The sequence below is a fragment of the Lactuca sativa genome, chromosome 8 (assembly GCF_002870075.4).
Source record: "Lactuca sativa cultivar Salinas chromosome 8, Lsat_Salinas_v11, whole genome shotgun sequence".
Lineage (NCBI taxonomy): Eukaryota > Viridiplantae > Streptophyta > Magnoliopsida > Asterales > Asteraceae > Lactuca > Lactuca sativa.
Window position 1 is genome coordinate 7,297,805 of NC_056630.2, and position 72,089 is coordinate 7,369,893.

The 72,089-nt window shown below is 36.9% G+C and overlaps 2 protein-coding genes across 3 annotated transcripts; both read left to right on the top strand.

Annotated features, from left to right (window-relative positions):
- Positions 1–29,981: 29,981 nt before the first annotated feature.
- On the top strand, positions 29,982–33,787 carry LOC111876323 (probable protein phosphatase 2C 76). Of its 2 annotated transcripts, none has more exons than XM_023872875.3 (9): positions 29,982–30,433; positions 31,217–31,524; positions 31,608–31,735; positions 32,075–32,173; positions 32,257–32,415; positions 32,517–32,603; positions 32,701–32,792; positions 33,036–33,110; positions 33,207–33,787. In XM_023872875.3, exons 2-9 carry the CDS (start codon positions 31,262–31,264, stop codon positions 33,474–33,476), a joined length of 1,173 nt encoding a protein of 390 aa, XP_023728643.1. In that variant the 5' UTR covers positions 29,982–30,433; positions 31,217–31,261; the 3' UTR covers positions 33,477–33,787. The 2 variants fall into 2 exon arrangements, with proteins under 2 accessions (XP_023728643.1, XP_023728639.1); XM_023872871.3 differs by having other exon boundaries at positions 29,984–30,324.
- A 787-nt stretch (positions 33,788–34,574) lies between these two features.
- On the top strand, positions 34,575–38,081 carry LOC111876340 (uncharacterized). The gene is made up of 2 exons (XM_023872879.3): positions 34,575–34,769; positions 35,659–38,081. Exon 2 carries the CDS (start codon positions 35,812–35,814, stop codon positions 37,831–37,833), a length of 2,022 nt encoding a protein of 673 aa, XP_023728647.1. The 5' UTR covers positions 34,575–34,769; positions 35,659–35,811; the 3' UTR covers positions 37,834–38,081.
- Positions 38,082–72,089: the final 34,008 nt, after the last annotated feature.

Consider the following 72,089-nt stretch of genomic DNA (forward strand, 5'->3'; position numbering starts at 1 on the left):
GCAAACTGATACATCCAACTTGAGTTTGTACAACTAAAAGGTAAACGTATCTGATAACTTATCCTACACTTTGTACACTATAATTGACACAAACACAAACCAATTAATAGCTAGATACAACTTCAGTTTCATATTTTGTTGTTTAAGCTTCATCCTAATGTTCACACAAGCATAGTTCTGATCCTCCACCACCCAACCAATGAACTTGCAACCATGAGCCTGCAAAGTAAGTGTAGAAACATTTAACAATGCTACAAGTTACAGAAAATAGTAGAAATTAGGAGATTAGGTTAGATTTATCAAGAAATCAAAATTAACCGGGTTATAACAAGTATAGTAATGTTTTCCAGGGTTGTTCTAGCTCCATGAGGTACGAATCACAACTTCAGCTCCACAATTGCATCTAATTGCCATTTTTGTTGGTTGGAGAAGGGTAATCGAAGAACAAAAGGAGGAAGAAGTAATGGGGAAGAAGACCAACGAAGATAAATGAAAGCAGGTGAGGGGCAACGACTTTGATAGGGGCACACAACATGAAATAACGAAAATACCCCTACATGCAAGGCACGTGGGGCACCCAAACGGAGAAAACTAACATCTAACAACAATATGGACTGGGCGGGTAGTATTTAAATACATGGGGGACGTTTCGAGTTAATTTTCAAAAAATAAGGACTGAAACGAGCAATTTGGCTCTTAGACCATGGACGATTCATGTAATTTACTCTAAAAAGAGTAAATTACACGAATCGTCCCTGGTCCAAATGCCAAATTGCATGTTCAGTCCCTATTTTTGAAAATTAACTCGGACAGTCCCTAATGTATTTAAATACTACCCGCCCAGTCCCTATTGTCATTAGACATTACTTTTCTCCGTTTGGGTGCCTTACGTGCACACCCCCAAACCGAATTGGCGGAAACATTTGGGGGTGGAGGACATCATGTACATGTTGGATTAGTTTCTAAGTCCATAACTATTTTGGTATGTACTTGACCCGATTATGAGCATGGTCCTTTTGGGTTGCCTTCACCATAGCAATATGTAGGATGATTTAAGGAGAGAAAGGTTTAAATATGATTTATTAATATATTATGAGAATAATATATTAAAGGAGAAATCATATTGTTTAATTAATATTGGTCAAGAATTAATTAAGAATTAATTTTGTGGCTAAAAGAGATTAATTAAACTTAAGGGACTGAAGTTGTAATTATAAGATAATTATAATTGGGCTATGGATCACCTAATAATATATAGGTTGGACGAATTCTATGGGAAGCCCATTAGAAATCGTCCAAGGGATATGTTTAAGGAGTCCATGGGCTGCTTAGGGCCTAAGTAGTCAAATTAGGGTTTCCTAGTTGTAAACCCTAATAGCCTACAAGTATATAAAGGACCCCTTAGGCCCCAAAAACGTGGACAACTGATTCTCTAGGGTTTCTAGCCGTTTTTGGTGCCTCCCCTCTCTTCTCCTCTTTATCCAAGTTGCATAAGGTGTTTGTGACTCCATTAGAGGTGCAGCACTTGAGGCACTAAGCTTTCTAAGGCCAATTCAAGCAAGGATTTGATTGTTATTGCTATATAACAATCAAAGGTAATTTTATAAACCCTAATTCAGTTTATAATGTGTTAGATCTAAGTTTGTTAGTCTTGGATTCAAAGCATGTACAATAGAGAAACCTAGATCCAAGCATTAGGGTTTGTATGAGCACATAGGATTGTTCTTATGCCTAAAACCCATAAGTGGTATCAGAGCCTTGATTGGTTTCAGTTGTATGTGATGCTTAACTGCTTTATTTGCTGAAAATCGATTTTGGTCCCTGCCCGACTCAACTCGGCGAGTTGGCCCCTACTCGGCGAGACCAGGTCTGACTCGGCGAGTCAGTTCGTCAGAATTAGGGTTTTTCGGGTTTTGGCTGCTGTTTTGACTTGGACTTGATGCTTAATTTGTTTTATGAAGTTAAAATCCGATTTTTAACTTAAATTGGTGATTATCCTTGCCAAAACAATAGATAATTTCAAATCTTTTAAATATTGGTTGTTTATATGATAAATATGGATTATTTAAATTTTTGGTAATTATCTAATGACTAAAATAAGATTAGGTCAAATATAGATAATTATGAAATTAACTGTTTAATTTATGTTATTTGTTATTTGATCCCTTATGTTTTGAAATGTTTCAAAACTTGCCCTCAAGTTTTGGAATTTAAAATTTGACTAAAAGTTTAACTTTGAAATGTTAAATTCTAAAACCCTAGTAATTTGAAAAGGTTCAAATCACACCCTTATGTTTTATTAATTAATTAAAGTGTATAATTAGAAGTGATTTAATAAACCCATAAAGTTTTGGTTTACATTTAATTAAATTAAAAGTATAATTTACTAAGTTAAACCAACTAGTATTTTAAAAGTATAAAATACACCCTATACTATATATAACATTAAAAGTCTAATATTATATATGTATGAGTAAACAGTCAGTCTTACCGTTAGTAGGCCTCATTCACGAAGCTGGTCTATAAGGGGTGTTTAAGGAAATTGCCTATAAAATGGCGATTGAATGGGTATCCACTCTTACCCACCGCACTCTTGACTAGTGGAGGGTCGTTAGCCGAACGGGTAGGATAGGACAGAAACCTTCCATTATAAGTATAATGAAGTACAAAGTAACTAAATTTTTTTTTCAAATTCCCAAATCATAGTTACTTTAGGAAAAATGTGAAATTGTATGCTAACCCATGGAATTACACTTTGTACCCTTGTCAAACGTTAGTGGAGCATGTGTGGTTAACCGGCACACTAATGTGGGGATGACATTGGTAGCGAAGGGTGACTCGATGTTTGTCATAGATCAATGGAGCGTGTGTGGCTAACCGGCACATTGATTAGGTGATTGTAGCATTGGGTGCACCACGTGATTCGTATGGTTATTCACACCTTGTTTGTGATCCTTGGCATCCCAGTCACAAATAGAAGGGCATAATCGAGATTAAACATGCCATTGAAAAGTTCAATGAATCTCAAAAGATCTAGGAGTTTCAATTCATTTAAAACTTAAACTTCCTTTTCGTTTTTCATGGTGGAAATTGGTAAATCGTCATTTACCTACCTTCAAATATTTTGCAACTAGATTACGACATCCCTTTTCTAGGTTGTAGAATATTGTGTTGGATCCTAGCCTTAATAACTCATTTGGGTGTTTTATTAAGGAGTCAATCACTTAACTTGAATTTTCTCCCGTTTTGTAGATGTCTAACCGTGGTATTCCCGAATCCCAAGGAAAAAGTGTTCCTAATGAAAGTGAAAGCTTGATTCAAAGTGAGAGATCAATGTGGACTAGCTTAATTTCACTTCCTCCTCTTCCTCCCGTTGTTCTCCCTAGCCCTAATAATCGAAGACTTGAAAGGTTCAAGATCACCGAATCCCTATTGGAAATGGAACATCAAGATGGCAAACCCGTGTGTGCTCACATCCTAGGGATGAAATCACACATTGATAGGTTGATCATGTTGGGTGCGTCTATCTCAAATAAGTTGGCTGTGGACTGGGTTCTTCATTCACTCCCTGAATCATATGATAAGTTCATTATAGAGTATCATATGATGAAACTTGACGCAACCCTCATTGACTTGACTTATATGCTTATTGCTGCTGAATCAGAAATGATTTGGCGAAGTAGGGGGCATATTTGTCTGATAAATCAACCAACCATGCTTCCGTGGACAATCTAGGAGAATCCACCTGTTCCTGCTGCCAAGGAAAAGGACCTGAAGAATCTAAGAGATGGGAGAGTCGATAAGTATGACTCTACTTCAGGTATAAAATCCACTATCTAACTCCATTTAAATTCCTATTCTTTATTCATAATGTGATAAGATTACATTTGCATGTTTTGCAGGTTTAGAGAAAAGAAAGGAAGTTTGATGGAAGAGCAAGATGAGTCTGATCACGAAGAAATGGATTTCGATCGCATGAGTTCGAAGATCAGATTTTGAGCTTAGGAAGTTATGATAGATTTGTTAGGAGTATATGATTACATAGTTTTTCATTTGAATTTTGCATTGTAAGGACATGTTTTCCGCTGTTTTTTTTTATGAATAAAATAAATCTTGGTTTTTATCTTATTTGTTTATCCTTGCAATGAAATATATGAAAAATTGATGTTTGTGTACTTCTATTATTAGCAAAATGGATTTGATTCTTAATTATGTTATGTGTGGAAATGTCAAAAGTTTACCAAATAGGGAGAGTTTCTCATCGCCCAAGTTTCAATTGGACAGAAACTTGGAATCATGCAATGTGTATTGTATGATGAATGAAAAACTTTCACATTTGGGAAACTTAGACTAATTCTTTGACAAAGTGTCAAATTGAAGGACTAGGAGATCAAGTACACTAGGTTGTGCGTTGATCAAGTCCACCACAAGAATGACAAAGATATTCGTCATGATTTACTAAAGTTTAGTAAATATGACTATACTTATAAGATTAAGTGTAATTCTGGGTTGATTGAAAAAGTATCAATGAATAGTAGAACGAAAAAAGAAGAATCAAGTAGGCAGAAAGATAAAAGTTTCTCTATTCTAAGAAGAAGGGAGAGTACCTTTTATTGTGTTTTATGATAAGTCTTAATGATTAAGAACCATGTCTCAATTGATCCTCTAAGTGAGTCTTAGTGCAATTGCATGTCTAAGAAGAGGAATCAAGAATTGTAGAAATGGTTAAATCAAGAAGTCGATCATACTTCGTTCCAATATCAAGTCTTAGAGTCAAGATTGTGACAAGTTTTAAGTAGGTTTATAACACTCATCAAATGTGGAATTTGGAAAAAGTTTTCTTATTCTTGCACATTTGAAATTGGTAAGTTGTGCTGTCTTGGATAAGACAAAGACCAACTAGGACCAATTATGTGAAGTGTTTTGTCTTGATAAGAACTACACTAACTCTTGAATATTTGCTTTTTCAAGAAATGTTTCTTGACAAAAGAATCTTATATGTCAAAGAGTCAGTGGGAGTCTTAATGGTCTTGAAAGGTTTCAAGAACAAATCAAGAATAAACCTTATCGATCATCACTGGCACACGACTTGAGGTTTACAACCTATCGTGCTGACATTATTTTGTTTCTATGCCATTCCAATTGAGTTAATTGTGTATGTGAGTTCTATGAGTTCTCATTTGAATGCATACTAGAGCCTTAGTCGATGGAAAGTACATTGATATGTAAGGACAAATTACTAAACTACTTGGAAGACATGGTGGGCACTCGTGTTACCATAAGGCAAGAAATCAAGATTAAAAAAAAAATCAGTCCATATGAGCTTGGATTTGTGACAAACTTTGGTTTTGGCAAATTCACATGGATAGGAACTCATACACCATAAAATCTAAGTGTCATAAGATTCCCTCCTTCATGAAAATGACTGTGAGAAAATACTTCCACTAAGAGAGGTTTTAAGAAGATAGTGATTGTGAAAATTGTATTCTCACATTCGATTATGGTTACGGCATCCCTTTCCATAGTTCGAATTGTGAGATCTGGCAATTAGTTTGAACATTTGGAACTTAGTAACATAAGTTCTAGATTGTTTAAACACACATATGAGCTATCTAAGGCAAAGGTGTATAAGTTTAAGAAGCTTAGATAAAGGCTTATCGAAGCATTTGGTATTAGAAATATGAATTTCAGAAATTCAATAGGCATTGTTTTCTGGAAGTTCATTTGTTTTCTAAATACATGTCAAGGCTAGTGGGAGCATAAGTGTTATGCTTATATGATAATAATCATCATGATAGTGGGAGCATAAGTGTTATGACTGTATGATTATTACGGCAAGTATTGCAAGTTAGCAATATTAATTATAGAAAAACAAAGGTTCCATTTGCAGAGATGCATGGGTTGAAAAGTTGTTTTGCTATAATTAAGGGAGAGAATATTATACTTCGTTTCAAAATCTAAAGCTTAGATTGAGAAATTTTAATAGTTTCAGTCAAAGGATACATCGTGAGTTCTTAAAATTCGATTATGATTACGGCATCCCTCTTCATAGTTCGAATTATGAGAACATGACACATAAAATATTATGGCAAAAGATTGGTAAAGTATCATATCTTTATGTGAGACATTATGCATCGTGTCCCATACACTTCGGGTATAGGATCGATTGCAAATGCTATAATGATTTACCATTCTAAAATTTTTCAAATGTCTAGCGCATTAAGAGGGAAAAAGGACTAGAATGGGTTTTGACTAAAATTATTAAACAACTATCAAAGGACGATCCAAAGTTCGCTGAGGATTGGTCGCTTGTGAGTAGTTGGAAGTATGGTATTGGATGGACCATATCGACATTATAATGAATAGATAAGATTCTATTAAGAATGAGTTGTCATATGGCAAATGTGGAAATGTTTCCATATTGGGAGTTGGATATTAAGAATCTATGTCTAGATTAGAAACTTTTATGCAAGAAGGATGTTCAAAGGAATGTACTTTGAATGTGAGACTTCGCGTCTATAGAATTGTCTTGTAACAATTTCTAAGTAAATACTTTGTAATTTCATTAGCCAAGTCTTGGTGACTTTTGTGCTATGACTTTATGAAAGGATCGTTGCGTAAAATGTTAGAATCTAGCATATTCTAATAGTAGCAAAGAACCTTGTGTTCTTACACTAACCATGGGGATTGAGGAGTTGTGAAATAAGAATCATTGGAAAAGTTTACAATTGTTCTATTTCACAAAGCATGGACCATAGGAAACAAAGTGTGCATGCTTAGAGCATGGGACAATTGTTGTTGTAATTCAAGTAATGAGTTGATTATCCGAAACATTAAATAATAAATAATGAGTAATCAATATGGTGGATAAATAGAAGTGTTTTATTTACTCTCACAAGTTTGGGCCATATAGGATTAAGTTTTATTGTTATGTTTAAATCTGCATGTTTTGACTTCCAAAATAACTAGGTTATTCAAACATCCACAGTCGGTCATACGTTGGGAGTAGGTATGAATAAAGACTGTCATGAATCTGTCTGTAGATTGTCTGAAGTGTTTAGACATGGCACAAGTTTGCTGCAGAATTCGTGAGTGCTTTGATAAGATTAGAGTATTGGATTAAACCCACGCTCACTTGGATCACTTCACGGATTTATCACGAGTGATTAGTGAGACGATAATATTGTATATTCTTGAAACCGAGACGTGTAAGTTGTTATTTGTTGGTCGGTTGCACATTGACAATAAGTAAACACACCAGTAACTTGGTGTGATAAAACTTATTGTTGTGTGTGATTCAATCAATAAATGCAAGCGAGCATTTGAGTCGAAGTTTATCCATTCCTTTTACTCAAAATGGGATAAAAGCAATATATGTGGGCCTCTCGATGATTTAATGATGACACCTAAGCGCTTGGCCAAGCCGGGACTAAGTTGATGTGTTTAATTGTAGTCTGTTGTCAGTCGTCATAAATCGGAAGTCGGGAAACCGTATAGAGAGAATGATTGAAACTCATGTCTTTTGTCTATACGATATCTTGAGAATGGAGGAATATATAATCCCTTATCTAGAGGACACGCTATCTGATAAGATCAGAGTTGACAGCGGCTTTTGAAAGCTACGATTGCTGATCAGGTTCTAAAGTCATACGGAAAATAGTTATTAGACTTATCCAAGTGGGAGACTGTTGGATTAGTGTCTAAGTCCATAACTATTTTGGTATGTACTAGACCCGATTATGAGCATGGTCCTTTTGGGTTGCCTTCACCATAGCAATATGTAGGATGATTTAAGGAGAGAAAGGTTTAAATATGATTTATTAATATATTATGAAAATAATATATTAAAGGAGAAATCATATTGTTTAATTAATATTGGTCAAGAATTAATTAAGAATTAATTTTGTGGCTAAAAGAGATTAATTAAACTTAGGGGACTGAAGTTGTAATTATGAGATAATTATAATTGGGCTATGGATCACCTAATAATATATAGGTAGGACGAATTCTATGGGAAGCCCATTAGAAATCGTCCAAGGGATATGTTTAAGGAGTCCATGGGCTGCTTAGGGCCTAATTAGTCAAATTAGGGTTTCCTAGTTGTAAACCCTAATAGCCTACAAGTATATAAAGGACCCCTTAGGCCCCAAAAACGTGGACAACTGATTCTCTAGGGTTTCCAGCCGTTTTTGGTGCCTCCCCTCTCTTATCCTCTTTATCCAAGTTGCATAAGGTGTTTGTGACTCCATTAGAGGTGCAGCACTTGAGGCACTAAGCTTTCTAAGGCCAATTCAAGTAAGGATTTGATTGTTATTGCTATATAACAATCAAAGGTAATTCTATAAACCCTAATTCAGTTTATAATGTGTTAGATCTAAGTTTGTTAGTCTTGGATTCAAAGCATGTACAATAGAGAAACCTAGATCCAAGCATTAGGGTTTGTATGAGCACATAGGATTGTTCTTATGCCTAAAACCCATCAGTACAGTATCATAACAATGCATAATAGTAAAACAAGTAACAACATCCATTGCATTAATAGAATAGTTAGATACATGTGTGTTCTTTAGTAAAGTTTAAATGACACCAAAAATGTATAATTAAAATAATGACGAGTCTTGAATCCACTCCGTCCTTCAAAAGTTGCATGGGTGTACCTGTCTACTGGTTCCCTGAGAATACAAGTTATTTTGAAAGAGAGTATCAACATAAAATGCTGGTGAGTTCATAAGTGTTTAGTGTCATTTATAGTAATTAAAAACTTCGAATGTTTGTATTAAAAACCTTGAAATGTTTGTAGAGTTTTCCTAAAAAATCCTATATTTCCTGCTTATAATGAAAAGTGGCCTTCTACCCGAGGCCCGACTGTTTACATGTTTGCCTTTGTATAAAATGTAATGTTTTCGTATATACTTGGAATAGTTTGGAAATTATAGCAGTACTTTATATCTGTATAAAAGTATATTTTTCCTATTTATTTAAAAGTATGTTTTCCCCATTTATTGCTATCTTTTATTAGTAAAATAGTATGTTTTATCCCAGCAGTACGACTATTGTATAATGAAATGGGAAAAATGAAGACTCCTAGTCGTATTAAATGAACTATACGCATTGGGGAGTCTTGTTGCCTTTAAAACCGGTTTGGTTAATTAATGATTTAAAATGTGATGTAGTTGTAACCATGCTGATTGACGGTTGAATACACGACGACCTTCTGGCGTCGAAAATAGTGAGGTGACATTTTTTCACCCCTTGGCCTTACCGGATGGGACTGTAGCTAGCAGTCGGGGTGTGGGAGTGTCTGTCCCGTATAGATCTATACACACAATGCCCGCTCTCCCTCCAGGAGACTCTGGTTACAAATGTTATACAAAAATGTATTGTTGTATCATGAAGTAGTATTTCACATTCTAATTATCATGTTCTTTTTGTACTTGTGTGTGTATATATATATATATATATATATATATATATATATATATATGTATAAGCTCTTTCCTGTTCTTGTATATGTATAGGTATACGTATATGTTCTCTTCCGTTCTCTATATATGTAGATGTATATGTATATGATCTCTAAACTATACTTATTAGTTTACTAGTACGTTTAGTTTGTCCTCGACTTATAGAAAGGAGTCCATTGTTCAGCTTGAACAATTGAGTTAAGTATACTTTTTAAAGATAAAATTTTATATTCATATACGTATTTAGCATGTATAACTATGAGTTAAATGGCAGTCGGACTAGTGTATCCTACCCTAAGCCCACAACCAAACAAGGAACATGAGTGAAGGTTATCAGCAATAGTCCTAAGTCCATTAAAGCATACTTATACACTAATACACAAATTAATATTGTTTTAAAAGTAAAAAGAGTTTGAAAAAGAGTTTAAAGGTAGTTACAAACGAGTTTTACTATAAAGTCTAACAATGTTTTAAAAGTAGTTTGAAAACGAGTTTGAAATGAGATACTTGACAAGTATATAAATGTTTATACTAACACAGTTTAACTGTGTTCAGCTTGTATCCCCCCCCCCCCCCCCCCAAAAAAAAAAAAGCATTTAAAACAGTTAAAGGTTGATTTGTAGGGGTATGAACTCACTTGTAGTGAGTGACTAGAATGCAAGATCGGTTGTAGGATGGTAAGTGTCAAGTGTGGTCTCGAACACAAATGGATCCTATTTAGCATATAATAACACATATATGTATCAAATTAGTGTATAAAAAAGCTAGTTATGTTTGGGAACCACCCTAGGGACTAGGAAACACTTGAAATTAAGTGTTAAAATCACATATGATTGAATAAGGGAGGTTCACGGCCACACTAAGGTGTGTACGACTAGTATGTGTATGGCCCTTGTGGTATACGGTCATGGTGTGTACGGCCATGAAGTGTACGGCCGTACACCCATGGAAAACTTTGCAAAACGGGGCGTTTCATGGCTCTAACTAGCATCCACTTAGTGTTCAAGGTCCTATGTTGGGACATGGGGTGTGTTTGAGGCCTAAACATGCACTAAACAAGGGTTTACGGCCATATGATGAGTGTATGGCTGTACATCCTTGGTGTTCATGCATTTGATGGTCGATTTTAAGATGAATAACAAGTGTTTCTAGTAGATAACAAGCATAGGAAGCAATTACTCACGATTTGAAAGCTTGATGAGGGTTCACGGCCACCAAGAACTAGTTAAGAGAAAATCAAGTTTTCTTGGCTTGGAAGTGTGAAAAGTGAAGGAAAGAGAAGGGAGAACTTATATAAGGGCATGAGTTCACGACCATGAGGGAGTGTACGGCTGTACACTCCTCTTGAAGGAGTGTTTGGCCCGAAGGCAACCCTATGACTTGAGATAACTTATCCCTAAACCCAAATCTTAATTGTACTAAGCTTAGAACACTCAAATAGACTCTAAATAATGCTAAAAGATAGCAGAAACGAGTATGACTTTGATTGAATTGAATGGCTTGTACATAAGAGAAATTTCGGGTTGTTACTGTTGGAATAGTGTCTAAGGATGCAACTATATAAGGCAAGTATTTGACCCAGTTGAGCATGGTCCTTTTGGGTTGCCTTCACCATAGCAACTTGACAGGGTGATTTATAATGAGAGAAGGAATACTATTAATATATTATCAGAATAATATAAAGAATAATAATATTGTTATTTGATTAATATAAGTCATAAATTAATTTGGAATTAATTTGGTGACTTAAAGAGATTAATTAAATAAAGGGGTATAAACTGTCAATTGTTTGATAGTTTGACTTTGGGCTATAAATCCTTTAAGGATAATGGGTGGACGAATTCTAGGGCTTTGGATAGGCTTAGATTTTGTCCAAGGCTTATCATGGAAAGGATTTGGATTGCTTAGGGCTTAAGTTATCCAATTAGGGTTTAAGGGTGAAACCCTAGGAGCCTTACTAGTATAAATAGACCCTATGGGTTGAGGGAATTCGACACACTGGTCTCTAAAGAAACCCTGGCCGAATTCTTCCTCCCCTCTCCTCTCTCCTAAATCATCTTCTTGCTAGTTGGTGTTTGTCAGCCATTAGAGGAGTGACAATTGTGACTCTAAAGCCTCAAGGACAACAAGATCAAGCAAGAGATTCAAGGTAAACTTCTAATCTTTGATTTCATATTGTTCTTATTGTATATTAGCCATTAGAAGTCTTGGATTCAATGTATGATCAATTAGAGAAACCTAGATCCAAGCATTAGGGTTGCATGTGCACATAGGGATGTTCATATGGCTAAAACCCATCAGTGGTATCAGAGCCTAGATTGGTTTCTATTGAATTCATACTTTGATTGCTTGTTTGTTGCTGAAAAAATCAATTCTTTGTCCTCTGGCTGATGAACTCGGCGAGTCCCATGGTGGTACTCGGCGAGTAGGCTCAACTCGGCGAGTCCATCTGGGTACTCGGCGAGTTCTAGCGTCAGAAGGAGGAAACTTCAGGATTTCTTGTTGTTTATCTTTGAGATACTTGCCTTAATCATATTACTGTTGACCTAATTGAAGATATTTATCAATTAATTAAATATTTGTTTCCTTATGTGATAATTGATTAATTAATTTAATTAAACTGGTAATTGTTTTGCAAGAAATCATTAAATAAATCAAATATGGATAATTGTGGAATTAATTGTTAATTAAGATTATTTGTTATTTGATCCTCTATGCTTTAAAAGTTTAAAACTTGCCCTCAAGTTTTGAAATTTATGTTTTGTGATTAAAAGTTTAATTTAGACAATTTAAATTTCAAACCCTAGAATTTTACCAGTTTAAAATCCAACCCTATACTAATATAATATTACAAGATTAATATATATATATATATATATATATATATATATATATATATATATATGTATAATTAAAATGCTAGTCTTACCGTTAGTAGGCCTCATTCACGAAGCCGGTCTATAAGGTGGGTATAAGGTTGCTGCCTATAAAATGGCGCTTAATGGGTGTATACTCACACCCACCGCTTGCTTGATCGGTGGATGGTCGTTAGCCGAACGGGTAGGATAGGGCAACCTCATCTGTTCATTAAAAGTATAATATGAAATACAAAGTAACTACATGTTTTTCAAAATTTTCCAATCTTAGTTACTTTAGGAAAAGTGAATTGATGCAATCCCATGAAATTACACTTTGCACCCTTGCTAAGAAGTTAGTGGAGCGCGTGTGGTTTACCGACACACTAATTGGTTCTAAGCAAAGGTGGCAAAGGGTGATTCATTGTTTATCATAGTTCGATGGAGCGTGTGTGGTTTACCGGCACATCGAATAGGTGACCGTTACAATGAAGGCACCATGTAAATTTGCATGGTAATTCACACCCACTTTGTGATCCTCGGTATCCCAGTCACAAACGAGAGGGGCATATCGAGATTTAAACATGCCATTGAAAAGTTTCAATGAATCTCATCTAAACCTAGGAATTCTCAAAACATTTAGAACTTATAGTTATGTTTTGTGGTGGAGAATTAGTGAATTGTCATTTACTTACCTTCAAATTGTTTGCATGTTAGATTACGGCGTCCCTTTTCTAATATGTAAATATTGTTGTTGGATCCTAGCCCTAATTTTCTTATTGGGTGATAATTAGGGATTCATATTCTAATCTATCTTTGTCCTTTCTATTTGTAGATGTCGAACGCAAACAACGCTGCTGCTAGTTCATTCACATTGATTAGCCTTTGTTAAAAGGTTACTTTCGATGGGACGAACTTTAGCGAATAGATAAGATACATTCGCACAATTTCTCTCTATAAGGACAAGGAGTATGTCCTCGATGAGAAGCTCGAGAAAATCAACCCTGAAATCGCTACTCCGGCTGAAATGACCGCTTTTGAAACTCACGAGCGTGATGCAACGAAGGTACATTGCATCATGATAGCCACCATGAATGCTGAATTCCAAAAGTCCTATGAGGACATGTATCCATATGAAATGCACCAAGACTTTTTGGAGAGATACCACCATAACGCGAGGCAAGAGCGTTACGAGATTTTCACTAACATGATTTCTGCTAAAATGGGTCATGGAGAATCTCTTACCGTGCACCTGCAAAAGATGCAAAGGTATGTCGATCGTCTTTGCAAGTTGAATGTTGACTTTGGGGAAGACTTGGCGATCGACATGGTGCTTCACTCTTTGCCTCCGTGTTACAATAAATTTAGGATGACCTACCACATGAACAAGGAAGAGGTCACCCTAAGCAAGCTCCAAGGTCTCCTTAGGGTTGCTGAAAGCAACCTAAAGGAAAAGTCTGTTGCACCCACTCCCAATCCACCCGCTGCTCCTGTTTTGGCCATTGGGCAAGGAAGAGGTAAGAAGAGGAAGGATCCGTCTAAGAGCTACCGCAAGGGAAAGTCCCGAGATGGTTCCTCTTCTAGTGGGATCAAAGTTGATCCTGCTAAACCCTGTCCTAACTCTAAGGAGGCAGAGTGCCATCATTGCCATAAAATAGGGCATTGGAAGAGAAGCTGCCCAGACTACCTGCAAGCCATAAGGGAAGGAAAGATCAAGCCGTCTTTCGCAGGTATTTATACAATTAAATCTAACGATTCATCTCATACTATTTCTTGGGTCCTTGATACCGGTTGTGGTTACCATATTTGTTCTGAATTGCAGGGACTAAGAATAAATAGGGATGTGGAGCGTGGAAGAATAAATCTAATCATGGGGAATAGAAGATCGTCGCTTGTGACCAAAATTGGAGTGTATTCTTTAGTGCTTAGGAATGGTTTATCTTTAGTGCTTGGGTTCCTCAGTAGATGGATTATGGAATGGTAGCAAGGATCAGGATCTCTTTTGAGTATTGAGCAGTAAGGGGTAAGCAGGATCAAAGTGGGGGAGAATCCTCCGAGTGTGCCCAGGGAGGAGCACGCAAACCCGAATTGAGTACATGACCTCCGAGGAGGAAAAGAAGTAGTTCAGCGTTTGATGGATTGAGGATTAAGTATTGGGAGTTTGAGAAACTCTTCGGCAGCCAGCGCATGCGGCGGTGATGGTTAGTACGTGGATGGGAATTCAGGTCGAGGATCGCTCGAAGGACTCGTGGGAGTCGGAATAAGGATCTTGAGAAGCTCGTGGCACATGGGTGCCTTCGTATTAGCAGTCAGTAGTGGAATTGTTGTAAGACTACAGGGCAGCTGTAGCATTCACTAGCGGTCAGCAATGGAGGGTGATGTAAGACTACGAGTAAGTCGTAACATTCCTTAATAGATTCATTAGCGGAGTTGGGGCGAGGCCCTTATCTCCTAGTGATCAGATGGGGATCAGGAATGGGTAGTGGATGCGAATGATAGGGAGTTGCTTGTTTACCCCTAGAAAGGTGAGACCTTAGGAGAGGCCGCTCCAGGATATAGTGGGTGGGACCCGTGGGCGAGGCCCGAGCGAGAGTGGTTAGGCTAGTGGGACTAGGAGGTTAGAGGCGGGTGGGACCCATGGGCGAGACCCGAGAATTTTAGCAGCCCAGGTGGGACCTGGTAAGAACCTTAGTGTCGAGATAGGGGATCGAGGATCCCAGGATTGTAGCGTCGGAAGGGCACGATAGATTGAGCAGTGCTAGGTGGTTGAAGTTCCTTCGGAAGTCGCTGGGAGCGACTAAAGGTTGTGTTGGGTCAACGATCGGTGGGAGCCGGTAACCCAGACGTTGATAGCTTGGTAGGGACCAGGGTGGTCTCAGTACATTCGGGAGTCAGATGAGGAACAGCAGAATTGCCAAGCAGTGGCAGTGCGAGTATGCGACGTTGGCGGAAATTCAGTTGGTTGATCGCGAGGTGCTCGACACCAAGTTTTGGCAGAGAGGAGTGTCAGTGGTTATTGGCAGTGATGACCCGTGTGGGCAGTAGCGGGAGTGATGAAGTTGGCGAAGGTTAGGACCTTTTCAGCGACAGAGGAAATAGTTAGTTTGGAGCGTTGCCTTGGGAAGGCAAGGAGCCGCGCAAGGAAAGAGGGGTGGATCTCTATGGGTTCAGTGCAGTATTCATAGAGTGCCAAAAGGTTGTCGTTTGAGTAAGCAGAGCTTCCAGGATGTTCAGGGTCGGGGTTGACCCAGGATTATTATCCGTAGGGGGTGGTGTTAGTCGGAATGACCAAGCTGATGGCCAGCGAAAGTAGGCAGTGGGTGTTGGATTAATTAGTGGGATATTGGAGGCAGATCGCAGGCGGTGGGCCATGGTAAACTTCGAGGACGAAGTTTAGTTTAAGTGGGGGAGAGTTGTAACACCCAAGATTTTGTAAGCCAAGAAAGTAAAGGAAACCCTAAATTTTTGGAGGGACTCGGCGAGTCAAAGGAGGAACTCGACGAGTCCGAGCGGGATCCGAGTCGAGGAGTAAGTGACCAACGCGACGAGTCGGCCAAGGCGACTCGGCGAGTAGGGTCTGTGCAAGGAAAACCCTAAATCCGGGGCTTGGAGCCTATTTAATCGCCTCATTCTTCTTCCTAGTGCTCCTTTGCTGTCTCTCACACCCAGAACGCTGCACCCTAAGCCTCCATTGTGATCATTCATGCTTTTGGCCATTTTTGAGTGATTCAGAGGAAGAAGAAGAAGTAGGAATCTTTGAAGCATCAAGGAGTGGCATTGGATCTGAAGTTTGGGGATCATTTCAGAGCATTTGAAGGTATTAAGTCGTTTCTCTTCTCTAGATCTTCCTTGGTTATGAGTTTTAGGGCTTTCAAGCCATGTTTAAGATCAATCTCGAGCTTGAGGTCCAGATCCGAGGTTGCTACCTCAGATCCATGCTTTTTTGGTCTAGACTCCCGTAAAGTATCAGTCATTGAGTGGATTATGGAGCCTCTTGGTCTTAAACCTTAGTTTATGGTGCATTTTGCCTAGATCTCCTTCTCTACACGTCAAGTTTGCAACTTTACGTGAGGAGTAGGCTTGGGAAGGGTAGATCTACGGTTTGGAGTCCCTGCATGACTCGAAAGTCCTCTGCATGTATGTGGAACCGTATGGACTCGGCGAGTCCTTCGAGTGGATTCGGAGAGTAGCTTGAAGATGAGGAGGAACTCGACGAGTGGGATGAACAGCTCGTCGATTCGGATGAAGATGGGCATGAACTCGGCGAGTCGGATGAACAACTCGGCGAGTTGGTTGGAGATTGCTTTGTGCTCGGCGAGTCTGTTCTTGGACTCGACGAGTCAGGTCACGTGGTCCCAAACCCTTCGAGTTAAGACTTGAGTCAGCGAGTCAAGTCAGGACTCAGTGAGTTGATCAGGTCAGGATTCGGGAATCAGTAGACTCGGCGAGTCAAGTCGTGATTAGAAGGACTTTGAGCATAAGAACTCGGCGAGTCAGTAGGTGGACTCGGCGAGTAGGGTTGACCTGGAAGGTTGACTTTGACCAGAACTTTGTCTTGGGCTAGAGTTGACTTGGTTGACTGTCGGGGGTCAGTTAGACTAAGTGTTTCATTGATATTGATAGCTCGGGAAGTAAGTAGAGCAGGAGTTCAGTGAGTGGTCGGGCAGCAACTAGTGGGATCATCAGCAAGATCAGCCAGTGCAGGTGAGTTTCCCTTTGTATGAATGGGTCTACGGCCACAATGCCGGCCCATGTAGTTATGAATAGAAGACCCGGGGGTTAGCCCTAGGCACAGTACGCTAGTATGATATTCGGGACGAGGTCCAATGATATAGGGCGGGTACCCAAGGAATGGGTTATGTGGTAGTTTATACTTGTTGTCTGTGTGATACTTGTATGTGCCTGGTAGGGAGGTGAGTGTGGGCGAAGTCCCGTATCTCACCAATAGCAGAGTGTGGATGGTGTTCCATATCTCAGTAGCAGCAGAGCAGGGGCGAGGCCCAAGTTAGGGAAGGAGTGAGGGTGGGCTGGGCCCGTACCTCACTATCATCAGGAGTATGGACGGGGTTCCATGACTCATCAATAGCAGGACAAGGGCGGGGCCCAGAGATAGGCGAGGCCTTAGGTCAAGAGCCATTAGTATATGTTTAGCTTATGTGATGTTACCTGATATGTGTATGTGCCAATATATGTTAGTGGGCGGGGCCCTGTGACAGGTGATGTGCACAAAAGTACCCACTAATTTTAATATTTATAACCTAACAAACTTAGACTATCTATGCACTTATAGGCAGTGTACCTAGTTAGATTACAGTATAGCTTAGGTAAGTCGGGTGTCGATCACAGGGAACGGTGGATTAATTTAATATATTTGATTATAGGTTACAAGTTACACGAAGAGAATAAAGAAATAAATATCAAACTAACAATTAATTAACTACTCTCGATAAACTAACAGGAAAGCAAATCTCTTCAGGTACTTTGGTTTAGATAAATTACACCTTAAAAACATAGATAATTGCATACACAAATTCATTTATTCATGTTCACCGATTCCTAAAATCATTAGATTCGCGTTCACTATAACTAATCCTTTAGCAAACAAGTCAATTTAAACAGTGATCAATTGATTAAACTAACATGCTTCCTAGTGTTCAGTTCGTATCGAGCAAGACCTGTAAATTTAGTTAATCAATTTAGACATTTAATTAACCTCTTGTTGATGGTCATCAAACAAGGCTCACACATTAATTTACTTATTCTCAAATTAATTCTAGTTTCACATTCGTTATTTCTAGTCTTATAATCTCGATGGTCATCAAAAAATCATAAGAGACAAGCAAATCAAGTAGATGTTCATACAACTTAATTCACTTAACAATTAACAGCAAATAATTATCATTAATACGTAAGGATCTTTAAACAAGCTTGGCAAGATAAATTAAACATAAATAAACAATTCAATATAGCAATTAGTCTAATAATCAAAGCTTCATTCAATCATAAACACAAAGTAAAAGGTTTTTACACCTAAATCAGAAACTAAATACAGAAAAGTACCACAATGGAATGCTAAACATGGTCACGTTAGCAATCCATATGATTACCGACATGTATCAGCTCTCCAATCCTTCCGATCTCTGCTCCCGTTAGCTTAACGGCCTTCCGGCCACCTTCTAGACCCTCAAAACGGCTTAACAGAAGTTAATTGTTGACTAAATTAGGTTAGAAGTCGAATCCCCCTTCCTGGTTAGCTGAAAATTGACATTTATAGTCTTTGTAGCCGACCTAAGTACGCTGGGCGTACTTAGGATTACGCGGTGCGTACTAAGGATAATTACGCGATTGAACATATCCGAGGCAACCAAGTACGCGGTGCGTACTCTTTAATTACGCGGGGCGTACGTCGCTTTTGGTCACTACGCGGTGCGTACTGCCACTTTACGCGGGGCGTAATCCGCTAATTCAGCAATTTAATTCCTTTAAGCTTCGAAGTTCGGTTTCCGCTTCGGTCTTTTCTTTTGTGCTTTATTGACAACGAATAACTGCAAAACATAATTCAAAGCATTATGAGTACTTTTTAGTTCTAAAATAGAATAAATAAGGCCAAAATATTAAGATAAAGTGCATAAAAATATATATATAAATACACATATCAACAGGCGAGGCCTAAGTGAAACAGATCTGTATCTGAGCGGGGCTCGAAGCCAGGCGGGGCCTGGAGCGGCGGGGCCGTGGTGGCGGGCGAGGCCCGAGGTAGGGGGCGAGGCCCAGGATAGCGGGCGTGGCCCAGTATGTGCAGTATGTGCAGTATGTGGTTGCGCATGGTATGTGGTAGGGTGGGGAACTCACTAAGCTTCGTGCTTATGGTTTTCAGTTTTGGTTTCAGGTACTTCCGGTAGCGGACGATGGAGCTCGGGATGATCGCATGGCACACACCATAGTTAGGCAGCCTGGGAGCGTTTACTCTGATAACGGACATGTATTTTGGAAACTAATACTTTGTTTATATTTTGGAAATGATGAATTTGCTTAAAGTAATACTTATTTAAAAGAAATTTTTAGTCTCGAATTTTGGGATGTTACATATATCTACTTAATCAAGCAAAAGTCAGAAACATTTGAAAAGTTCAAAGAGTTCAAGAATGAAGTGGAGAATCAATTGGGCAGGAAAATCAAGATGCTTCGATCCGATCGAGGAGGAGAGTACCTAAGTCTTGAATTCCACGATTATCTCAAGGAGTGTGGAATAGTTTCACAATTGACGCCACCTAGGACACCGCGGTTGAATGGTGTGGCTGAAAGGCGTTATCGAATCTACTTAGACATGGTTCGCTCTATGATGAGTCGTGCTTCACTACCTATCTCTTTTTGGGGGTATGCCTTAGAGACTGTCGCCCATATCCTTAACCGAGTCCCTACTAAGAAGGTTGCCAACACACCTCACGAGATGTAGACAGGGAAAGCTCCCTCGTTGGCACATATCAAGGTTTGGGGTTGCGAGGCTTTCGTAAGACGAGATACTCATGACAAGCTCGAACCTCGTAGTGAGCGATGTATTTTCATCGGCTACCCGCAAAAATCCTTTGGATATCTCTTCTATAGACCGAAGGACAATGTTGTCTTCGTTGCGAGGAGAGGAGGTTTCCGAGAGCGAGAACTCATAAGCCAAGGAGACAGTGGGAGGCAAATCGAGCTTGAAGAGATTCAAGAGTCGATAGATGAAGGAACCTCTACCGCTGGCACTCAACCCGAGGAGGAAACTCCGGTTGAACCGATTGACGAGTCCTTACCTCTTAGACGTTCCGAAAGAGTTAGAGTTCAACTCCAGTTTTATGGTTTTCATATTACTACCGAAGGGGACACGTATATTAGTGATGGTACACTAATAAATCTTGATGAACCTAATAGCTATAAGGAAGCCATGGCAGGCCCGGAGTCTGTAAAATGGAAAGAGGCGATGGACAGCGAGATCTAGTCCATGTATGACAACCAAGTTTGGAATTTGGTTGATAATGTGCCCGGACGTAAGACCGTTGGGTGCAAATGGATCTTCAAGAAGAAGACCGACATGGATGGAAACGTACACACATATAAAGCGCGTTTGGTTGCGAAGGGCTTTACTCAAACTCCCAGAGTTAACTATGATGAGACCTTCTCACCAGTTGCGAAGATAAAATCTATTAGAGTGATGCTAGCTATTGCCGCATTTCATGATTATGAGATTTGGCAAATGGATGTCAAAAACGCTTTCCTTAATGGAAAGTTGGCCGAGGATGTTTACATGGCTTAGCCAGAGGGTTTTGTTGATACGAAGCATCCGAATAGAGTGTGTAAGCTTGAGAAGTCCATTTATAGACTTAAGCAAGCGTCTTGTAGATGGAATCTTTGCTTCGATGAGAAAGTCAAAGAGTTTGGATTTGTACGAAGCGAAGATGAATCATGTGTATATGTCAAAGCCAGTGGGAGTATAGTAAGCTTCCTCGTTCTGTATGTCAATGACATACTATTCATAGGAAACGACGTCTCGACTCTGCAGGAGGTTAAGTCCTGGCTCGGGAAGTGCTTCGCTATGAAGGACCTCGGAGAGGCTTCCTATATTTCGGGAATAAGGATAGTGAGAGAACGAAGTTAGAGACTAATAGGACTTAGTCAAAACACTTACTTAGATAAGGTACTAAAACGTTTTAGTATGGAAAACTCGAAGAAGGGAGAATTACCGATACAAAGTAATGCCAAGTTGAGTAAGACTCAAAGTCCGAGTACCAAAGCTGAAATAGCATAAATGAGCCGAGTACCATACGCTTCCGCAGTTGGCTCAATCATGTATGTTATGACTTGTACTCGCCCTGATGTAGCCTTTGCTTTGAGCATGGTTAGCAGATATCAAGGGAACCCCAGCAGAGCCCATTGGATTGCGGTTAAGAATATCCTTAAGTACCTTCGGAAGACGAAGGAATGGTTCTTAGTCCTCGGAGGGAGTGATGACTTGAAGGTGCGAGGGTATAGTGACGCCAGCTTTCAGACTGACAGGGACAACTACCGTTCACAGTCGGGCTGGGTCTTTACCCTGAATGGAGGAGCAGTGACTTGGAAAAGTTCCAAGCATGAAAACGTAGCTGATTCAACGTGTGAATCGGAGTACATTGCAGCGAGCGAAGCGTCGAAGGAGGCAATATGGTTAAAGAACTTCATCGGTGATCTTGGAGTTGTACCTGCCATAAAGGAGCCCATGGAGATTTTCTATGATAATGAAGGAGCGGTTGCCTTGACCAAGGAACCGAGGGATCATGGTAGATCTCGGCATATCGACAGAAAATATCACTTTATTAGACATCGTGTAGAAGAAGGACAACTCATAGTGAAGAGGATATCATCAGAAGATAACCTAGCAGATCCACTTACGAAGGGACTGAGTAGGGTTAAGCACTTGCAGCATGCTAGGAGTATTGGGTTGAAGGATGATATTAGTACAGATTAGATAGTGGTAGAAACGTGTAATAGATAAATGTAATCAACATTTGATGATTAAATAAAAGAGTATTATTTATGAGTAATGTTACTGTCTTATGTTAATTGTTTAACTATTGTTTCATTTTGCATGTTTTGACTTCCAGAATAATTGAGTTTATTAAGAATAATCGAATTGTTCAAATTGTCCACAATCGTTCATATGTTGGAAGTAGATATGAATGAAGATTGTCATGAATTGGTGTGTAGATTGTCTAAATGGTACTAGACATAGCAAAAGTTTGCTGCAACATTCATGAGTACTTATGAACTAGTTATGAGCATTGGAACAAACCCGCGCTTGCTGCAACGCCTTATGGAATATTATAAAAGGGTGATCGCAAGACGATAATATCATATAGTCTTAAAACCTAGATATATGGTTTGTTATTTGTTAATTGGTTGTACATTGATAATGCGAAACCGCATCAGTAACTTGATGTTATAAAACGCATTATTGTGTATAATTGATTAATGAATAAGTAAATGCATATAAGTCGAAGTTTATCTGTTACTTTTATCCCAAGAGGGTAAAAGCGATATCTCGGCCGCTCGATGATTTGATTTGACTTATGTGCCGGGCCCGGTCAGAACTGAATTGATGTGTTCAATTAAGTTCTATGTCAAATAAATCGAAGATTGAGAAACCAAATGCTAGACAAATTGTTCCTTAGATAAACTCTTTCCTGTTCTTGTATATGTATAGGTATACGTATATGTTCTCTTCCGTTCTCTATATATGTAGATGTATATGTATATGATCTCTAAACTATACTTATTATAGTTTACTAGTAGGTTTAGTTTGTCCTCGACTTATAGAAAGGAGTCAATTGTTCAGCTAGAACAATTGAGTTAAGTATACTTTTTAAAGATAAAATTTTATATTCATATACGTATTTAGCATGTATAACTATGAGTTAAATGGCAGTCGGACTAGTGTATCCTACCCTAAGCCCACAACCAAACAAGGAACAGGAGTCAAGGTTATCAGCAATAGTCCTAAGTCCATTAAAGCATACTTATACACTAATACACAAATTAATATTGTTTTAAAAGTAAAAAGAGTTTAAAGGTATTTACAAAAGAGTTTTACTATAAAGTCTAACAATGTTTTAAAAGTAGTTTGAAAACGAGTTTGAAATGAGATACTTGACAAGTATATAAATGTTTATACTAACACAGTTTAACTGTGTTCAGCTTGTATCCCCCCCCCCCCCCCCAAAAAAAAAAAGCATTTAAAACAGTTAAAGGTTGATTCGCAGGGGTATGAACTCACTTGTAGTGAGTGACTAGAATGCAAGATCGGTTGTAGGATGGTAAGTGTCAAGTGTGGTCTCGAACACAAATGGATCCTATTTAGCATATAATAACACATATATGTATCAAATTAGTGTATAACACAGCTAGTTATGTTTGAGAACCACCCTAGGGACTAGGAAACACTTGAAATTAAGTGTTAAAATCACATATGATTGAATAAGGGAGGTTCACGGCCACACTAAGGTGTGTACGACTAATATGTGTATGGCCCTTGTGGTATACGGTCATGGTGTGTACGACCATTAAGTGTATGGCCGTACACCCATGGAAAACTTTGCACAACGGGGTGTTTCATGGCTCTAACTAGCATCCACTTAGTGTTCAAGGTCCTATGTTGGGACATGGGGTGTGTTTGAGGCCTAAACATGCACTAAACAAGGGTTTACGACCATATGATGAGTGTATGGCCATACATCCTTGGTGTTCATGCATTTGATGGTCGATTTTAAAATGAATAACAAGTGTTTCTAGTAGATAACAAGCATAGGAAGCAATTACTCACGATTTGGAAGCTTGATGAGGTTTCACGGCCACCAAGAACTAGTTAAGAGAAAATCAAGTTTTCTTGGCTTGGAAGTGTGAAAAGTGAAGGAAAGAGAAGGGAGAACTTATATAAGGGCATGAGTTCACGACCATGAGGGAGTGTACAGCTGTACACTCCTCTTGAAGGAGTGTTTGGCCCGAAGGCAACCCTATGACTTGAGATAACTTATCCCTAAACCCAAATCTTAATTGTACTAAGCTTAGAACACTCAAATAGACTCTAAATAATGCTAAAAGATAGCAGAAACGAGTATGACTTTGATTGAATTGAATGGCTTGTACATAAGAGAAATTTCGGGTTGTTACTGTTGGAATAGTGTCTAAGGATGCAACTATATAAGGCAAGTATTTGACCCGGTTGAGCATGGTCCTTTTGGGTTGCCTTCACCATAGCAACTTGACAGGATGATTTATAATGAGAGAAGGAATATTATTAATATATTATAAGAATAATATAAGGAATAATAATATTGTTATTTGATTAATATAAGTCATAAATTAATTTGGAATTAATTTGGTGACTTAAAGAGATTAATTAAATAAAGGGGTATAAACTGTCAATTGTTTGATAATTTGACTTTGGGCTATAAATCTTTTAAGGATAAGGGGTGGACGAATTCTAGGGCTTTGGATAGGCTTAGATTTCGTCCAAGGCTTATCATGGAAAGGATTTGGATTGCTTAGGGCTTAAGTTATCCAATTAGGGTTTAAGGGTGAAACCCTAGGAGCCTTACTAGTATAAATAGACCCTATGGGTTGAGGGAATTCGACACACTGGTCTCTAAAGAAACCCTGGCCGAATTCTTCCTCCCCTCTCCTCTCTCCTAAATCATCTTCTTGCTAGTTGGTGTTTGTCAGCCATTAGAGGAGTGACAATTGTGACTCTAAAGCCTCAAGGACAACAAGATCAAGCAAGAGATTCAAGGTAAACTTCTAATCTTTGATTTCATATTGTTCTTATTGTATATTAGCCATTAGAAGTCTTGGATTCAATGTATGATCAATTAGAGAAACCTAGATCCAAGCATTAGGGTTGCATATGCACATAGGGATGTTCATATGGCTAAAACCCATCAGTTACATTACGTGCCTTGCACGCATGGGTATTTTCTTCGTTTCATGTCACGTGTATATTATCAACTGTGTATGGCGCCATATCTATTTCACCCAAACGTTGCATACCCAGTCTGTGACATCCCCAATTTCACGGCCAGAAAAGACCGATTTAGTTTATGCTTTTTTATAAAAAAATCAGAGTAATCTTTTGATTAAAAGTGTTGCGGAATTTGTTCCCAAAACAAAATATGTTAAAAAGTTTATCAAAGCATTTTGTTAAAGAAATGCATTTTTATTATATATCAAAACATCAGGATGTCATGTTCCGGTACAGACCAAAAGCATAAACAATACATTATAAGTCTTACAACAGTTATTTACAACTACTGGCCTATAATCCAAAAATTCCTCATCATCATCATCCACATTATACTTTGGGTCCACTACTTGTAAAACAGAAAGCTGAGTGGGTCAGGCTTGGGTGCCTGGTGAGCATATAAGGTTTTCAACCCACAAATAATAATAAATTTATTAATTTCATCGACCAACAATAAATTTATTAATTTCATCAACCAACGATAACCCTGATTACCCATTCCCGTTATCCTCACTTTACGTCCCTAAATACCTATACAAGGGACCTAGTCTAAGGATTTTATCATCGGGATGGACTTTATTGCTAAGGGGATTCTTCAGCCATATATGTCTGTAAGGCAACCATGAGGGGGATGGAGTACACCAGTGAACATCAAGTCCACAACATCTACAAGTTGCGAGTCTGCTAGTGCTCCACAGGACTGTCTAGAAAAAGTTTGTGGTCATCACCCATACTCCGCTAGATGACTGGAACAACAACAACACGAGGCCTCTCATCATTTTAACACACATCAACTATTTCATCTACCCATGTTTTACCCAACATATTTGTAGATAAAAAAATATATATATATACAGTTTAAAACTTGTATAAAACATCCATTCAACATCCATCTAAAATAAACAAACAATATATATACACATAGCACGTATTTTATAGAAAATACTTCATATTTATGTGTAAGATGAAAGTGACTATACACTCACTTGATTTAATGATAATCGGGCAGCACTTCGTTTCTTAAAATGATCGTTTCTGATAAAACCGGAGGCTTTAATGAAAAATCGGGCTCTGCGAGGTTGGAGCTTCAAAACCGAAAAGATAAATTTTTCCGGGTCTTCGGGCACTTCGGGGTGTGTTTCGGGTGTTGGAAATGATACCGGGGCTTCGGGGGAAGTCAAAATGATAAAAATATTGATACAAGGGTGAAAAATGGCAAAAATCCAAAGTTACTCGGGAAGGCTCGCAACCTTCTATTTATAGGGGGAGGCTTCGGATCCGAGGGCTGAGAAGCAAACACGCGACAACAGATGCGAAGGCCACGCGGCTGCTGTGAGGTTCGGAGGTGACTCGTGCGAGACTCGGACATGCGGAAGGGCACGGACAACAATCGGACTGAAGCTCGGACTCAGAAGAATGCGACATGCGTCGTACCTCGGAGGCGCCACGAATCGGATGACGCAACTGCTTCTAACACGCGGCCAGTAGCGAGGCGAGGGTGACGTGGCCTATTCCGGACCATGCGAAATTTCTCGGATTTTGTGTCTCGAACTTCTAAAATCCATAACTTTCGCATATAGGGTCCGTTTTTGACGTTCTTTATATGCACGCGTAGGTGAAATTATGCTCTACAACTTTCTTTTAGACTCTGTCGACTAATTTTGACTTTATTTTTAATATTATTATTTTTAACAGACCGGGACAAGAAAATCCGTTACAAATTCATAACTTTTCATCCAACGTCCGTTTTCGTCTGTCTTTTTACCGTTGTACTACTATTGACGAGACCTTCTATTCTTGTTTAGGTTGTGTCGGCTAAAAATCACTCGATCTAAAATTCGAGTTTTTAGCTGTCTGCTGCTAAGCTGAAACTTAGAAAAATCATAACTTCCTCATATGAAGTCAGATTTGGGCGTTCTTTTTATACACGCTCTTGGTTTAACGAACACTAGACGTGGAAATTTGATACATGACACGAACACGATACAAGTTTTCCGTGTATGTGTTTTAGAAATTCATGTTTCGTGTTTATTCGTGTCTGACACATATTTTAAATTCGTGTTTCGTGTCTTATACGTGTCAAACACAAATTTACCTGTTTAGACACATATAAGACACGATACAAATTCGTGTTGACACGTATAAACACGTATATACACATATATACTTTAGGGTTAAATTTTATATTTATAATATATTAAGGACCAATTTCTTAAAAGTCAATAATTAGTTTATAGCCCTAGCTTAAAAAAAAGCCAATAAAAACGTGTCTATTCGTGTTTTCATGTAACACGGCTGAAAAACGTGTCTATTCGTGTCGTGTCACGTGTCACACGAATTTTTTACGTGTCGTGTTCGTGTTTGATATCCCAAACACATTTTATAATTCGTGTCGTGTTCGTGTTTAACAAATTCATGTCATGTAAATTCGTGTCTGACACGAATACACGACACGCATACACGGATTGTCAGGTCTAACGAACACTATGAATTTTGTTTAGATTGCTAAGGCTAAAAAGCACTTTATCATAAATTCACTTTTTACGATTCCCGGTGCCGTGCCAGTTCTATCGCGAAACTTCGACAGGTCACAACTTCTTCGTTATAACTCGGATTTCGGTATTCTTTATATCTTCGGAATCCTTGTTTCGGCCACTACAACTTTCTTAAAAGATATCGGCTTTATTTAATATTTATTTTCAACGCTTATTTTTATTATTAATTAATTAAATCATAATAATTAAGCACATACGCACATAATTCCTCTTTATTACTTCAAAATGAGTTACACAGGTTGACCTAGACTATTACACAATTATTAATGCTTTAGCCCATAAACACGGACGTTACACAATCCCCGATCAAAACCTTTCTCGTCTCACAAAACCCCTAGTTTTCCGTCAAGAGTGAAGATGAGTGGGTGACGAATACGACCACAAATAGATGAAATCGATTTGGAAGCAAGTTACGGTAAGGAAAGCCAACCATTTTATGCTCTGTTCTTGATCATTTTTGTCTCTTGGTTTTGAAAATATTGTTGTTTTTTTCTTGTGAAGTTAGGAATCCAACTGTTTTTAGTATACTCTTGCACTATGGAGGGGAGTTTACCAAAATTCCTGGGAGAAAATACATTAAGGGATAACACAAATTTATGGACTTGATCGACAGTGATTTGTTCTTTGTTCACGACATTGATGATATGATGGAGGAGTTGGGTTGCGTTGAAGAAGGTAAGGTTATGCATTATCACTTTAAACGACCGTTAGGGGATTTAGATTTTGGGTTGTTTGTATTGGGTAGTGACCAAGATGTCAACCACTTAAGGTCCTACGTTACTTCACACAAGCCTATAGAAGTGTATACATAATTTTGGCATACCAACTTGCATACATATGCTATGTCTCATAACCCTTCAAAACTCAAGATTGAAGAGATTATTGAACCCCCTTCTTGTTCTAGAAGGTTGTGTCTCGAATGAATTGACACAACCACAGTTGAACCCCCTGTTTTAGAACCAAGCATGAAAACCCCTACAATGGAACCTAACATGGAATCCCTTAGTCATATTGATGTTGCACATGTTTCACCCCTAGAATGAAATCCCCTATTGAAGTTGAATATGTGAAAGAACCAAACATGGAACCCCTAGTGCGGAACCGTTTAGGAGATTATGTTAGATTTATCAAGAAATCAAAATTAACCGGGTTAGAACAAGCATAATGACGTTTTCCAGGGTTGTTCTTGCTCCATGAGGTACGAATCATAGCTTCAGCTCCACAATTGCATCTAATTGCTATTTTTGTTGGTTGGAGAAGGGTAATCGAAGAACGAAAGGGGGAAGAAGACCAACGAAGATAAACGAACGCAGGGGAGGGGCAATGACTCTAATATGGGCACACAACATGAAATGACGAAAATCCCCCTGCATGCAAGGCACGTGGGGCACCCAAACGGAGAAAACTAATGTCTAACGACAATAGGGACTGAGCGGGTAGTATTTAAATACATGAGGGACGGTCCGAGTTAATTTTAAAAAATAAGGACTGAACGTGCAATTTGGCACCTGGGCCAGAGACGATTCATGTAAAAGAATGCAGATGAAAAATGATTTAAATTGTGCAGTCAATAACGGTGGGATATCAGTGGGATAACGGTTATCGATAGCGGGCAAAATTGTGATACTAAATAGCGGTACCGCAAATAGCCGCGATATTGACCGATATTTGACCGCTATTTGACTGATATTTGGCAAATATCGGTGGGATAGCAGTGAAATAGCGTTTATAGCTAAAGTTTTAATTAAATCACTTCATTTATTGTTAAAATATAGATATATGGTGGAGTTTTTTTTGGGATTGACAAACATTTGCTTCTAACATTTTCTAATTTACTATATGTTTTACTTAATGACCTTGTATCCATCCAATACAACACAAGGTTACAAAGGCGCTTCGTAATATAAAAATACCGATATCCCACCGCGATAACCTATATATCAAATATCGGCCCTTGACCGATATTTGATTTTGAACCGCTATAACTGCATAGGATTTAAAAGGGAGAAAATGGTGGCTTGGATATGATATTTTCTCTCGTTGGTTTGTGTTAATATGATATTTGATGAACATGTTGTAGCATGTGGTGATGGAGGATTGCTTGGATAAACAAATCCAGATCCATGAATTTCTATGATTTTGCAGATAAATATATATACACATGAACTTCTGTTTTTTAAATCAAATGAATACATAAACACACAGACAAGAACAACAACAGACCGGTGCATCGTCGAAAAAATCATGAACGCCAGAGTCTTGCCGAAAAAGATGACCGGAGCATTAGCGGAACTGTCAAATACGTTGGAAACCGGCTAAACCTACTATTGCAGGTCATAAAGATTTTTTTGAACGGTTGATAAGTTTAATAAGAAAATATAAAAAAAAAATAAGTAAATGAATATATATAAATTGAAAAATAAATTATTTTTTTAAATCATTATCCAATTTAAAAATTATAGGTATTTGTGTTTTATTTTTTATTAAATACTCCGTTTAAAAACTAAAACAACTGTAGTAGAAGCTACGGACCCGATGGTCACCCTGTTCGTAGTGGACGCGTCAGCGTGCCACATGGCAGACCTATTCGGTGACAGAGCTCACTGCCACTGCAGCTGCACCACTACCCATAAAATAAAACACCCAAAAACGCCCTCTTTCTTTCGCATCCCCTATTCATTGATTCCAATCACATATTCTTTGGATTCAATCTTTTTTTTCTTTTCGATTTCTAGGGTTTCAGATTCTCTTTTCAGTTTTTCTTAAATACAACAATTCCTCACTATACTTTTCTTTTGTCCTTCTTTCTGATCTCGCATCTGCATCTCAGATTCCGATCCTGCCTTTTCTTCTTCGATAATTCATATAACATGTTGCTAGATCTGTTGTTCCTTTGCAGTTTCTGGAGCAAATCACTCTGAAAAGTAAGATTTGCAGATTTAGATCACTTGTTTACTGTTGCTTAGATTCAAGGGTTTACGATTCAGTTTGTGGATTCCGTTAACGAAATGTGTTACATTTGACTCGATTTTAGTAAGATTCGTACTTTTTGAGGATATAGCTCGATTTTTCAGATTATGTTTATTTCGTTACTTTTCAATTATCTATTATTAACACATGCGGCAAGTTTGTCCCGATTCCGGTTTAAGCTATTAAGCATGTTAATTTGAAAAAAAGAAGATTGATTGTCAAAGCCTCAAAGGATGTAGCAATGATTGTTCTTTAAGATTATAACTGCAAGTTAATCCCTATTTACTATTTGGGTAAATGTGAAAAACTTGTGTCATTTCCAGTTTTAGCTGATCAAATCAAGTCCATCTTACACATGAGGCTTGATATCCTAAATAAATTGGACACAGTTGAAACTTTATCATGTATTCAAGGATATAGGTTCTGGAATGCAATTATAATTCATTTTTAACTCAACTTGTAGCTTCTTTATCCTGAATGCTCTTAATGTTTGGGGGTTGGCGTTTGCAAATTACATATTTAGCAAATTTAGAATAGGTAATTGGCTTGAGTGTGACATTGTTGTTTAAGAAATTCTATGTATGATAGCATCACACAAGAAGTTTCCATACATAAAAAGTTGATTTTATTACTACGGAATCATTTGGAAGGTGAAACCATCTCTATTTGTAGGAAATTACCATGCATGGTACTGCAGTATTGCATTACCATGTATGGTAACAGATTACATTATAAAGTGGTTGGAAACTTTTCGCGAACTTATTGATGCACACAAAAGTTTTTCTTGTCACAAGGAATACGATGGATTTGTGATGTTTTGGGTCCTTTTCTCTTTTGTTTTTTAAGGTTAAAATTTGGATGATAAGGACAAACCAGCTTGTGGACTCTTAAATGGTATGCAGCAGCTATCTCAGGACAGTAATTGTGCAAGGTGTGAATATTCAGAAAGTCGCAGAGGGGTTGTTGCAGTTTCCTAATTTCAGAAAAGGTCTGAAGACTGTTTCTACAGCAACCTTTTTGTCTGATCGAATATTTCCATCTGGTAGAAGAATGATGGTGGATACGAGTGCAACGGGAAACCAGGGTCCAACTACTAACAAAAGTTCACCAGAGAAGGATGATAATGGTGGCTGTGCAAGTGGAGGATGGAAGAGGTGATTGTCCTTTTGAAGACCACTTGCTATGTTGCTGTTTATTCCCTTTGCTGACATGTCTTTATTGTGTCTTGTATTTACAGTGAAGATGGAAAATTGGGATGTGGCTATTCAAGCTTCAGAGGTAAAAGAGCTAGCATGGAGGACTTCTTTGATGTCAAGACTTGCAAGATTAATGGGCAGACTGTTTGTCTATTCGGGATATTTGATGGTTATATTCTTTCTCAGCAATCTTTACGATATAATCTTTTTTTTGGGAGAAACTTTTTATTATTAATTAATATGTTTTGACTAATGCCTGAAGATGGATACATTGATCAAGTGATTTATTACTTATAAAGCAGGTTGCTACTTTAGGAAGGGCCAATTTTGGTCTGACTGAATTAGTTTGGGATTAAATGAAGATGATTCCGGCTTCCATAAAACTAGCATGCATGTGTTGTGCACACATACATTGATGATTAACATGTGAAATACATTGATGTTATCTTTTAGACTTTTCAGACATGTCTGTTCTACTTCTTACTTGAAGATGGTTAGCTTTGTGTAGGTCATGGTGGTTCACGTGCAGCCGAGTATTTAAAGGAAAATCTTTTCAAGAATCTGATGAATCATCCAGAATTTTTGACAAACACCAAAGTGGCCATAAGTGAGTTCCTATGCCTATGACTTACATATAAAAACGAAAAAGAAGAGAAATTCATAAACTTGAATGAATGAATGAATTAACAGGTGAGACTTATCAGCAGACTGACTCAGACTTCTTGGAGTCTGGAAAAGATACGTTTCGTGATGATGGTTCTACTGCTTCAACAGCAGTTTTAGTAGGCAATCATTTGTATGTTGCTAATGTTGGAGATTCTCGAACTGTCATATCAAAGGCAGGAAAAGGTAATTTTTAGAAAAATTGCCTTTTTCTATTTTTTTTATTATAACTTATAAATATCCCTCTTTAAGCGGATTCATAATTTGTATTATTACTCAATTGATAGCTATTCCTCTTTCTGAGGATCACAAACCAAATAGAAGCGATGAGAGGAAGAGAATTGAAAATGCTGGTGGAGTTGTGATGTGGGCAGGTAATGGTAATTTTGTTATTATTATTATTTATTTATTTTTTTTACTTAAGTGACATTTTTCTGTATATGTTCAGGTTTAATGTTTTTCTTTTTTCAGGTACTTGGAGGGTTGGAGGTGTTTTAGCAATGTCACGTGCTTTTGGAAACCGTATGCTGAAGCAATTTGTTGTTGCAGAACCCGAAATCCAGGTAATCATCGCATAATTTTTAGGGTTTTCTTTTGTATAAAATAATATACTTCAAGTTCAACTCGAACGTGCTCATTAGGTCAGAACATAATTTCCTTTTCTGGTGATGATGCATTCATGGATAATGATATGTCAATTGTATGCTGTTAGAACTTCCTTACTGTTGAAAATCATGACCTTTGCATAAACATATTCTCTTGATTTTTACTGATTGTTGGTTTGTTTGTTTTTTTTTTTTGATCAGGAACAAGAACTGGATGAGGAATTTGAATTGCTTGTTCTTGCGAGTGATGGTCTCTGGGATGTTGTACCAAATGAGGTATAGATCTCATTGATTTTCCAATATTAATATTAATATTATATAAACAAATGAATATTTCTCATACATTTTTCTGGTCTGTTATTTATTTTCCAGGATGCTGTGACACTAGCATTGTCAGAAGAAGAGCCTGAGTTAGCTGCTAGAAAGTTGATAGAAACTGCTTTTAGCCGAGGAAGTGCTGATAATATCACTTGTATTGTAGTCAGGCTTTATCATCATCAATCTCCACCACCTACAATAGAACCTCAAATCCAAACCGATGATACCCAAACCCAAACTGAAATCCAAATCCAAACCCAAACCCAAACCCAAACCCAAAATGAGAATGAGAATGAAACCAAGACTGGACCAATAGATGGCTGAATGATTTGATTTGGTTGGTGTTGTATGATGATGACTGAACTAGAGTCTGAAGCTCCAAGGGTGCGTTTGTGCGTGCATATTGTTCTTGTTCGTAGCTGTTGATACATGTGTTTATCATCTGAAGTGAACCCCAAAAAGACCGTCTGTCTGTTTGTTTGTTTGTTTGTTTATCTGTCTGTCTGTTGAACGCTTATCTTACCCACCTACCTACCTACCCGGTGTAAATTGTGTCTTTTTTTATCTCTTATGTTTTTTTTTTTATGAACAATAATGCGACATTAATTAATTATTCAAGAATCTTTTTTTTGCTACATGGAATGGATCTTGCAAACTTAAAAACTGTGTTTCTTAATTCTTATATGTTAAATAAAAAATCAGAGCTCTAAATAGACTTTGTTAGCTCCATGTATCAATGTATGGCATGTTAACTTGAGTTCCACTGTTGCATCTAATGGACTTTTATTGTCAAAAATTTAAATGAGTCTATATCAATGTGCTATACATATGGAAAAAATGCTAGAATTTGTGCTCGATACATTCGTCTGTAAAACAAACAAAAAAAATGGTAGAATTCATGGTCAATTGCTTTGGAATTGGAATGGACTATTTTAGAACATACACATAGCCATAAGTGTACAAACACATTGAATATGATCAAGTACCATCTTTTCGGGTGTTTCGTTCTTCGATTTACCATAATGCCCTTCTATGGTATGGACGGCGTAACCGAGTTCACGAGAGAAACGTAACCGAGTTCACGAGAGAAACGGGAAATAATTAAGAGTGCTAGTTATGTATGACTGAAAAAATGATTAATCATGTATACTAAAAACGTAAAGACTAATGGTGTAATTTATATTCTAGGACATTTACATTCAAAATGAGAAACATCACTTATTAATGTATATAAAAGGGTAGTATAGTAATTAGCCTAAAGGTGCATTGTATAAAATTTTAGTGGCATAACAACTCTACTCAACCATGGTAAAAAGTTAACCCTGGTTAAGTTAACTGTGTTAGGGTTCACTCCAAAGAAAAAAAAAAAAACTAGATCGAGCCCATCTGAGTCTACCCATCGTTTATATTAGTGTAAATTCCTATTTTTTTAAGAGATATTTCTTATTGTAGTGGCATATTGAGGGCTGATTGTTCTTCAGCCATTCTCCGAGGGGTTTTTACCAAACTTTCTCTTCGGTCTTTTCCTCTCCCTTACACAACAATTTGGTGGGAAATTGCAAAGGTCAAACAATAATCAAATCCTATGCGGATTCAAATTCCTTCGAACATCAATTGGTAAATTACTCTCGTTTCTTTCAATTTCACTTGCATTTCACGTAATTCGAATCTAGGGTTTGACTTTCGTTTACTCTGTTTTGGGATTTTAGTGTTGATTTGCTTCAATTTCGACTTCATTGCCAATTGTCACGATTACTTAAGTTTTTCAGATTTGCGTTCAGCGTTTTTAATTTGAATCTCATGTTTGTTGTCGCTGTGACACCTGTTTAATTTCATAAGCGACTTTATAAGTTTCGGATTTTAGGTCTGATTATTAGTTGCTTTTGCGACTATCTTTGTAGTTACGTAATAATCCATGATGTTTTTTTTTTCTTCCGTCTCGGTCGAAAATTTGAACCTGAATTGTTATAAAATGTCTATCCCATAATTGACTCTGATCATTCATTAATTTGTGCACCTGATGTTTTACTGCAGCACTTCAATTATTATAAATGAATGAGGTAGTGAGATACATATAGCAACTAGCAACACAAGTGGTGTTGGTTTAGGCTTTAGATTTGGATGTCTCAGTAATTCAAATTTCAGTAATGTTGATTGATGTAATTATGCGGTATCGTTTGAAATCTTTAGATAACCTAATCATCTTATGATTCTCATATCATAAATTGGTATGTGTATCTTGTCTTTGTGCACAAAGATGGGTAGAAGCATGTTAGTGGTTAGTGATTACATTATTAAGGTTGAATTAGAGTAATGTAATTTTAATGCATATGTTTCATAGAGTTGCAATGTAACTGCTTACTTTTGGCATAATTTGAATCTCACATACCTAATAGAAAAGATACCCATTCCATCTTAATACCCTCTAGAAAAAGAAAGTCATTTACGATTATACTACAACATGACATGATGTCTTTTAATCAACATGTCTATTCTGTCATTTCAGGTATCTTGACTTGATTCTTCCACCATTTCTATCACAAAGGGAAAGACCTTGATTTTTATCCTTGAATACCCGTGCTTTCTCTTTCACTCTGTTCTGAATTATCTATAGGAAGAGAAACTGACAAGGAAGCATTGAGAGTCACCATTAAAACTCATGGAATGCAATAAAGATGAAGCAATTAGGGCAAAAACAATCGCTGAAAAGAAATTATCCGATAAAGATTTTCCTGGTGCTAAGAAGTTCATCTTAAAAGCCCAAAACCTGTATCCTAGTCTTGATGGCATCTCTCAGATGTTGACCACTCTTGATGTGTATATCGCCTCAGAGAACAAGATCAGTGGAGAAGTTGATTGGTATGGAATACTCGGTGCAAACCCTAATGATGATGAAGAAACAATCAGAAAACATTACAGAAAGTTGGCTCTTTTGTTACACCCTGATAAAAACAAATCAGTAGGTGCAGATGGTGCTTTTAAACTTCTTTCTGAAGCATGGAGTTTGTTATCTGACAAAACTAAAAGATCATCCTATAACCAAAGGAGAAGTATGAGAGCATTCCAACAGAAAGTTTCAGTTCCAGTTCCACCTCCTTCAGCTCCTGGTGCCAATGGGGCCCACACAAAGCAACCACCTTCAAAGCCAAACAACCGAACTACAACCACTGCCACTAGGCCGCCAGCTCCTCCACCACCTTCCCGCCCACCTCCACCGCCACCTCCGCTTCGTACCGATACTTTCTGGACAATTTGCCATCGATGCAAGATGCATTACGAGTATCTAAAACTATATCTCAATCATACCCTTTTGTGTCCCAATTGTCACGAGCCATTTCTAGCCAAGGAAATGCCGCCACCTGTCAACCTCCCAAAACCATCTTCTTCATCTGCTCACCACCATCAGAACCCAACCAACCATGTAAAAACCACAAAAGTCCAGGGAGGCCCTTTCACAAAACCAAATGTGCCTGCAGACCCCTCGGTTGCAACAAAAGCAGCAAGTGTTATTCAGCAAGTAGTTGCTGACAGGTTGAAAAGAGAACGTGAAGAATTCTATGCTAATTGGCCTTCAAAAAAGAGAAAAGCAGATGATGATAGTCAAGGCTCTGGTGTTAAGATCCCGTTTCAGATGTCAACAACAGGGGTAAAAATGACCGGTTTTGAGACAGCTAATTTAAATACTAGGTTAAATAGAACTAGGGAGTTGACTCCTTTAGAAAGCCGAAACATGTTAATGAAAAAAGCCCAAACAGAGATTAAAAAAAAGCTAATCCAATGGGAATCCGAGGAGAAATCGAAAGAAAACTTAAACAAAAACAACAACAACCCATCATCTCAAAATCAAAATCAAAATAGCAAACAAGTTTCTGAACAAGAAAATGGAGAAGAAGAAGAAGAAGAAGAAGAAGAAGAAGAAGAAGAAGAACTTGCAATGAATGTTCCGGATCCCGACTTCCATGATTTTGACCTCGAACGCACCGAAAATTCATTTGAAGATAACCAAGTGTGGGCTGCTTATGATGATGATGATGGAATGCCAAGATTCTATGCTTTGATTCATAAAGTTCTTTCAAGAAAACCACTGAAGATGAAAATCAGTTGGCTAAATTCAAAAACCACAGCCGAATTCGGAACCCTAGATTGGTTGGGTTCGGGTTTTCGGAAGGTTTGTGGGGAGTTTAGAATCGGGAGACATGAACTCTACAAAACCCTAAATTCATTCTCCCAGAAGGTTGAGTGGACAAAATCCCAACGTGGGAGTGTTTTGATTTTACCTAGGAAGAACCAAGTGTGGGCCCTGTACAGAAACTGGTCGCCTGATTGGGACGAGAATGTTCCAGATGATGTGATACATAAGTATGACATGGTGGAGGTTCTAGAAGATTACAATGAAGAAAAAGGTGTTCCGGTCAGCCGTCTTTTGAAGCATGCTGGATTCAGAACTGTTTTTCATCCTGTTACAGACGAAAGTGAAGTGACAGTGATTCCAAAAGAAGAAATGTTTCGATTCTCACATCAAGTCCCGAAATATGTCTTGAATGGGACAGAAGGGCAAAATTGTCCAAAAGGTTGCCTTGAGCTGGATCCAGCTGCTACGCCTTCTGACCTTATTCAAGACACCATTGAGAAAGATGGTGTGAAGGGCAAGATTGGAAATGGTGAAGAGAAGAAGATATAGCTACAGTGGAGGTATGTTTTTTTTTTTTTTTTTTGGGTAGTAGTTTGATTTTGTATGGAGGATAATGGTAATGACTCACATTTTGTTCATGACATGGGCTGACTATCTGTGAGGTCTTTTTGTGCAAAAAGGTTTTACATTCATGGTATAGAACAGAACAGAACAGAATAGAATATAATCTGTTGAAAAGATTTGTATGGATCATGATTTATTCCTAAATCAGGGCTAACTTCAGTTCTGTTCCAAAACTATTTACTTTTTACTCCACCAACAGCTTTACAAGATATTGGAACTTATTTAGATTGTTAAAAGACGAGTCTTGATCCTCCAATATTTTTGGGGTTTGATTTTTGGTTGTTCAGTTATGAATATTTAATGTTTTAGTTTTTTTTAACCATCATCCCATTATGGTTACAATCTAATCTCACGATTAGGAACCTAGTTGCTGGTTATGTGGTTAGATTGTGTTATTTGTTATGCTGTCTAAATCTCATTTTGCAGGTTTTACAAAAAAATTGCTACATTTATATTTTATTAGGTTAAAACCCATAGAAACCACAGTTGAGTAGAGATGTCAACGAGACCCAAACCGGGGTGGAAATAGTTGCCCCTGCCCCGCCCCCAAATTTATCTGTTTCCCCCGACCCCAATCCTAGCCCTGAATTCTCATGTTTCCCTTGAGAATCCCTTGTTAACCCAGTTTGGCACGAAATCTTCCGTTTAACCTTATTTACCGTATTTTTAACTCATTTATTTTGTTTAACTTTAATATTACACAAATTACTCAAATACACAACATATATTACACAATGACTACTCTATCTAATATTCATTTTTATAAATAAAATAGTTGAATATAGGGTAATTATGTCGGAGACCACACATCGTATTCATGACAAAAGTCCTCGTTCCCAAAACTTAAACGGGGTAAATCCCTCCCCCTGATCCCATCCCACCTTGAACCTGAAAATATTACTTATTTCATCCCGTATTAATAGTCAATGTTTCTTTTTTGGTTGTCCTAAAATAACAACTTATTTTTAAAAATAAATGTCTTTTACCATAATAGTCATTATTAGTTAAATTATCATGAAATTAAATGCAACTACCATGAAATTAAATTCAATAAAAATGTAAAACTGTTATTTCATGTAATAAAGTTAATAGTAATTAATATTTTCTTAATCTGTGTGTTTTTTGTCGGAGGACAATTATTTTGGGACGGATGGAGTATAAAAATACTTTTGGACAACAACGGGGTCCAAAGTGGGTTTTTAACATCCGTACGGTTAAAAAAGAAAACACTATTGATATTTTAAAATGGTAATGACAAATCAAAGATTTATAAAAATTTATTGAATTACAAAGATAAGAGTTTTGTCTATAAGTTTATAAGTATTAGTTAAAATTAGTAACATTTGATCTACGATTCTATATATGTAGACATTTGTTATAATTCTGATTTTATACCGTGCAATATAAATTTGAATAGAGTACGAAAAAATACAATAAATCATGGAGATGATATTGTTGTATGACAAATTAAAAATAATTATAATGTAATAATATACATAAACTGATATACACAACACAATAAATTACAAATTAAAATGATTAGTGAAGTGTGATCTATTGAAATTAAGTAAAAAAATGATATAAAAAATTAAAATCTATAAATTGTTTATAAATTTCTAAAAACTTTTTTATACACAATATCAGATCGTTATATTTGTAAGTCTACCATCTATATCTAAAACAATTTTAATCATTCTCTACTTTGAATTCTAAATAAAATAACATACAATTGCCCATATGTAAAATAAGATTTTTGAGAAAACAAACCAACATTCGATGACGATTGTCATTGACTCTTATAATATGTCATTGCAAATTGCAAAACATACAACCAATGTTTATAATATGTCATTGCAAAACATACAACCAATGTAAATTATCTTTTCTGGAATTTGAAGAATTCTAGGACTTAAAAGACATTATTGGAAAAAAAATTAGGATGCGTTTGGTTGTCGAAAACTGTTTTCATTTTTTAAGAAAATGTTTTCAGAAAATAGAGTTAAGTTCTCATTTCAATTTTCAATGAAAATTTTAGAAAACACGTTTGGTTGGAACGGTGAAGTTTTCATTTTCCATCTTAGAAATTTGAAAAACTATAAAAATTACTTTTCTAATTTAATACGATTTTTGGAAAACTGAAAATTTTTATTTTCTTAGAAAATTTTAGGAAACTGGATGAACCAAACAAGTTTTCAATATTACTTCTAGATATGACAACCACAATAATAACACGTTCGCCCAAATATATAACCTGTAGTCTAGTGTCGTTACATAAACTATTTTTCTGATCAATGTTTCTCAGTAATGTAACTAGAACACCAACTTTTAAAATTAACTTATGATTTGGCAGACCTGACATTTTAAAACAATATACAACTGTCAATATATAAAAACATATTCTCTAAGAAACAAACCAACTTTCAATGAGAACTGTCATTGACTCTTGTTACTGACATTAAAAAACATACAAACAAGAAATTGTCTTTGAAATTCGAAAGGATTTTTTTTTCCAAACAGAGTTAAAAACATTCTTGGAATAAAGGTTTGGTTTTTAATATTATACAAATATAATCTTTAATCATAATTTACAAACACTTCTTTATATATAATAATGGATGCTATACTGGTAAGTCTATAATGAAATATTATTAACCTTACTAACAGTTCAATTGCAAATATACAATCCTTATCTAAAAATTAACAATTTTAATTATTCCCTACTTTGAACTCTAATAATACAACATATAAGTGTCCATGTATGAGAACATATTCGCTAAGAAACAAACCAACTTTCTATAAGAATTGTCATTGAAAGATATGAACATTGGAAATTGTCTTTGAAATTTGAAAGATTTTTTTTTTTCCAGACAAAGTTAAAAACATTCTTGGAATTAATGTCTGGTTTCCAATATTAGACAAATATAATGTTTATTCAAAAATTTGCAAATATTTTTTTTGCATATAATAATGGATGTTATGTTGGTAAGTTTATAATAAAATATTGTTAACCTTACTTACTAAATACTAATGATTCGTTATACCTAGTAATATAATATTTTCAAATACTTATTTATATATTACAAAAAGATAGAAAATGTTTCACACATATTTGTAGTATGTAAAAAACATTTTGATGTAGTTTGATTTGAGTTTTAGTATATTTGTATTTTTGGAAAACAATGACAACTTCAAAATGAAATGTGTTTGCAATAAAGAGGAGATTCGTAGCATATATACCCTTAGCTAAATAGGTTCCCATAAAGTTGGGTAAATGAACTCTCACCCATGAACAATAAATACCCTACTTTGTAACTAATTACTCTCTTTGTAGTTGGTTTTCCATAATATTCAACTTTTTAGATAATTTTATTGTTTTTCCTTCAGTACCTGTCTAATGATATTTCTCTGCCTCTCATTTATACAAATTGCCTAATAATGATACAAAGAAACTGCAATGACCCGAAATTTCTGTCATTTATTCTATGAGAATGATCAGAGTTTTATCTACAATGCATAATTCTAAACAAATTAAAACCTTACTTCCCAGGACAAATCATGGGTTTACAATAAAAATCTACATAAAATTTAGAACAAGGAAAATACATCAAATAACAACCTACTATCTAAGTCTTCCTTGTGCTCTTGTCTTCTCTTCTGTTACCACGACTGCTACAACCTGAACAGGAAAAACATAAGCATCTGCAACATGAGTCACAACGTGTCTGGTAAGTTATTCTTCTATCCTTTCTTATCTTTTATCTTTCTTCTCTATCGCATGCTCGATCATCTAAGTCTTTTTCTAATAGCATACACTGCTATTATTTTCTCTTCTTCCATCTATCTCCTCTGCTCTTCTCTAATCTTCCTTTATGTTCTTTCTCATCTCATCTATCTCTTTCTATACCATCTAATCTATTTCTCTTACTTTTCTCTTAGTCACTTCTTAGGCTCTTCTGACGATCTATCCATATTGTAACTCTATCTCTAACTATGTCTCTTCTCTCCTCTAACTCTTACTCTGCTTGATGCTTTATCCCTTCTCTACTCTTAGTATGCCTTCGCATACTCTGCTTACTCTTCATCTCTCTCTTTCTCTCTCTTCCCTCTATTCTTAACTCTAAAGCCTCAACATTATTTTCTCATTTAGACCCAAAGTGTGACTATTGTAAAATTCAGGTCATTCTTAGACTTGAACATCTCATATGTAGCATATAGACATATCTTATACTAGACCTAATTGTAGAAATTAGGTCATAAACTTCTTGAAACTTGGAGTTAATTAGAAATAAAAGCTAGTATACTCAATTTTTATATAGCTCCGGAATCTTCCAATTACATATAAAATGCCAAAGCTCAATCTCAAAACTTTAACACAAAAATCAAGTTTGATAGATCAAAGCTCAAGGATAGATTGAATACCCTAACTTCCTAATTGGAACTTATGAAGTGCTTAACTAATTTAAGTATTTAACAAACTCAAATTATATCATGTATGATTTAATTACAAGTTTGAAATATTGTCCACACATCACAATTCGAATTATGAACCAAAAACATTATTCAAACATTCATCTAATCAAACATTCTCATTTTATAAACTCTTATTTCATTATCTGAAATATAATACTTATGTTTATAAAATATAAATTATAAGCTAAATTATTTATCAAAATGATGAATTAGAATATAAGAATCTATGGATTTATAAAATGCTAAAGCCAAAATTTTTATAAGACCAAAAGGTATGGAGCAAGAAGAAGAACTACACCCCGGAACACAGTACCGTGGGTGTGGTTTAGGGGGTGCAGGGAAAGGGTGAGGGGAGGCTACTCTATTCTCTCTCTCCTCGTGTGATTGGTCAACCTTTTTTATTTTCTATTTCAGTTTCTTTACTATTTATTAAATTATATATACTAAAAAAATTAAAAAAACATATATCAAAATTCATGGTTTTTAATTCCATACAAAATGAGTATAATATTTGTATAGATATATATTTTTTAAAAAATAAAAAATAAAGGTAGTGAAATGTGACCATTTCTTGCCTTTTGGTGAGTGAAAGGAGAGTGAGGGGACAACTGACGTGACACTTAAAAAGTGAAAGGTGAAAGATGACCATACCCTCCGTTCTAAAAAATGTTAAGAGACAATATTTATTAAAAATATATATTTCAAAGTCTCTTAAAACCCTCTCTCTCCCTCCAAAAAATTCGGCCATACACAACCCTCAATACTCTTCCTCTCTCTTTCTCACTTATTATACAATACTCCTTTATGCAAAATCTCGAGATCAGATTTTTGCATGTTAATATGAGAGAGAAAAGATGACCTTAGAAGCAAAATTTGAAAGAGAGACTTAGCCATTCCATTTCATACATTTAGTTACATTTCTTGAGTTTTGTAACCCATTTTGGTGAAGTAAAATCCCAAAGAGATGATGAGAGAGATAGAAACAAAATTTCGATTTCTCTATTTCTTCTCTCTAAAAACACCAAGCATACTCTCTCTATAAATTAGCCTCCTTTTCTGACATTAAACCCATAAAATTTTGAAGATTCTTGGATGTTCTTAAAGCCCAAAATTGAATCTAGGTAAGGGACCTCATTCTATCATTCATCCTCTCCATTTAGATGCAAGTTCTAACATGTTTTCTCACAGTTTTCGGATTCTATGCGACTCCCATGGCTAGAATATTTTCTTCTATCTTAATGTTTATATATTTTCACCATCATATGTTTCATGTGTTAAAAATAGCAAAAATCCATGATCAAACCTATGTTAAGATCTTGATTTAAGCCATGCATGTGCATATAACTTCAAAATTCGGCTTCTACTCCTTTATCTTCTTTAAACTTGTTTTGTTATAGTTAAAATGGTTTTTAGAACATCATGGATGTGTTTTAACACCATGCATGTGTAAAAAACATTGTTGCATGTTCATGATCTTAGTACACAAATCGGTTCTCAAGTTAAGAACATAAAACTCATTTTAAGAGTTCTTGAGAAATAAGATTTTGTACTTGGATGCATAATATATATATATATATATATATATATATATATATATATATATATATATATATATATATATATATATATATATATATATAATGATTTAAAATCTACTTGACCTTTGGAAACATGACCATAACATGACCGGATAATGATGTCATTAAAATATTTTAAAGGATTTTCTCATAGTAATGATTAAACTCACTTTTCCAACACACTAGCATACATGCAATCTCCTAGATTTCTTCACTTGACTTTGAACTGCCATATCTCACTCATTTCTTAACAAAAAACCAATATATTTTCTTAAATATAGTAATCTGAGTTATATTTCGAACCAAAATGGTCTCATTGAAAAACATTAAGATTTCAACATTCAAACAATTTTTACAATATTGTTGCTCCAATAATACTTCTTTTGTGAGTACTAGTTTTGTGTTGCATGTTCAAGAGAGTTAATCATCACAAAAATCATTGAAAAGTTATTTTGAACTCCTAACATGTTAAGCTAAGAGAACCTCAAATATTATGGGTCAAAACATTATTGAAATGTTGGTACAAAATATCAAATTTTGAGCTCAATTTTCTAGTTCAAACACTAATAAACAATTATTCTTATATTTCATGGGATGTAAATATACCATTAAGCACCAAATAAAATACAAATTGAATTTTTTTCAAAGAGATTATGATATTATCAAGTTTTTTGTAACGTTTCAAGTGCTAAAACTATTTTCTTATTATTTTTTTTTTACAAAAATGAGTATTTTAGAGCCTTAAATTCCAAATAAATATTCCTAATGGTCAATAAATTATGGGAAAAATTCCTAGATGATCTATACTGAGAATAAATACTCCATATAAAATAAAATTTCATTTGGACACTGTTTAGTAATTATTTTGATTTTCTTAGAATTAAACATGGGTAATTTTTAAAACTAGATTACGCTATTTCAAATGACATTTTAATAATCACAACTTCATGACACTATTAAAAAGATAAAAAAAAATATTTTGAGATTTTTTCATTAACATTTGCTATTTTTCCATGATTTAATGAATCAAGTGGTGGAAAAATAGCTAGACTTGCCCAAAAATTAAGAAAATTTACATGGAAGATCATGAATACTGTTAGAATTATTAAAACAACCCATAAAATTATAAATTCCATTACTAATCACATGAAAAAAATTGGGAATCATCAATTGAAATTTTTACTAAACTAAAGGATTCATAAAAATATAATATTTCAGAAATTGGTTACAATCTACGTGAAATTTAATTTTTAACACCCGTTCCAGGTATGAGTTAATTTCTAAATCTTAAACCTTCATTTTTGGTTGGCCACAACGTGGCAGTATTCTTATGATCGCATGAATTACATGACCTGCCATGGCGTGACCATAGGTGCCACGGCGTGACAACTGTTTTTGGAAGAAACCCCAATCCTTGCGCTTTAGGTCTTATTTAAAGGAAATTATAGCTAGGGTTTCGTGATCATTTAGCCTCCATCATCCTCCCAAAATCAAAAACCCTAACCATAGCCTCCATTGCTTTTGTGAACTCATTTTGGTACTTGTGGTGGTCTTTGAAGGAGAAGGAAGCCTTTGGTGTGAAGATTCACCTTGCAAATGTCATCTTCATCTTCTAGCATATCTTCTCGACCTTGGTGAGTGTCTAAGACTCAACATTTTCCTTGATAAGTTGCTATATCTCTAGTTTTGTCCATCATTCTTCATGTATTGATCATTTTGAGTGGTAAGATCTCATAAGGTTTGTAACTTTATGAATCTCCAAGCCATTTGGGGTGTTTAGTGTTTTGGATCTGAAGTAGGAATGAGTTTTGGCGTCATGCATGAAATCTTGGTCATAAAGTCCTTGTTTTGACCTAATAGGAGTTCAAGACATGCATTGGAATTGCATGTCTGTATTGCACGAAATTTTATGTTAGTAATGGTGTTAGGAACCCTTCTGGAATTGATGGACAAGATGCCTTCAAGATTAAGTGCTTAATGATTAAACCATGTTATGTTTTTGCCCTTTTTGGACCAAGGAGTTGAGATCTTGATCTCTTAGAGAGTCTTAAGGGATAAAGTTGGAAACTTTATCCATTTAAACCGTAGAATAGACCAGATCTTAGCTTTGGAGCTCTTAGAATCGAATAAAACAACTTAACCCATTAAGCTGTTAGACACGCATTGCCCAAGGCGTGGCCTTATGTCATGGGCGGATCCACAATAGAGCCCGGGATACCCATTAAAAAAATTTTGGTACTATAATTTTTTTGGAAAAATTTCATTTTATGTAGTGTATATATACATAATAGTAATATGTTTAGCGAGATAATAACAAAAGTTGTAGTTGGTTCAGATGGTTAAGGCGTTAGGGGATGTTTTTGGAGGTTGCAAGTTCAAATCTTGTTGCAAACATTTATTTTCACAGCTCTTTTTATATAGCTTTATACATATTATACCTATTATATTATGATGTTTGTGAAAATTAAACACAAGTATTGAGTTGTCCAAGTGGTAAAGTGTTGAACTTTTAAGTTTGAGGTCTCTATTTTGAATCTTGGCCGTTACATGGGTGTATTTTTTTAATCATTTTCAACTTGTTTTTTAAAATTCTAAAATCGTCCCACATCGGCCACAACATGAAACATAGCTCATATACATTTGTTATATAAGCAATCAAGGTTCTAAATAACGTAAGGCGTGACTTGACGGCAAGGTAAAAGTTAAGCCATGACAAGCCTTGGTGAGTCATGACGTTTTTCAAGGTGTGACTATATTATATACATAAAAAGATATAAATCATATAATTATTGAATTTTATCAAATATATGAAGTTTTTAGAAGTTTTATATTAATATCTAATAGAAAAAAGTTAACAAAAACTCATTTATTTTAGGCCCGATAAAAAAACAAAAGAAAAAAAATCAAAAAAACTCGCGCCTTGAAAAAAACTCACGCCTTGAAAAAAACTCACGCCATAACGCGATAAGGCGCGCCTTGACACGTTATTTGGGCGCCAAGCTTAAAAAATCCGCCTTAGACGTTTTCGTAACGGCTACACCACGCCTCGCGCCATGGCACGCCTTGAGGCGCGCCATGGCACGTTTTTTAGAACCATTTAAGCAATACAAGCTTCTCAATTCTTAACAAGTTAAATTTTTGAATGGGTTTGGGTTTAAACCCGAAACCAATTTTGGAAAACCGAGAAATCGAACCCATCGGTTTGGGATACCCTTTACTTTGAACCTGGCTCCGCCACTGCCTTATGTCGACACAAAGTGGCGACTGGGAAATCCTCGTTTGTTTCGTCGTTTTGTTGCCACGACATGGCCAAGGATGGCCATGATGTGGCAACTAGCTGAAGGTTGACCTTTGACTTTTAACCGTTGACCATTGACTTTAACAAAGTTGTACTTTAGGTCAAAATGAGTAATTTGAGTAGTAGATTGATGCTTGATCCCTGTTTGTTGTATATGTGACCTATAGAGATGGTATTTGGAGTAGTGATCAGTTCAACTATCCTTTGGACTTTGAGGTGAGTTTTATTTAATGCACTCATGGGTCGAAGACACCAATGTCGGCCCACTAAGTTGTGTTATGGATCCTGAAATATATATATATATATATATATATATATATATATATATATATATATATATATATTGATGGGATTTGGTATGATACTTATGAGATCGATGATATCGATGAGATTTATATTCAAATATTTCTTCTTAGAGCGTATTGATTTGACCCTATAAGCGGGACCACCACCCAATAGCATGTTGCCACCTAGATAATCTCCTAATTGTTTCAGAGCAACTAGAAAGAGATTCTTTAACCAGAAAGAATTCGGTTCAGATGTAGGATACCTATCCAGAAGTGTGTGTGTATATATATATATATATATATATATATATATATATATATATATATATATATAGTATGTTGCTAGGCTGTAGTGACCTGTTAGATTGGTAGATATGTATGATTACCTACACTTCCTAATTATTGTTATTTGTTGCATATGTCGATATATTGGTGGTTGGGTTGAGACACGAGGCCAACAAACCTTGGATGGGTGGGTTGAGGTGGTACTGCTTTGTGCGGTAGACCAACAAACCCGGGATGGTTGGGTTGAGGATATAAGCCAACAAACAATGGATGGATGGGTTGAGGCAGTATGCCAACAAACCCTGGATGGTCGGGTTGAGGCCACGAGTCAACAAACACTATATGCATGAATTGTAATTGTTATTGTATATTTATGTGAGTACTTTAGGGGAAACTGATTCGGCTTGGATTTCATGGTTTTAAGTACTTCAGATGACTGGGGGAAGACAAATGCTTGATCGTACACTCATCCTACAAATTATTATGACTGGAGAGTTTTAATACTCTGATTTTATGATTATGATTTGGGAACAATGTTTTGTATGATCAATGGTTTATGGAAATGGCTTCTAAGAACAATTTTTTTATCATGATTTTTGGGATGTTATGTTATCCTATCATAACCTTGGCATTTTATAAAGTAGGAGTTTAGTACATTTAGCATTAGAATTAATCAAGAAACACACTAGAAACTTATTATTTCGTAGGATGCTAGTAGGAGTAGATCCCATAATCGCCGAAACGTAATGCTTTGAACCACAAAACTTTATCTTGTGAGTATTCACAACCCCTTTTTACAGTTTTCATGTTTTAGGGTGAAAAAACATGTTATTATTATTTAACTTATGTTGTACCTAGTTTAAAATGTACCAAAATTGATTGTTATATACTTTAAATATGTGTACGATAATGTTAATACATGAGGCCTTATCGTGGTTAAGTCCTTGGAACATTTCACAACTTGTTAACTCTTTTGAGCCGATGGTCATTATGGATAACGCTATTAGGATTTGAAAAATCCTCACTCAACCTAAACATGGAGTGCATATTACCGTGTACTATCTATGTTAGCTATTATAGGGCGTATTACAGTCGTAGGCTTGGTTGTGAACTCATTGTTTATACACAATACACATATAAACTGAATTACTCATTTTAGCAACAAACTTTATTTATGGAAACTTTTATCAATAGTTGGATTATTATTTTATGTTGAAAACATGTAAACTCATCAAATTTTTTGGTATTTGACCTCTCGTTATCCATGTTTTTTCAAGAACTGGTCTATAAGATGGCACTTAGACACATAACATGTGTAACACCCGGTTTTTCGTAACATGTGTTATTTTATGAAGTATAACTATTATGAAAGGGATAGGTAAGATAAACCCTAGAAAGGTTTAATTTTTAGAAATTTTATTTTTTAAAATATTATTGAAGAATGTTGTAGCTCGTTTGATGAGGATTCCGTGGATATAAAGTTTGCCGAAAATGGAGTTTGTATGAGAAAGTTATGGCTATTTGAAGTTGAGATGAAAGTAGGATGCAATTATGAGAAAGTACATGGAAGTCAAGTAAAAGGTCAACCTTTGACAATCATGACGTGAACCATGATTGTCATGACATGACATTTGACTCTCACGACATGAGCAATTAATTCTCAAGACGTGAGACACAATGGATCGACGAGACACGACGCGTGGCAGGACCATGTCTAGACACTGCTCACGACATGAGTTTATAATGATTACAATGTGAGATCTTGAAAAATATTAAAATAGGTGTTTTAATGTCATTTAGAAGGTCCTGGTGCACGTGAGCGAAGCGCTACCGAGAATCGGTTGCGGGAGATCGTATAAAGTGATTTGTGCTCATATACGGGAGATACGAGGCTCGTGGAGGTATAATTTACCCCATTATTATGTAATTGTTTTATACATCATTATTATTCAGATTTGATAGATTTGAGTATATGTTATGTATATATACTCGTATCCATGATATCGTGTTGTTATAGACATGTTGGTGAGATTTGTAAGTAAATCTCACGGTAAGATACTTAGTTGGGACTGTCATGGTTATAAACCCTAATTTTCTGAAATGTACCGATATGGTAGATTTGGTTATTGCTTATGAGGTTAATCCTATTATTTTTATATTATTGTATTTAATGAGCTTGGTGACAAATAGTCACAAGTTGTAGTTTAGGGTAAATTATAATAGGTTCTAAGGAACTTGGAAACTGTTGGTTAGGTATCGGCATGTGACAGACGAGAAGGTTGTATAGGTCAAGGGCCGAAGTAGTGTGTCAACCAAGTGATCAGGTGAGTAACACTACTCTAACATCCGTTGTTGTTGACACCTGCATATTTTGGTATATGTGTATTGGTGATTATTATGACATCATATGGTACCTCAGGATGGTATAGTATTTTATTAGCTAAATTGGTTATAATGTGATATTGATATATTGGTTTATATTTATCTCGGATTGGAGATTGTATCATTTGACAGGTTTGGGCTTAGTTCTTTACTAAGCATGGGATTATTATGCAAAAAGGTTTCTATTAGATCTCTTAGGAGATATTGTGAATATATTTTCCTGATGGATTATTTTTTATTTGGATTATGTGTTTATGTTATTGTAGTTGTTATTCACTAAGTCACGAGGATTACGTTGTTTGTTTGTGAATGTTTTGTAGGTTAAAGATTGTAGCGCCCTGCTCGATCATGTGCTTGCTGCCAGCACGATCCTTGTGATAGCTTCTTGTGCTATAGTGTGCTAGTGTATACCAAAATGTTTTGTAAAATTTTTATGATTATGGAATGTATTTTGGAGTATACCTGGTGTGAAAAATCTGGGCATTACAAGATGGTATCAGAGTCGTGGTTTAAGTGAATTATGTGCTTATAGTAAATACCTAAACTTAAACTGTAATGTGGAACATGTTAATTGATTATGCCTAGTAGAGGTAGGTTGGAACAATTATGTATGTATGTGTGTATATATATATATATATATATATATATATATATATATATATATATTACGCGTATATATAAACACAGACACACACACAATTATTTATATATAAATCGTGACACATATTGCGGAAGGAATTTTGGTGTGCGGGGTTGTATCTTTGCTATGCATGACATAGCGGGTATTGTGATTCGTGGGGTGATTTAAATTGAATCATAGGGTGGGATATTAGTAATAAAATCATTTGAATACGTATAATTTTGCAAAATATCGATTTGTAATTGTCGGGACCTTTTTCCCTATCAATTAAAATCGATCACCATGGGGAGGCTAGACATTGGATGATATCGTGTACGAGAAGATGAGTAGTATAGTAGCGAACGATACGGTGTACATGGTAAGTTGCGATGTATGGTTACGAGGCCTACAACGAGATGCGAGGTGTGACGATTTGAAGTGTCTGGTGTAGCGATTACGATGTGTGATATAGTCGAAATGAAGAATATCAACATACTTTAATCTCATGACGTGAGCATGGTGCTATCATGACGTCAACATTAAGTAGACTACTATCACTGAATTGTGTAGGTCACACCGTGAGGAATGTAGATCTCAACGTGAGGAAGGTAGGGTCACGATGTGGCAGATGTATGACCACGACATGAGATGAAAAAAAAGTCACAAAGTGAAGAATGATCATGGTCATGACGTGATTATAGATAGACCACAATGTAAGGATTAAATTTTGTCTAGGGATGGCTTTTAGCTAAATGACTTGTTTTAGAAGATAGGCCATGAGATTACTATGTACGGTTGATAGATGTTTAGTATCTATCTTTCAACTGTGTGAGCTAATAATTATTGACCGTATTTTTTTATACAAGATTAGAGCCACAATGTGGCTGGAGTTAAAAGTGTGCTATGGATTGAAAACAGAATACCTAATATTAGTCATGATGAATTTGGGAGACGTGAGGAGAAATATTTTCGGGATAAGATCCCCGGTAGAAGAAACTAATACTTCAAATATGAATTTTGAGCTAGTAATATTTCTGAGATGAGTAGTGAATATGTGTAAACTTTGTTTTACTTCAAAATTGGGATTCATATATTTGTCATAAAGTGACAATGACATGAAAATGTTGGTGTTTGAACTATCTTGAGAAAAATATGGAAATGAATGTAAGGATAACCTCGATATTGGAGTTATCATGTGAATTGAAAGGAATTATAGTGGTAATCTCGAATTGGAGATACCACAGAAACTGAAATACATACATATACATACATATATTTTTCACTTGGTGGTTATCTTGGTTTAGAGATACCACATGTATGAGTATGATTTGGTGGTTATCTTGATTTAGAGATACCACTGGTATGGGTATGATTTGGTGGTTATCTTGGTTTAGAGATGCCACTAGTACGGGTATGATTTTGTGCTTATCTTATTTTGGAGATGCCACTTATACGGGTACGATATGGTGGATATCCTGGATTAGAAACACTACAGGAATGGAACAGGTATGGTGGTAATCTCGGATTGGTGATACCACAGGAATTGAACATACATGTATATGTATAAGTGTATGTATGGTAATCTTGGTATCAGAGTTACCACGAGAATAAGGATGAATTAGTAATGTCACTGGTTGACATGATGCTAGAAAGGTTGACTTTGAAATGTCACATATTGACAACATAGTAAGAGATTTCTAGGGTGAGAATGAAATGACATCTTTGTAGTGTGAAGATATTGAGGAATCGGTGTTTGATCGACCTATTGGATCTATAGAAGATACCAGTATGGGTGAATTTACTATGTATCTGATTTACATTATGGTATTAAAGACCATAATGGATTGGGTGAATTCGAGAAATTTTGATGTAATAAATTCATGTGAGTGATGAGATGTGGAAATGTGGTATTCACCGATATGATATTCGGTAATAATTGATAATTAATGGTTTTTGTGATCTCGGATTGGAGATCATGGTGCGTGGTTGACTGACTTGGTAATAGTGAAATACTTGTGACTTGGAAGGAGTCGTAAATCGAGTACCTGGTGATAGTTGAGAATGGTAAATAGAAATAATTGATTTTAATTAAGTAGCAAGTGAGTACTACTTGTTGCAAAGAATACGATGACAGTAAATACAATTTATGATTAAGTAGAATTATTTAGGGATAGTGAATATGTTCCTATCCTTATTATGTGAGATTTTTTTGTGTTATGAACTTCTCAGGAAGAAATGTTAGTAGATTGTGAGGCTCGAGGAAAAGTGTTAATAATCAAATGGAAGTTTAAAATGAGATGTAGCAATTTGATGGTAATTGATAGCTCATAACCATTTTGTATTGAAAATGGTTATCATTGTTGATAAAGATATTTATGTGTTTGTAGTGTAAATGTATAGGGAATTTATGCTAAGAAAATAATAGTAAATTGTGATAGTATAATGTACAACCATGCATTTTTATGCAATTGCAATGGAGGATATGATTCAATAGTTCTTCTTGGAAGGATTATAAGTTAATGGAATTCTTGATTATAGCACGATACTTCAGGAGATTCCGGGGACAAAATCTTTTGATGGGGGGAAGACTTGTAACACCCGGTTTTTCGTAACAGGTGTTATTTTATGAAGTATAGATATTATGAAAGGGATAGGTGAGATAAACCCTAGAAATGGTTAATTTTTATAAATGTTAATTATTAAAATATTATTGATGAATGTTGTAGTTCGCGTGATGAGGATTTCATGGATATAAAGTTTGCTGATAATGGAGTCCGTATGAGAAATTTATGGCTATTTGAAGTTGAGATGAAAGTAGGATGCTATTATGAGAAAGTCAATGAAAGTCAAGTCAAAGGTCAACCTTTGACCACCACGTTGTGAAACATGATTTTTAGGACGTGACATTTGACTCTCACAACGTGAGGAATTAATTCTCACGACATGAGATGCAATGGATCGACGAGACACGTGGCGGGAGAGTGCGACGCGTGGCAGGACCATGTCTAGACATTGCTCACGACGTGAGCTTATAATGCTCACAATGTGAGATCTTGAAAAATATAAAAATAGGTGTTTTAGTGTCACTTAGAAGGTCATGGTGCACGTAAGAAAAGCGCTACCGGGAATCGGTTGCGGGAGATCGTATAAAGTGATTTGTGCTGAGGCTCACGGAGGTATAATTTACTCCGTTATTATGTAATTGTTTTATACATAATTATTATTCAGATTTGATAGATTTGAGTATATTTTATGTATATATACTCGTATCCATGATATGGTGCTGTTATGGACTTGTTGGTGAGATTTTTTTTAAGTAAATCTCACGGTGAGATAGTTAGTTGGGATTATCAGGGTTATAAACCCTAATTTACTAAAATGTACGGATATGGTAGATTTGGTTATTGGCTTATGAATTTAAGCCTAGTATAGTTATATTATTGTATTTAATGAGCTTGGTGACAAATAGTCACAGGGTGTAGTTAAGGGTAAATTATAACAGGTTCTAAGAAACTTGGAAACTGTTGGTTAGGTATCAGCATGTGACAGATGGGAAGTTTGTATAGGTCAAGGGCCGAAGTAGTGTGTCAACTAAGTGATCAAGTGAGTAAAAATACTCTAACATCCATATTTGTTGGCACCTGCATATTTTGGTATATGTGTGTTGGTGATTATTATGACATCATATGGTACCTCAAGATGGTATAATTATGTGAATATGTTGTCTCGGATTGGAGATATAATATTTTAGTAGCTAAATTGGTTATAATGAAATATTGATATATTGGTTTATATTTATCTCGGATTGGATATTGTATCATTTGATAGGTTTGGGCTTAGTGCTTTACTAAGCATGGGATTATTATGCAAAAAGGTTTCTATTAGATCTCTTAGGAGATATTGTAAATATATTTGCCTGATGGATTATTTGTTATTTGGATTATGTGTTTATATTATTGTAGTTGTTATTCACTACGTCGTGAGGCTTACGTTGTTTGTTTGTAAATGTTTTGCAGGTTAAAAATTGTAGCGCCCGACTCGATCATGAGCTTACTGCCACCACAATCCTTGTGATAACTTCTTGTGCTCCAATGTGCCAGTGTATACCAAAATGTTTTGTAAAATTTTTATAATTATGGAATGTATTTTGTGGTACACCTGGAGTGAAATATATGGGCACTACAACATGTAACACCCGATTCAAGGTATTTCTCTTTTTAATCCTTATTATGAAAAATGTTTGCAAAATTGGTCCCATTGGCAATAAAAAGAACCGCATGGGTGTTGGCTAGTACATTTGGTACGTTGGGTGTACTCTCTCAGATAACAAATCCTACTTTTTAGGGTTTGGCCCCTATTTAAGTGCTATTATGGACTCAATACATTTCCCCTCATCAGCCTCATTCCCTTCGAAGATACCACGAGAAACCCTAGCTTTTTCTTGAGTGTTCTTGAGCTTTGGTGGTTAAATTTTGATGTTTTTTTCTCACTTTGAAGAAGAAGGAGCTTGGTGTTCAAGCCTTGGTTGGAGTAGAGCTCTTATATCTAGAGTCTTTATTAGTTTTGCTAGCATTTTTAGTCATAAAGCTTCTATCTTGATGACTCTATGTGTTAGATCTAGTCTAGGGCTTGTTTTGGGCATGTTTTGGTCCCTTGAGTCATCCTTGTGAGTAGGAGCTACTCAGGAGCATATAATGTTAGATCTTAGAATTTATAATGTTGTTAGTGCATAAGTCATCTTGATGGTTGTTGATGAAGCATGCTACAGTTGGTGCTCATATTATGGACCTAAATGGACAAAACGAGTTTTGGGTTCCATTAAGTCATGCAAAGGAGTAAAGTTGACAAATTTATTGAGTAAGACCCTATTTAGACATAGATTTGAGGTTTGGACGTTAAGGTCTCAAGGGATTAAGACCTTCAATTAAGGATTTGGGCCTTGGCCAATACGCTTGGCGTACTTCTTAGTACGCTGCGTGTACTGGGTATGAGGCCCGATGTATGTCTTTGGAGTACGCGGGGCGTACTACCTACTGTTGGCCTAGGTTGCTTTTTGGGACATTTTGAGGCTTTGAGCTTTTGTTAAATGGGTTTAGCTTTGAGGGGTAAAATAGTCTTTTACCCTAAGAGTTGGGATTATGAATTAGGCTATCAGTTATGGTTTATGACCTAATTATTAATTAGGGTATTATTTGATCATATCTATTACGAAGATTTCCCGGATCAGCAGTCCGAGCATCTATCTGATTTTTCAGCAGATTGCCTTTTAACTAATTAAGTTGTTTGGAACCCAGTGCCCACAGTGTGGCCTTAGGTCGCCATGACATGGCCCGAGATGGCCACGCCATGGCAATTAGCTGGAGTTGACTTTGACTTTGACTTTTGACCATTGAATTTGACCAAGTTTAACTTCAGGTTATTTGGGATATTTTTGAATAGTAGATTGGGACTTGGTCCCTGTGTGTTGTACAGGTAACCAGTAGAGCTATTAGTTTGAGCAGTATTCAGTTCAACTATTTTCCTAACATTAAGGTGAGTTTTCCTCACTATACTTGTGGGTCAAAGGTACCAATTCCGGCCAACTGGATTATGTATCCTGGTTTATTGGATTGATGTTATGCTAGTTATATGTCAGATTAGTAAATCTGTATGATTACATGTGTTCACTGAGTATGTGTTAGACTGGTAGATTTGTATGATTACATGTACTTGAGAAATCCATTTATGGATTAAAGAAAGCTTTTCGCAGATGGAATCTTTGCTTCGATGAGAAAGTCAAAGAGTTTGGTTTCTCTAGGATTGAGGATGAGTCTTGTGTATATGTCAAAGCTAGTGGGAGTATAGTTAGCTTTCTAGTATTATATGTTGATGACATACTGCTCATAGGAAATGACATTCCAAGCTTGCAGGAGGTTAAGTCCAGGCTTGGGAAGTGTTTCGCTATGAAGGATCTAGGGGAAACTGTTTATATTCTGGGGATAAGGATCTTGAGAAATAGGAGTAAAAGACTAATTGAACTTAGTCGAAGTACTTATTTGGACAAGGTGCTAAAACGTTTTAGCATGGAGAATTCCAAGAAATGGGAGTTACTAATCCAGCGCAATACCAAACTAAGTAAGACTCAGAGTCTGAGTACCGATGCAGAGATAGCGGAAATGAGTCGAGTGACATATGCTTCCGCTGTTGGCTCGATCGTGTACACTATGACATGTACTCGCCCTGATGTGGCTTTTTCGTTGAGCAAGGTAAGTCGATATCGAGGGAACCCAGGTAATGCTCATTGAATAGCAGTTAAGAAAATGCTTAAGTATCTGTGAAGGACTAAGGACCGGGTCCTTGTGCTTGGTGGCAGTGATGAATTAAGAGTTACAAGGTATAGTGACGCCAACTTTCAGACCGACCGAGACAACTTCCGTTCTCAGTCAGGTTGGGTGTTTACCCTAAATGGAGGAGCAGTAACTTGGAAAAGTTCCAAGCAGGAGGCCGTGGCTTATTCTAAAGGGTTTTGAGCATTCTAACACTCCTATGGTGTACATGCAACCCAAGAAACATTGGATCTATGTTTTACTAAGATACATGCAAATTTGATTTTTCCACGGTTCTTAACCTAACTAGCATGGCATGGGGAACTTGAAACATAAAAGATAGTTGAAGAACATACCTTTCTTGTTGCTTGGATTCCTTAAGAACTTTGTGAGCCTAGCACCCCAAATGTGATGCCTCAAATGTTTCACACAACACCACATCTCTTGGAATAACTTTGAGAGAAGTACACTATCACTCAAATTCGGCTAGCCCTCCTTGTTCTAGTCTTAGTGCCGATTTTGCTAGCCTATGGGGTCTTTATATAATGTGTCACAAGTAGGGTTAAACCATGTAAACCCCCAATTGACATGGATTTTCATTTCCTCCATGATCCATGGGTTTTAACACTTTACTTATAAATAAATAACAACTTTTATTTATCATCAAATGTCAATTACACTTTACAAATTTCAAAAGCTATCTAATTTCTAAAACTAATATCATCCTTTAGCCCAATGTGCCTCGCATGCTGAAGATGCTTAACCCTACCTAGTCCATTCGTGAGGGGATCTGATGGGTTCTCATCTGATGATACCCTCTTAGACACAAGGAGTCCTTCTTCTATTCAATGTATAATGAAATGATATTTTCTGTCGATGTGTCTGGATCTCCCATGATCCCTTGGTTCCTTGGCTAAGGAAACTACACTTTCACTATCATAGAAAATCTCCATAGGCTCCTTTATAGCTGGTACTACTCCAAGGTCTCCAATGAAGTTCTTTAGCCATATCACCTCCTTTGCTGCCTCGCTTGCTTCTATGTACTCTGATTTACAAGTTGAATCAGACACTGTCTCCTGCTTGGAACTTTTCCAAGTAATTGCTCATCCATTTAAGGTAAAGACCCAACCTAACTGAGAGCGGAAATTATCACTATCAGTCTGGAAGCTAGCATCACTATACCCTACTACTCTCAAGTCGTCACTCCCACCGAGGGTAAGGACCCAATCCTTAGTCCTTCACAGGTACTTAAGAATGGTCTTTAATGCTGTCCAATGAGCCTTACCAGGGTTCCCCTGATATCTGCTGACCATGCTCAAAGCAAAGGCCACATCAGGACGAGTACAAGTCATAGCATACATGATCGAGCCTACATCGGAATCACACAGTACTCGACTCATCTCAGCTATCTCATCCTCTGTACTCGGGCTCTGAGTCTTACTCAGTCTGGCGTTGCTGTGGATCAGTCACTCTCCTTTCTTGGAATCCTGCATGCTAAACCTATTCAGCACCTTATCCAAGTAGGTACTTTGACTAAGTCCAATTAGTCTCTTACTCCTCTCTCTCAAAATCCTTATCCCTAGGATATAGGCAGCTTCTCCAAAGTCCTTCATAGCGAAACACTTCCCAAGCTAGGACTTCACTTCCTGTAGAGTTGGGATGTCATTTCCTATGAGTAGTATGTCATCCACATACAATACCAAAAAGCTAACTATACTCCCACTAGCCTTGACATATACATAAGACTCATCTTCGCTCATCGAAAAACCAAACTCTTTGGCTTTCTCATCGAAACAAAGATTCCATCTGCGAGGTGCTTGTTTCAATCCATAGATGGATTTCTTAAGCTTACACACTCTATTAGGGTACTCTGTACTGACAAAACCCTCTGGCTGAAAAGGTCTCATCATAACCCTAATGGATTTAATCTTTGCTACTGGTGAAAAGGTCTCATCATAATCAACTACCGGAGTTTGAGAAAAGCCCTTTGCAACCAGTCGCACCTTATAAGTGCGTACATTACCATCCATTTCGGTCTTCTTCTTGCAGATCCATTTGTACCCGATTGTGTTACGACCTGGTATATTGTCCACCAAGTTCCAAACTTGATTGTCATACATGGACTGTTGGGATCTGGATGTTTCGTCTTGGGCTCGATTATTGTTAGCCCAGTTTTGTAACCGGTTTGGGCCTGTCCAACTGTATTTTATTTTATTCTAGGGTTTTAGTATTTAAGGTGCATGCATGCATCCTTAGTAAATAGCGTTTCATATTTTTATTCATCACAACATTGTAAACCCTAGCTCGCCTCTACAGTGGAAGTTCTTAATCGAGCTCTGCTGAGGCGTGACTACATTTGAATCATCAGCATTATATTGATTCTATCTTGTGTTCATTTTCTTGTGTGATATAGTTGTTTGTTCTTCATTGATTAACCTGTAAAAGATCTAAACGATCAAGAGATTATATCTCGTCAATTGGTATCAGAGCAGGAGGCTGTGTAATTCATACACATATCTTCTGTTGAAGAAGTTATTAGGGTTTTCCGCATTGATTGATATTAATTGAGCCGTCATTCCTCATTGGCATATCTCATTAAATTGTTGATCTTGCCATAACGATAAATTACAAGTCTGATCTTAAACATGTTATCAATCAAACATCATCACAATGTCTATGGATGATTCACAATCAAATCTGATCAATATCTTAAATAGTATTGGATCGACAATAAGAATTCCAATCCTATATACCCAGAATTATGAAGTCTGGACGCATCACTTCGAAGATTATGTAATTGGTTCATAATATAATGGGTATTTGATTTGGGAAGCAATCACAGTTGGTCCGTTTGCTCACTCAAGCACTTCAAAAATTGTCAAAACTCAAAAGGAGTACAATCAGCTCGTGAATGATGTGAAAGACATTCCTCAAGACGAGAAAGAGAAGTTCCAGTGCAACATTAAAGCTTTAAGAATGATTAGGTTTGCTTTACAATCGGACACATTTTGATTGGTGAGTTCATGCGCTACAGCGAAGGAGATATGGGATAGGCTAAAGGAATTATATTCTACTGATGAAGATCTGGAGCATTCGATTCAAACTCTATTACTTTCTGTATTTGGTGACTTCTAACAGAAGCCCGAAGAGAAATGTATTCATGCTTTTGATCGATTTAATCATCTTCTTAGTAAGATGATAAAACATGGGATCGAAAGGAAGGTTATTTAGCAGAAGGTTACCTTCATGAATGGTCTTAGACCCGAATGGATGGCAGTTGTGTATACTGTGAAGGTGCACGAACAATTTAAATCCTATTCTCTGGCGAATCTGGTGGGAATTCTGAAGTCTCATGAGAGTGTTGTGTCAAAAGAAACGAATGTGGTTTCCAACTTGGGTTCGTTAGCTCTAATCTCCAAGGGAAAAAGCGCAGTTAAAGAAGAAGAAGAGTTGGATCTTGGTGACTATGATCTAACTGGTGAAGAATACGCTTTGATGGTGTCCAATCCAAGAAAGTTTATCAAAAGAAAGTTCCCCGCCAATAAGAACCGAAACTAACAGGGAAGTTACAGTTCCGAAAAGGTGAAGGAGGAACCGAAGATAGTTTCTAAGACTGAAGAATCGAAGAAGGAAACAAAGATTCGAGGTGACTCAGGTTTTGATTGCCATTATTATGGAGGAAAAAATCATTTTGCCAAAGATTGCATGATGAAGAAGACATCGGAAAGGGTTGATGAAGACGATGAAGACGTGAACCTCTTGAGACGATTGGAGGAGATCAAGAAAAAGAAATCAACAACTAAAAACAATACCATGAATGCTTTAATTGTGAAGGGTGTAGGTGATAATGATGAATTTGGTGGAGTTCAGGTGTGGTCCACAGATTCAGAGGACGAAGAAGTAAAAAGCCCACTCATGGCAAGGCTCTGCTGGTGAAAGAAGAAAAGGTTGAGGGAAGATGTTTGATGGTGACGGATGGTGTGTCACAGATGCGAGGTTACACAACAGATGATGGACTAGATGACGAGAAGGAGCGAGAGGAGAGATGTTTCGATGCGAAACCTGTTAGTGCACAGATCAACGAATGTGATGAGTTGATGTCGAAGCTTACAACTGTGAAAATGTTGTATCTTCTGATGAAATATCTCACGCCTACAAAATTGGTCTTGACAAAATAGAGTCCTACATAAAGTCAAAAGACCATAAGGACATGCTCAAAAATCTGTTGGATGAAAACGACAAACTAAAACTGAGAACCAAAAGTATACAGAAATTTGACTCATTGAATGCCAAGTTAAGTTCAAAAAATAAAATTGATGTTGAAAATGCATCTGAACTTAATTAGGATGAGGACATGAGTGAAATCTCTATAGAGGATGAGGTGGACTGCTCAAAATTTGTCAAGAGCGAACCTGAAAACCACAAAAATCTCATATCTGAAAAATCAGTTGAGTTTGCTCGTATATCCAAAGAAAAGACCAAAGTGCTTAAAGAAAAAGAAGTTGTATTTCAAAAGGTCCAAACTACTCCTAATCAGGTCTATAAAGTTACTGGAGTAACTGCACATCAAACAGCCGAAGTCACAACGTTAGTTAACGAAGATAATGTTGATGGATGTGATGAGTTTTTCTGGTCAGCACTGATTGATAATGCCGATGAAACAGAAGGTTTATCTCATAAAACATCATAGAGAATAAAGAGTAGGTATGTGGCAGAACCACTTAATGAACCTACACAATTTGATGTGCCAAGCACAAGTGGTACCAAAACATCTTCAGGCAAACCGGTCATGTCATCAAGTGAGACATGTTCGCTAAAGAGCGAAAGTCACGCTCAAGTACCAAAGAAAAAGGTCAAAATTCACAAAAAGTCCAAAACCAGTGGCAGAACGAAAGCACAAACGTAACTTGAGATACAAGAAGAATCTCACTGAGAGGAAAAATTTTTGGCGATCCCAGAATCCTCATTACTTTGGGTATGAAAAGACAAATAAGTTGCAAGGAGAAACAAGAGCCAATTCCACTTCATGAAATCAGTCTCCATTACATGGCAAGAACAACCAAAACAAGGATTTCGGCTACTACCATGAAAAAAACCAAAAGCATAAGTTCAGTTCACAAAGTCACAACAACCGAAAGGAAAGTTTCAGACAACAGGAGATAAACAACCGAACGAATGGGTTAGCTCCCCAAAGTAAAACAGACCGAAAGGGTAATTTCGGTCCCCGTGACAATGACAACCGAAAGGAAGTTTTCGGTCCTCAACATGTAAGCAACCAAAAGGATGGGTTCGGTCCCAAGTCCACCTGTTAGAAGAACCGAAGGGAAAGCAGTTTCTGTTCTCAACCAAGGAAGAGCAATAACCAAAGGTCTAACTTTGCTTCTAAATCTCCTTCTTATTCTCGTTCTCACTCAACAAAAGATTCAAAAGGGAAAGGAAAGCTCTTTCCAGAAGACGAAAGACGCCCGAAAGAGACCCAAAAGTATGCAGAAGTCAAAACCACAAATCCTACGTCTAAATCAAATGAGTCCAAGTCAAATAAAATCAAAGTTTTTACCATAAAAAGAAAAGATGAAACAGCACTAATAAAAAGAACTTATCTGGTTGATGTTTCTCTTACTATTCCCTGTCCTGTAAAAGGCTCACAAGGACCCAAGAAGCTTTGGGTTCCTAAATCTACTTGATATTTTGCAGGTTATTCATGACGAGAAGTTTGAAGAATGGTACATTGACAGCGGCTGCTCGCGTCACATGGCAGGAAGAAGGGAAGAATTGAGGGAGTTTCGGTCTCTTAAGGATGGTGGAACGGTGAAATATGGTAATAATTCGTTTGGAATAATCAAAGGCTATGGTATGATTACAAATGGTGACTTCTCAATAAGAAAGGTAGCATACGTTGAAGGATTGCAACACAACCTGATTAGTGTCTCACAGCTGGTGGTTGGCACTGGATTGAAGGTATCCTTTGATGACAAAGGCTCAGAAATTGTTGAAAAGAAGTCCAATAATATTCTGCTGAAATCGAAGCGAAAGGGAGAAATGTACCCTCTAAATCTCAATCCTATTCGAGGGAAACCAACTGTTTTCTTGCTAACGAAGGCACACTCAGACGAAAGCTGGTTATGGTATCGAAGGCTCTCACATCTCAATTTCAAAGATATCAACAAGTTGGTGCTTGGAGATCACGTTCGAGGTCTTTCTGTTCTCATATTTGACAAAGAACATCTGTGTGCAGCTTGTGAAATGGGAAAGCAAAGTCGACAAAGTCATCCTTCTATAATCAACACAAAGGTGATAGAACCACTAGAGCTACTACACATCGATTTGTGTGGTCCTTCTTCAATCGAAAGCATTGGTGTAAACAAGTATATACTTGTTATAGTAGACGATTTTTCTCACTTCACATGGGTATTATTCTTGAAGCAAAAATCAGAGGTCACTCCCAAGCTCAAACTCTTTATAAAACAAGTAGAGGTTCAACTACGAAAAGTGGTTCGTAATGTGGGAAGCGACAATGGCTTGGAATTCCAGAACAAGGATTCATAAAAATTTCTTGCAGAGAAGGGAACGACTCACAACTTTTCTGATCCATATACTCCACAACATAATGGAATCGTTGAAAGGCGAAATCGTTCCTTGTGTGAAGCAGCCCGAACTATGCTGAACTTCGCTTCCCTACCTCTGTATTTCTGGGGTGATGCTATAGCTGCCGCTTGCTACACGCAAAATAGATCGTATCTGAACAAGCGCTTCTTAATCACTTCTTATGAGATATTGAACAACCGAAAGCCAAATGTGAAGTTCTTTCACGTGTTCAGTTCAAGATGCTTCATCTTCAACCCAAAGGAGAACCGAAACAAGTTTGATGCAAAGGCTGATGAAGGGATCTTTTTTGGGCTACTCCTTGAACTCAAAGGCATATAGAGTTCTGAATAAACATTCAAAGAAGATTGAAGAAACATACTATGTCACTTTCGACGACAACTATGTCAAGAAGTTGAAGGCAATTGAGTGTGTTATACAAGAAATATTTTCAAAGTCCAGTCAAGTGACGGTGACAGTTTCAAATCTTTTCGAGAAATACATGCTACTCTTCGATGAACCAGAGAGGGCTATTGATTCCAAATCCAAGGCTAAAGATAACCAAGTCGACAATCTGATGCAAATCATTGAAGAAGCCGCAAAGAAGATGGTAGATGAACAACCGGAAGCAACTCAAAAGCCAGCCTCAAGCGAACCTCCAAAAGATAATTCTCATGTTAAGGGGGAGGGTTCGTCTTCATCAAATTATTCTAAGTCACCAATCCTCATCAAGTTCAACCGAAAGTCCAAACGAAGGGGAGTTTTCTGATACAAACATTGAACTCGTATCATCATTCGAGGGGGAGAATACATATACTAATGATGATGATACTTTATCAGAACTTGAAGAAGAAATAAATGCAGAACTGGATCCCTCTTGTGATCCAAATTACCCTCCTCTCATCAAATGGACCAAAGATCATCCTAAAAGTGAAATTATTGGAGAATCATCTGAAAAGGTCTTAACTCGATCACAACTGAAAGCGAAACAAGCTGCATTATTCTCTCAAGTAGAATTTTGCATGTTTAACTCATTCGTTTCCAAAGTTGATCCGAAGATGGTGAATACGGTTCTTGATCATTCCGATTGGGTTCAAGCTATGCAAGATGAGCTGAATGAATTTGAACGAAACAAAGTATGACGATTTTTTCCAACTCCAAAGGATGCATTGGTTGTCGGAATAAAGTGGGTATTGAGGAATAAGATTGACAAGGAAGGAAATGTGATTCTCAACAAGGCTCAGTTGGTTGTGAAAGGTTAATTTCAAGAAGAATGCATAGATTATGAAGAGACCTTCGCTCCAGTTGCAAGATTAGAATCGGTTCGAATCTTTCTGCTGATGCCGCACACAAAAATTTCGAAGTCTATCAAATGGACGTGAAGTGTACATTTCTCAATGGAGAACTTGAAGAAACGGTGTATGTAGAGCAACCACCAGGCTTTGTGAACGCGAAGTATCCAGATCACTGCTACATTCTGGACAAGGCAGTATATGGCCTGAAGCAGGCTCCCAGAGCATGGTATGAAACCCTTACTCGATTCTTAAAAATGTCCAAATTTAAACAAGGTTCAGTTGACCCAACCTTTTTGTTGGAATAGTGTCTAAGGCTGCAACTATATAAGGCAAGTATTTGACCCGGTTGAGCATGGTCCTTTTGGGTTGCCTTCACCATAGCAACTTGACAGGATGATTTATAATGAGAGAAGGAATATTATTAATATATTATAAGAATAATATAAGGAATAATAATATTGTTATTTGAATAATATAAGCCATATATTAATTTGGAATTAATTTGGTGACTTAAAGAGATTAATTAAATAAAGGGGTATAAACTATCAATTGTTTGATAGTTGCACTTTGGGCTATATATCCTTTATGGATAAGGGATGGACGAATTCTAGGGCTTTGGATAGGCTTAGATTTCGTTCAAGGCTTATCATGGAAAGGATTTGGATTGCTTAGGGCTTAAGTTATCCAATTAGGGTTTAAGGGTGAAACCCTAGGAGCCTTACTAGTATAAATAGACCCCATGGGTTGAGGGAATTCGACACACGTGTGTCTAAAGAAACCCTGGCCGAATTCTTCCTCCTCTCTCCTCTCTCCTAAATCATCTTCTTGCTAGTTGGTGTTTGTAAGCCATTAGAGGAGTGACAATTGTGACTCTAAAGCCTCAAGGACAACAAGATCAAGCAAATGATTCAAGGTAAACTTCTAATCTCTGATTTTATATTGTTCATATTGTATATTAGCTATTAGAAGTCTTGGATTCAATGTATGATCAATTAGAGAAACCTAGATCCAAGCATTAGGGTTGCATGTGCACATAGGGATGTTCATATGGCTAAAACCCATCAGTGGTATCAGAGCCTAGATTGGTTTCTATTGAATTCATACTTTGATTGCTTGTTTGTTGCTGAAAAAATCATTTTTTTGTCCTCTGTTTGATGAACTCAGCGAGTCCCATGGTGGTACTCGGCGAGTAGGCTCAACTCGGCGAGTCCATCTGGGTACTCGGCGAGTTCGAGCGTCAGAAGGAGGAAACTTCGGGATTTCTTGCTGTTTATCTTTGAGATACTTGCCTTAATCATATTAGATCAATATAAATCCGATTTTATGATATATATGAGTATATTCTTGACCTAATTGAAGATATTTATCAATTAATTAAATATTTGTTTCCATATGTGATAATTGATTGATTAATTTAATTAAATTGGTAAATTGTTTTGCAAGAAATCATTAAATAAATCAAATATGGATAATTATGGAATTAATTGTTAATTAAGATTATTTGTTATTTGATCCTCTATGTTTTAAAAGTTTAAAAGTTGCCCTCAAGTTTTGAAATTTATGTTTTGTGATTAAGAGTTTAATTTAGACAATTTAAATTTCAAACCCTAGAATTTTACAAGTTTAAAATCCAACCCTATACTAATATAATATTACAAGATTAATATATATATATATATATATATATATATATATATGTATAATTAAAATGCTAGTCTTACCGTTAGTAGGCCTCATTCACGAAGCCGGTCTATAAGGCGGGTATAAGGTTGCTGCCTATAAAATGACGCTTAATGGGTGTACACTCACACCCACCGCTTGCTTGATCGGTGGAGGGTCGTTAGCCGAACGGGTAGGATAGGGCAACCTCATCTCGTTATTAAAAGTATAATATGAAATACAGAGTAACTACATTTTTTTCAAAAATTTCCCAATCTTAGTTACTTTAGGAAAAGTGAATTGATGCAATCCCATGAAATTACACTTTTCACCCTTGCTAAGAAGTTAGTGGAGCGTGTGTGGTTTACCGACACACTAATTGGTTCTAAGCAAAGGTGGCAAAGGGTGATTCATTGTTTATCATAGTTCGATGGAGCGTGTGTGGTTTACCGACACATCGAATAGGTGATCGTTACAATGAAGGCACCATGTAAATTTGCATGGTAATTCACACCCACTTTGTGATCCTCGGTATCCCAGTCACAAACGAGAGGGGCATATCGAGATTTAAACATGCCATTGAAAAGTTTCAATGAATCTCATCCAAACCTAGGAATTCTCAATACATTTAGAACTTATAGTTATGTTTTGTGGTGGAGAATTAGTGAATCGTCATTCACTTACCTTCAATTTGTTTGCATGTTAGATTACGGCATCCCTTTTCTAATATGTAAATATTGTTGTTGGATCCTAGCCCTAGTTTTCTTATTGGGTGATAATTAGGGATTCATATTCTAATCTATCTTTGTCCTTTCTATTTGTAGATGTCGAACGCAAACAACGTTGCTGCTAGTTCATTCACATTGATGAGCCTATGTCAAAAGGTTACTTTCGATGGGACGAACTTTAGTGAATGGATAAGATAAATTCGCACAATTGCTCGCTATGAGTACAAGGAGTATCTCCTCGATGAGAAGCTCGAGAAAATCAACCCTGGAATCGCTACTCCGGCTGAAATGACTGCTTTTGAAACTCACGAGCGTGATGCAACGAAGGTACATTGCATCATGATAGCCACCATGAATGCCGAATTCCAAATGTCCTATGAGGACATGTATCTGTATGAAATGCACCAAGACTTGTTGGAGAGATACCACCAGAACGCAAGGCAAGAGCGTTATGAGATTTTCACTAACATGATTTCCGCTAAAATGGGTCATGGAGAGTCTCTTACCGTGCACCTGCAAAAGATGCAAAGGTATGTCGATCGTCTTCGCAAGTTGAATGTTGACTTTGGGGAAGACTTGGCGATCGACATGGTGCTTCACTCTTTGCCTCCGTGTTACAATCAATTTAGGATGACCTACCACATGAACAAGGAAGAGGTCACCCTAAGCAAACTCTAAGGTCTCCTAAGGGTTGCTGAAAGCAACCTAAAGGACAAGTCTGTTGCACCCACTCCCAATCCACCCGCTGCTCCTGTTTTGGCCATTGGACAAGGAAGAGGCAAGAAGAGGAAGGCTCCGTCCAAGGGCCACCGCAAGGGAACGTCCCGAGATGGTTCCTCTTCTAGTGGGACCAAAGTTGGTCCTGCTAAACCCTGTCCTAACCCTAAGGAGGCAGAGTGCCATCATTGCCATAAAATAGGGCATTGGATGAGAAGCTGCCCAGACTACCTGCAAGCCATAAGGGAAGGAAAGATCAAGCCATCTTTTGTAGGTATTTATACAATTAAATCTAACGATTCATCTCATGCTATTTCTTGGGTCCTTGATACCGGTTGTGGTTACCATATTTGTTCTGAATTGCGGGGACTAAGAAGAAATAGGGATGTGGAGCATGGAAGAATAAATCTAATCATGGGGAACAGAAGATCGTCGCCTGTGACCAAGATTGGAGTGTATTCCTTAGTGCTTAGGAATGGTTTATATTTAGATTTGAACAATTGTTTCTATTCGCCAGAAATGGCTAGAAACATCATTTCATTTCATGGTTTGTTTAGACAAGGTTTTAGATTTTCTTTTAATAATGAGAATGGTTCTATTCTTGCTTATCTAAATGGTGTCTTATATTTTGAAGTAGACCTGGCAATTCGTGTATTCGTGTCATGAAAACGTGTCAGCCACGAATTTGACACGATACGATTACACGATGACAAATAAGCTTTATCTCAATTTTTAAGATGTATTCGTGTCGTGTATTCGTGTCGTGTCGTGTCTCTCACAGATTCGTGTTTGCGTGTCTGAAATTGCCAGGTCTATTTTGAAGCTATACCATGTAATGGAATTTATGAAACTGTTATTAATATAGATAACTTAGGAAATGATGTTTTATGCATGGATTCTTCCAATGGTATGGATAAAGCATCCTTGTGGCATTGTCGTCTTGGACATGTCAACAAGAAGCGCATAGCCCAACTCCAAAAGGATGGAGTGTTGGAGTCATTCGACCTTAGGGAAGATGACACATGCGAGTCTTGTTTACTTGGAAAGATGACTAAGTCACCCTTCACAACTACGTGTGAAAGGGGTGAGGGTCTATTGGACCTAATACATACCGATGTATGTGGACCATTTAGATCAACCACGAAGGATGGGAACCGCTTCTATGTGACTTTTACCAATGACTATAGTAGATATGGGTATATCTACTTAATCAAGAAAAAGTAAGAAACATTTGAAAAGTTCAAAGAGTTCAAGAATGAAGTGGAGAATCAATTGGGCAGGAAAATCAAGATGCTTCGATCCGATCGAGGAGGAGAGTACCTAAGTCTTGAATTCCATGATTATCTCAAGGAGTGTGGAATAGTTTCACAATTGACGCCACCTAGGACACCGCAGTTGAATGGTGTGGCAGAAAGGCGTAATCGAACCTTGTTAGACATGGTTCGCTCTATGATGAGTCGTGCTTCACTACCTATCTCTTTTTGGGGGTATGCCTTAGAGATTGCCGCCCATATCCTTAACCGAGTCCCTACTAAGAAGGTTGCCAAAACACCTCACGAGATGTGGACATGGAAATCTCCTTCGTTGGCACATATCAAGGTTTGGGGTTGCGAGGCTTTCGTAAGACGAGATACTCACGACAAGCTCGAACCTCGTAGTGAGCGATGTATTTTCATCGGCTACCTGCAGAAATCCTTTGGATATCTCTTCTATAGACCGAAGGACAATGTTGTCTTTGTTGCGAGGAGAGGAGTTTTCCGAGAGCGAGAACTCATAAGCCAAGGAGACAGTGGGAGGCAAATCGATCTTGAAGAGAATCAAGAGTCGATAGATGAAGGAACCTCTACAGTTGGCACTCAACCCGAGGAGGATACTCCGGTTGAACCGATTGACGAGTCCTTACCTCTTAGACGTTCCGATAGAGTTAGAGTTCAACCCCAGTTTTATGGTTTTCATATTACTACCGAAGGGGACACGTATATTAGTGATGGTACACTAATAAATCTAGATGAACCTAATAGCTATAAGGAAGCCATGGCAGGCCCGGAGTCTGTAAAATGGAAAGAGGCGATGGACAACGAGATCCAGTCCATGTATGACAACCAAGTTTGGAATTTGGTTGATAATGTGCCCGAACATAAGACTGTTGGGTGCAAATGGATCTTCAAGAAGAAGATCGACGTGGATGGAAACGTATACACATATAAAGCGCGATTGGTTGCGAAGGGCTTTACTCAAACTCCTGGAGTTGACTATGATGAGACCTTCTCACCAGTTGCGAAGATAAAATCTATTAGAGTGATGCTAGCAATTGCCGCATTTCATGATTATGAGATTTGGCAAATGGATGTCAAAACCGCTTTCCTTAATGGGAAGTTGGCTAAGGATGTTTACATGGCTCAGCCAGAGGGTTTTGTCGATCCGAAGCATCCAAATAGAGTGTGTAAGCTTGAGAAGTCCATTTATGGACTTAAGCAAGCGTCTCACAGATGGAATCTTTTCTTCGATGAGAAAGTCAAAGAGTTTGGATTTGTACGAAGCGAAGATGAATCATGTGTGTATGTCAAAGCCAGTGGGAGTATAGTAAGCTTCCTCGTTCTGTATGTCGATGACATACTACTCATAGGAAACGACGTCCCGAATCTACAGGAGGTTAAGTCCTGGCTCGGGAAGTGCTTCGCTATGAAGGACCTCGGAGAGGCTTCCTATATTTTGGGAATAAGGATAGTAAGAGAGAGAAGTAAGAGAATAATAGGACTTAGTCAGAACACTTACTTAGATAAAGTACTAAAACGTTTTAGTATGGAAAACTCAAAGAAGGGAGAATTACCGATACAAAGTAATGCCAAGTTGAGTAAGACTCAAAGTCCGAGTACCGAAGCTAAAATAGCAGAAATGAGCCGAGTACCATACGCTTCCGCATTTGGCTCAATCATGTATGCTATGACTTGTACCCGCCCTGATGTAGCCTTTGCTTTGAGCATGGTTAGCAGATATCAAGGGAACCCCGGAAGAGCCCGTTGGATTGCGGTTAAGAATATCCTTAAGTACCTTCGGAGAACGAAGGAATGGTTCTTAGTCCTCGGAGGGAGTGATGACTTGAAGGTGCGAGGGTATAGTGACGCCAGCTTTCAGACCGACAGGGACAACTACCGTTCGCAGTCGGGTTGGGTCTCTACCCTGAATGGAGGAGCAATGACTTGGAAAAGTTCCAAGCAAGAAACCGTAGCTGATTCAACGTGCAAATCAGAGTACATTGCAGCGAGCGAAGCATCGAAGGAGGCAATATGGTTAAAGAACTTCATCGGTGATCTTGGAGTTGTACCTGCCATAAAGGAGCCCATGGAGATTTTTTGTGATAATGAAGGAGCGGTTGCCTTGACCAAGGAACCGAGGGACCATGGTAGATCTCGGCATATCAACAGAAAATATCATTTTATTAGACATCGTGTAGAAGAAGGACAACTCGTAGTGAAGAGGATATCATCAGAAGATAACCCAGCATATCCGCTTACGAAGGGACTAAGCAGGGTTAAGCACTTGCAACATGCTAAGAGTATTGGGTTGAAGGATGATATTAGTATAGATTAGATAGTAGTAGAAACGTGTAATAGATAAATGTAATTAACATTTGATGATTAAATAAAAGAGTATTATTTATGAGTAATGTTACTGTCTTATGTTAATTGTTTAACTATTGTTTCATTTTCCATGTTTTGACTTCTAGAATAATTGAGGTTATTAAGAATAATTGAATTGTTCAAATTGTCCACAATCATTCATATGTTGGAAGTAGGTATGAATGAAGATTGTCATGAATTGGTGTGTAGATTGTCTAAATGGTATTAGACATAGCAAAAGTTTGCTGCAACATTCATGAGTGCTTATGAACTAGTTTTGAGCATTGGAACAATCCCGTGCTTGCTGGAATCACCTTATGGAATGTGATAAAAAGGGTGATCGCAAGACGATAATAT

What these genes read in the sequence shown, in the direction of transcription:
- LOC111876340 (XM_023872879.3), top strand. Translation starts at nt 35,812, where the DNA reads ATGGAATGCAATAAAGATGAAGCAATTAGGGCAAAAACAATCGCTGAA.
- LOC111876323 (XM_023872875.3), top strand. Translation starts at nt 31,262, where the DNA reads ATGGTATGCAGCAGCTATCTCAGGACAGTAATTGTGCAAGGTGTGAAT. An exon ending in GCAAGTGGAGGATGGAAGAG is followed by an intron (nt 31,525 to 31,607) that starts GTGATTGTCCTT and finishes TTGTATTTACAG; the next exon opens with TGAAGATGGAAAATTGGGAT. An exon ending in TCTATTCGGGATATTTGATG is followed by an intron (nt 31,736 to 32,074) that starts GTTATATTCTTT and finishes AGCTTTGTGTAG; the next exon opens with GTCATGGTGGTTCACGTGCA.